This window comes from Uranotaenia lowii, chromosome 3 (assembly GCF_029784155.1).
Source record: "Uranotaenia lowii strain MFRU-FL chromosome 3, ASM2978415v1, whole genome shotgun sequence".
In the NCBI taxonomy this organism is placed as follows: domain Eukaryota; kingdom Metazoa; phylum Arthropoda; class Insecta; order Diptera; family Culicidae; genus Uranotaenia; species Uranotaenia lowii.
In genome coordinates, this window is record NC_073693.1 from 329,433,299 (window position 1) to 329,505,198 (window position 71,900).

At 40.3% G+C, this 71,900-nt stretch overlaps 4 protein-coding genes across 6 annotated transcripts; 1 reads left to right on the forward strand and 3 right to left on the reverse strand.

Annotated features, from left to right (window-relative positions):
- Positions 1-9,810: 9,810 nt before the first annotated feature.
- On the reverse strand, positions 9,811-13,707 carry LOC129753827 (uncharacterized). The gene is made up of 2 exons (XM_055749676.1): positions 13,248-13,707; positions 9,811-13,127 (listed from the first exon to the last, which is right to left on the reverse strand). Exons 1-2 carry the CDS (start codon positions 13,705-13,707, stop codon positions 9,811-9,813), a joined length of 3,777 nt encoding a protein of 1,258 aa, XP_055605651.1.
- Positions 13,708-13,791: 84 nt separating this feature from the next.
- LOC129753828 (uncharacterized) lies at positions 13,792-15,078 on the reverse strand. The gene has a single exon (XM_055749677.1). It carries the CDS (start codon positions 15,076-15,078, stop codon positions 13,792-13,794), a length of 1,287 nt encoding a protein of 428 aa, XP_055605652.1.
- Positions 15,079-27,659: 12,581 nt separating this feature from the next.
- On the reverse strand, positions 27,660-29,711 carry LOC129754669 (WD repeat-containing protein 5). 3 transcript variants are annotated; one of them, XM_055750852.1, is made up of 5 exons: positions 29,585-29,711; positions 29,220-29,485; positions 29,036-29,132; positions 28,247-28,872; positions 27,660-28,188 (listed from the first exon to the last, which is right to left on the reverse strand). In XM_055750852.1, exons 2-5 carry the CDS (start codon positions 29,361-29,363, stop codon positions 28,000-28,002), a joined length of 1,056 nt encoding a protein of 351 aa, XP_055606827.1. In that variant the 5' UTR covers positions 29,364-29,485; positions 29,585-29,711; the 3' UTR covers positions 27,660-27,999. The 3 variants fall into 3 exon arrangements, with proteins under 3 accessions (XP_055606827.1, XP_055606828.1, XP_055606826.1); XM_055750853.1 differs by having other exon boundaries at positions 29,223-29,499; positions 29,585-29,695; XM_055750851.1 differs by having other exon boundaries at positions 29,220-29,499; positions 29,585-29,695.
- A 1,156-nt stretch (positions 29,712-30,867) lies between these two features.
- LOC129751249 (serine/arginine-rich splicing factor 6) lies at positions 30,868-48,049 on the forward strand. Its single transcript, XM_055746636.1, has 6 exons — positions 30,868-31,125; positions 31,365-31,849; positions 33,961-34,103; positions 45,000-45,545; positions 47,350-47,459; positions 47,532-48,049. Exons 2-6 carry the CDS (start codon positions 31,568-31,570, stop codon positions 47,678-47,680), a joined length of 1,230 nt encoding a protein of 409 aa, XP_055602611.1. The 5' UTR covers positions 30,868-31,125; positions 31,365-31,567; the 3' UTR covers positions 47,681-48,049.
- The last annotated feature ends 23,851 nt before the right edge of the window (positions 48,050-71,900 follow it).

Here is a 71,900-nt window from a genome sequence, read left to right on the forward strand (position 1 = left end):
TTGCGCGGGTCCAACGGCGCGAGGAGAAAGTCGGGTGTCGATACGACGTCCGCCGGTTGGAGAATCCAGAGGTGAAAAGGGCATACGTTGAACAGCTAGAATCCCGAGCCTCGGAATTGCCGACAGACGGAACAGTCGAAAAACAGTGTACATGGTACTCTCGGTAAAGTTTGTGGAAGAAAAAGTGAATGGATGTCGGATGAAACTTGAAGGATTGTTGATGATCGGAGAAAGGCGAAAGTCGGAATTGAGCAGGGATGTACCGGGTCAGCGATATGCGGAGCTGGAAAACACAGTTAAACGAGCCTGTAGAAGAGACAAGAGAGCCTGGACAAACTCCCTAGCCGAAGAGGGAGAAAGAGCCGCCGCCAATGGAGATATCCGATTACTTTATGACATTTCTCGCCGCCTCAGTGCTGCAAGGACAAATGCAAGAATGATGGACTGAGCACTTCGAACAACTCTTCCGAGTCACGAATAGCGATGGCCAACAGAACCCGCAGCTCAAAACGCCAACAGTAAGTCGCATAAATGGCGTCTACTCGGGAGCGCCTTCGCTGACTGAAATAGAAGCGGCAATCAAAGACATGAAATCCAAAAAAGCGTCTGGGATCGATTGCATCTCTGCTGAAATGCTGAAAGTCGACCCTACCTTGTCAGCACAAATGTTGCACTGTCTTTTCGCTGACATCTGGGATACTGCAACATTCCCGGCCGACTGGATGCAGGGTATCCTCGTATAGGTGCCGAAGGAAGGAGATCTGACAGAGTGCGGTCACTGGCGCGGCATAACTGTGATCTATACAACCCTCAAAGTACTCTGCAAAGGGATCCTGAACAGGATCCAGGAGAAAATCGATGCTACACACCGAAGTCAACAAGCTGGATTCCGAACCGGATGATCATGCGTGGACCACATCACAACGCTACAAATAATACTGGAGCAAATCAACGAATTCCAAAACTAGTCCATCTCATCGAAGCACAGTTCGAGGCATTTTCGTGCAAGGTCTTGAACGACAGGGATGTACTTTTTTTAATTGTAATGGATGAGATTCTGACTGGATCGATCGACTGTGCACCGAACCGAGGATTGCCGTGGAATCCTTCAACAATGGAGCTACTGAACGATCTTGACTTAGCTGACGATATTGTTTTGCTCGCCCAAACACAACCGGACATGCAGAGCAAACTCGACGACCTCACCGAAAGCTCCAAGGCAGCAGGTCTCAATGTCAATGTCGGAAAGACCAAGTCGATGGAGATCAACACAGGAAATCCCTCCAGTTTCATGGTAGCTGGACAACAGGTTGAGAAACTGGAGTGCTTCCAGTATGTTGGTAGCCAGATAACGCCTGATGGTGGTACCAAGGAAGACATCGAAACGCGGATTTCTTCGAACGAAAATCGAATCTTTAACTCAAACGTCAAATCCGTATAGCTGAACAAGTGCGAAAGTGCACATATGCGGTGAAGACGCGAAACTGCAAGTATTTGTAAACCGCTGCCTGCGGAATATCATCCGCGCTCAGTGGCCTGGCAACTGGATCTCAAATGAGGAACTACATCGCCCGGTGTAATCAAAGGGCACTAGAAATCGGGATTCGGGAACGTAAGTGGATATGCATTGGGCACAAGCTGCGAAAAGATGAGAACGAGATTTGCAGATAGGTACTTGAATGGAATCCAGAGGGACATCGGAGAGGCAGACCCAGAAACTCGTGGCGGCGAAGCCTAGCCGCCGAAATCCGAACTGTCGAAGAGAATCTTTTCTGGGACCAAGTGAAGACGCTGGCTCCGGATCATCAACAGTGGAGGTCTTTTACCACGACTATATGCGCCGGAGAATCGACGCGGGACCATTAAGTAAGTAAGTAAGTAATCAAGTATCAGTGACTTGGAGAACGAAATATGTGGATTTTTATATGAAAAATAATTTTTGGCTGTCAAATCATTTTCAGGATGAAGAAAAAATTTCCGGAAATACAGATTTTTGTTGAAGCTTTTAAATATAGTAATATTATAGTACATGACATTTCGAACAAGCACCATTCGAGTCAACTAACAATTGCAGAAGCAACGGTTATAAATTGTCACACGCTCTTAATTTGCTAACAACATTTAACCAAATCTGAAAGTCATTTATGCAACTCAACACCAAACTGCAATCATCTGACACTTGAGACTAAACTTTGTTTACATCCGGGAGACAAACTTCCGAAACAACCATGCAGCAGGGCATTTAAAATGCACCACACAGCAAACTTCCTCCGGTCACTTGGCGTGTGGAAAAGGCTAAAGAGGGCAAATGTAAATGTTGACTTTGTGCTAAAATTGTACCATTTTTCCCGGTAGCTGGAAACTGTTTTTTTTGTGTGTTTTTTCTATTTCTATTGTTTTTTGAGCAATGCGATTTCCACGAAAAAGATGCATAGGACATGAAGTCCAGTTCTTGGAAGGAGATGATAACACTTTTCCTCCTAACGACCATGTAGAGTAACTTTAGAAAGTTGTTCCAGATCATGAGTGACAGTTTGAAGGTTCCCTAAAGCTGACCTAATTACTAAAAGGGAATTGATTGAAATGCAGCCGCAACCGAATTGTCCATCACTCGCTGCTACTGGAAGCCATTATTATCCCCCTACTATCATCGAGTAGATAGCTAGACTAACTCTAGGCGCGAGGATGCTGTGCTGTGGTGCCAGCTATAGGGCTGTATTTACATTGGTATGGAATACTAGAGGGCAGCATCAGCAAAACCTCACCAAAACCATACAGTCCCTCCCCCCATTATGCATCTTTCAGCAGTTTTGCACCACTAAGTGAGGTTAAAATTGTTCTCGTCTGCATATATTCGTAGTATGCACACAGGGATGGCCCCACGTGCAGCAGCATGTTCAAATGAATACGGTTTGTGTTGTACATGGACGGCTGGCTCCTGGGGTCCTCCCCAACTGCTTCTACTCGTTCGCTTTCTCCTGCTCCTCGAAAGCAACGACATCACATCGGTAATTAAAATCCTGCCCATGCGATGCGATGCTGCTGAAAGTGCTCGCTTTCCGCTTCCATGTTCCAGGTGTACAGTGTTTAAGAACATAATTTTACCCGGACAGTAACGACCATATTGCCCGGAACGAGGCAGTTGTTGATTTTTTTCCTTTTCGACATGGGAAAGTTTGAATCTTTCCTTTGAAATATGACAACTTTAAGGGTTATCGATGATTAAATATCTTTGAGTCATTGCATTATTTCTGAACTAAGACTAAATTTTCAAATATTTTGAGCAAACCATGTAGGTAACTAAAAGTTTTGTCACACAATCTCGAGGAGAGTGCATCATCTCACTTGCCGCCGGTGTGTGAAAATCGTGGCAAGCAAATGAAGTTCAGGATAGGTGTCGTCGACATGAAAGAAACTTTGAAAAGAGGTTAGGTTAGACCCCCGTGTATGTAATGCAATTAAAGTTTATACACATCTTAAAAAGTGCCTCCGTGGTCTGGTCTCTAGCCGGGGCAAAAGGTGGAGTGATGGTTTCCGTCAGCCAGCCATAAGTTGCAAGTGATTTTGGAAGTTGTCTCTGACGACGATCAAATCTGGTTTATGTTTAAAAGTTAGATGAGTTTGTTGGTCTGGAAAACATTTAAACCGCACTGCTGCCTGGTGCCTTTCGATTGATTAAAAAAATAACATATAGAAGAATACGTAAAGTTATTTTTCAAATTTTAAACATTGGTTATTGAGTAATTAAAAAAAATAAGAATAAATTGCACAAAATATTGCATGCGACAAAATTGCATACTATCCAAGCCACCAGAAGTCGCTCACTTACTTTAATATGGTCACATTTTCAAAGGTGATGGGGGGCAAAGTATTAGAGAAACATGAGATATTGTTTATGAAAATTAGATCATGTGTCATAGATGATTTAATGATTATCTCAATACTAAGTTTACAAAAATCGTACATTTAGTCCTTATTAATTGTTTCTCATTTGATCACGAAGGTTTCATTGCAAAGAATCTTTGCCACGAACAGTGATTGACAGATGATATGACGTTGGTCGTTGTTTACATTGAGTAACTTTTGAGTTTGTTTGCATTGGTTTCCACAAATATCTTTTGCTGCAACATGTTTAATGCTGATCCACAAATCCAAACCCTTAATTACGATCGATCTTCTGCACAAACACAGCGAAACGTATTGTAAAGCCAAAAAAGATAATATTTTTTTAATTTCCATCGAAAACTTTTATACCATCTACCATCTCAGATTTCATCTTAACGTTTTGCTTTAATCGAAGATCAATGCGATCGTTGTGGGCCTATATAAACACAATGTTTGAACGTAGATAGGTATAGTGTTATTGAAAAGCCGAAAATTCATCTCCATCGCCATCTCGAGATGCAGATTGATTTCTTGATTGATTTCTCAATGTGTTTGGATTTAATTTCCTCGCTCGGTTTTTGGTGCCCTAACTATAGGGAGGTACCAGCTGGGCTTTAAAACCATTGAGCCTCACTGGGTACGATCATTTCACAGCTCAGTTCATTTTGGCCTAATCGACGGGTGTTCGGTTGTTGTTTTGGTTTTTCTGATTGCTTTACTAAGGGTTCGAGTTCTCATCAGCTTCAAGATTATGAACAAATAAATCCACGGATCTATACAAAGTGCATCCACTCAAGCTTGTTATTAGAGCAATCGTAAAACATTCGATCGCAATCGATCAGTATTGCGTCACGCAGCTCGTGGTATATCCAATTTTTCTTCAAATTTATTTATTTGTTATTTGTTATGTGTTTGGATGTGAGATTATGGACGTCTTTAAAACGGTTTTGTTTTTTTTTTATCTGTTTTTGACACGTTTGCAGCCCTTTGAAACGTTTTTATCTTGATAGATTGTTATTTGCGATATTTTAAGTGTCACAATCAGTCAAACTAATATGTAAGCGTTAATGCAATATTTTTCTATAAAAGATATTTTTAGATTTTTTGCAATTTGAATTAAAGTTATTTTTTTAAGTATTAGATCTCTTTAGCTTTAATATAAAACAAAATTTAAAAAACAGCTTAATATCCTTAACATAATTTTCCTAATAAAAATAATCCTAATTTTCAATAAATTGGTAAAAATTGGACAACAGCTTGCATGCAATAAACTTGCATATGTACATCCTACATCGCACCAAATCGAAAAATCGAATTATTTAAGATTGAAAATTTGGAAAATTCCACAAAAAAATGTACAAAAGGTGATACAATTCCTATTCTCTACATTTTAAATTTCGCTCTTCCAATTGATTTAAGTTTTCAAATATTTATCAAACTTTTCAATAAAATGTCATGTACTTTATTTATTTTGCCCTTCTAGATTTTCGGAAAAATCGAAAGGGGGTGACAAAAGAAGAAATTTAAGATTCAAGGAATGCTGGCTGATACAAACATGTATGTCGGATCCGGGATGGTTCCAACTATAAAAACCCCTCAGATGACAACCCAATAACGGTTTTCGGATCCGAAAATGACCAAACACGGCGATTAGACTTCTAATTTATCTATTTCGCACTTTTCGCGATACCGAATAACTTCACAGTCCGTTGAGCACTGTCTTGGTTATCTCAATCAATGCGTGTAGTGATCCAGAGAGAAGTTCGAAGATCATTTTTATTTGTAAATTACTGATCGATATTATTAGGGATGATCAATCCCACATGTATTTCTTTTGATTCAATTCACTAGTTTTCTCTGCGTGCATGGTCCGATTATGTTGCATGGTCGATTAAGTTGCATGATCGGATTATGTCATATGGGCGATTATGTTGTATAGTTAGATTATGTTGCATGGTCGGATTTTGTCACATGGCCGATTATGTTGCATACTCAGATTATGTCACATGGCCGATTATGTTGCATGGTCAGATTATGTTGCATGATCGGATTATGTCACATGGTCCGATTATGCCACATGGTCGATTATGTTGCATGGTCAGATTATGTCACATGATCCGATCATTTTGCATGGTCTGATTATGTCGCATGGTCAGATTTAGGATTGTTCGATCTTCGGGAAAAGATCGATCTTCAAGATCGATTCAGAAGAACGGTTCTGGGATCGATCCATCTAAAAAATCGGAGCTTGAAGATCGATCTCCGATTAATCGATCTTTTGGTAGAAAAAAATTTCAAGCGCTTTTATGTAAAGTGCACCGGAGTAAGTGTTTTAAAACAACACTAATCAACAAATCCAAAAATCTCGGAAACGCTTTGATATTTTTTAAGCAATGTACTGACAAGAAATATTCTAGAGATTATGAGAAATTATTTCAAGGTATTTTTATTAACATTTTTTAATGTTTATGCGAGATGTCAAACAAAATATGCGGAAAAAATCATGGAAATGTTTGTTAAAGTAATTTTTGGAAAATCGCTGTTATTGCTTAAGATTTGGAAACTCCAGTTATTTTTTTAATCTTAACCAATCGCAAACACCTTCCTGCACCCATTCACAAGGATTGGAAATAATTTACAAAATTGTATTGAAATGAATTAAAAATTTCTAAAATTATTTTTTAACTGATCATGAATGCTAAAAGGAAAAAAAATTTGCCTCGACCAAGAATCGAACTCGAGTTTTCTGATTATCTCTCCGACACCTTACCAATAGGTGAGTCGCTCATCGTACCCCGATTGATGGTGCTTATACTGTCCCTACAGTGACTGATTTTCAGATTTCGGCACAAAAATAAAAAATGCATTTTTAAACGTTTATATATACTTTTTTCAAGTTTCATCCAGTTAGGAAACTGACTTTTTTAGTGTCAATGATGTAACTCACTTATTGTAGCTGATTACTACGGTTAAATATGCGTCCTTCTTAAGGTGGCCATTATGCACTTTTTTCCCTAAATGAGAAAAAAAGATCGAAAGATCGAATCGAAAATAAACCGATCTAATCGATTTTTTCCTGGCCAAAGAATCGATCCAAAAAATCGAAAATCTGAGTTTTAAAGATCGATCTTCTAAAGATCGATCCAAGATCGACCAATCCTAGTCAGATTATGTCACTTGGTCCATTACATTGCATAGTAAAATTAAGTTGCATGGTCGAATTATGTCACATGGTCGATTATGTTACATGGTCGGAATATGTCCCATTTTCGATTATGTTGCATGATCAGTTTATGTCACACAGTTTATTATGTTGCATGATCAGACTATGCATGGTCTAATTATGTCACACGGTTATGTTGCAATGTAAGTATCAGCAGAGCTTAAGAAGAACTACTTGTTCTGATGGTGGTTACTAAGAAACTAATTTATTAACAAGAAAAAACTTATTTGCTAGATATTCAAGGCTTGCTAATCTCTGATTCCAACACGCCTGCTCAAGCCGCAGATAACCCCATTTCTGCTTCTGCAAAGGTTTCGTCAGTCCGTCGGCTATTTGATCCTCCGTTCCAATGTAGTCAAACTTCACGATACCTCGTTCCAGGGTGTCCCGTATATAATGATGCCGTATGTCAATGTGTTTGGTGCGTGGATTGTAACCGCCGTTCTTCGTTACCGCTATGCAGCTTTGATTATCGCATAGTATTTCAATACTATCTTGGTGACCAAACAAGGAAGATAGTCCATGCCACCAGCACGCCTCCTGAACCGCTGCTAATAGGGACATATATTCCGCTTCACATGTCGATAACGCCACCGTCGCTTGCCGCTAACATGCCCAAGAGATGGCACCGCCCTGCGTCATGAAGATGTTTCCACTGGTTGATTTCCGTTCGTCGCTGTCCGAAGCCCAATCAGCATCGCAGTACCCGCTGATTTTTGATTCGGCATCCTTCCGGTATCGCAATTTGTTGTTAGAAGTACCACGCATATACCTCATAACATGCTTCACGGCATTCCAATGCTTGAGACCAGGGTTTGTGTTGAATCGGCTGAACATGTTTTTTTTTCTTGTAGGGGAGAGCCCACTGCGACCAGTAGTTGATCTATTGTGGTAATTACCCCGCGTTACTGTATGCTATCAGGCTCACCTGCACTATGGGTTGAAGTGACAGTTGATTGCTGACTAAGCATTTTATCCTAATCGGGTATGATATCAAAGATGTATGATATAACCTTCTTAGGGCTGATATGCAACCATATGTCTTGTGCGCTTATTAACTTTGCCCCAAGAACACGCTCTCTCCTCTTAAGGAGGGCGCAGCAGTTGCATAAGAGATGCTCTGCAGTTTCTTTTTCGAACCCGCAGAACCGACAGTCGTCGTTTTGAATAATGTTTATCCTTTTGAGATGCTGTTTTGTTGGACAGTGTCCTGTCAATAGACCAGTGTAAGTACTTAACTCGTGCTTACTTAAGTTCAACATGTTTTTGGAGAGTCGTGCGCTTGGTTCAATGAATCTTTTCGCCTGAGTTGCTCCCTCTGCTGTTCTCCAGTTGGAGACAATAGTGGTGCTTTCCCAGTTCTTGAGTTCCATATTCAAGGCACTCCTAGATACTCCGCAGAAAGGTTCAGGTCCAATTAACAGGCCCTGAGATCCTTCCCTAGCTAGCTGGTCTGCTTCTTCGTTCCCTAGGATACCGCAGTGGCCTGGAACCCAGAATAAAAATACTCTGTTCCGTATGGCCAGGTTTCTTAGTGCAACAATACACTCCCATACTAGCTTGGAGTAACATGTGAAGGTACTTAGTGCTCGAAGAGCGGCCTGACTATCAGAGAATATATAGATACTTGTGTACCTGTATCCTCTTTTCAAACAGGCTAAAGTGCACTCTAAAATTGCTTGAACTTCTGCTTGGAATACTGTTGGCCAGTTTCCCATAGGAATTGAGATCCTGAGTCTAGGTCCGAACACCCCTGCCCCAGTTCTATTATCCATTTTAGACCCATCAGTAAAGAATTTTATTGATCCGGAAGGAACCGCAGGTCCACCTGACTCCCACACGTCCCTATTATTGATAGTTACATTGTATGGTATGTCTAGGTTGAAAACGGGTTCCATCCAGTCATCGTTCTTCACAATAGTGAGTTTATTTTAAATATCTTTAGGATTTTAAGGTGTTCTGTAAGATCCCCCTCATAGAGAGTTTTGTTTTTGGAGAGTCTCAAGGCACTACGTTCTGCCTCTAACTCAATAAATTGATGTAGTGGCAGTATATTTAGTAGTGCATTCAGAGCCTCGTTTGATGTGCTTCGCATAGCGCCAGTTATAGCTAGGGTTGCTATTCTTTGAAGCTTCGCTAGTTTCTTCCGGGCCGTAGCTTGCACAGTTTTGGTCCACCACACTAAAGAAGCATACGAGGCTGAACATGTTTGTAATGTCAGGGGATCGTATCACGGGCAAATCTTTCGGGTTAAAACACCAACACACGACGCGTTACTTTACTAACAACAACCGTTTATTGAAATTCCAAATTTAGGAAAAAGGAACTTTATTTTACACGCGTTCTTATGTAAAAAACTACTTTTATTATTCAGCTGGTGACCGGTTAGAATGCTGTTCGTCAGAAATCTAATTCTTAAGAGTGAATAACCGGAAATTGCAAAAAAGTGCTTAATACCGCGCAAACTATTGTGCATCGAGATGCGTTTTTCTAGGCAGGGCCGGACTGCAGTTTTATGAGTAGGAGATGGATTCTGCTTAACGCAGGCAAATTTAAATTCAAATATATAAATAAAGCTAGAACCTATCATTCCGGCCACCTGAAATACATATTTCACTACTAATACCTAGCCAGAATACAAATCAATTCATTTCCAAATAAAATATATAAACTCACGGCTTCTCTATCAGTCAACATTGATTTCACCTGGTGCGGGGGGCTGTCGACGACTCCTCCTCGTCCATCGTAGGCAACGGACACAGCTTGACCACAGCACGCTTGAAGATAGCACCAGTGGGTGTGCGGATGGTAACCACCCGTGTCACACCGTCAGCTCCAGGATGTAGTTCCATGATGCGCACGAGAGGCCAGCGCACCGGGGGTAACAGGTCATCTTGAAGAATCATCACCTGGCCGATTTTGAGATTCACTTGCTGCGGGTTGGTAGTAGATTGCCGTTGCAGCTCTTTGAGGTACTCTGTCTGCCAGTGGTACCAAAATAGCTGCTGCTTTTGTTGGATAACCTGATAGCGATTCTTCAGCCGGTTCTCAGGAACGTCCTTTAGGTCGGGATGTGGAAGGGCTTGCAGTTGAGAGCCAATCAAAAAGTGGCTTGGAGTGATGGCTTCGAAATCGTTGGGGTCTTCAGACAAAGGGACCAACGGTCTCGAGTTCATTGCTCCCTCGATCTGGGACAAAATCGTCACTAGGTCCTCGTACAGTAGAGAGGTGCTGCCTAACTGACGAACCAAATGTTTTTTCGCAACCTTCACGGCGGCTTCCCACAAGCCGCCAAAGTTGGGTGCACGCGGGGGGATCATCTTCCATTGTATGCCCTCGGTTGCGAGAGCGGTAGCGATACGATCGGTTTCCTTGGGGCTTGAGAACATTTCGTAGAGAGCGTGTAGCTCGTTTCGAGCTCCAACAAAATTTGTGGCATTGTCGGAGTAGATGTGTTGAGGTTTGCCACGTCTGGCCACGAAACGTTGTAGAGCATAGAGAAATGAGGCTGTGGATAGGTCCCCCACAAGCTCAATGTGAACTGCTTTTGTGCTAAAGCAGACAAATAGGGCAATATAGGCTTTGGTGGGAGCAGATTTACGGTTCGGGGACTTAACAAACACCGGGCCACAATAGTCAATGCCAGTTGATGCGAAGGGACGACTTGGGGTAACTCGGGCAAGGGGTATTTGGCCAATTGGTTGCTTGAGAGGCTTAGGGTTTGCTCGAGTACAACGAAAACAGGTTCGAATTACGCTGCGCACTGCTCTTCTCCCATTTGTAGGCCAATATTCATTGCGCACTACACCCAGCGTAAGCGCTATTCCCCCGTGAACCAATTTGTTGTGAAATGACAACAAAAGCATTCGGGTGAAACGGTGAAATCCGGGGAGCAGGATTTGGTGTTTGGTGCTAAAGGTTTCCAAGGACAATTTGAGCCGGCCACCGACTCGGATTATTCCCGAAGCATCAACAAAAGGATTTAACAAACGCAGTGCGGATTTTTTGGGTACCGGTTTCCCTTTTCGTAGAAAGCTCCATTCGGTGTGGTAACATTCTGCTTGAACTAATTTTACCAGGCAGTCTCTGGCAGATTCGAGTTCAGTGGGAGTGAGGATTAAAGTGGATTCTTTGAGTTCTTTTCTCGCCTTCCGAGAAACTCGCAAACAATAAGCAGTCGTACGGAGCAAACGATTGTACGAGAATGATCGAGTAAACAAAGGGTTAAGTGGTGGTGGATTTTGGATTAGCAAGGTGGTGGTTTTGCGCTCAGTGTCTCCATGCGTATTAGTGGTTCTCGGGATCTCTAACTTCGGCCAATATTCCTCTCCCCTTCCCAACCAATCGGGACCATTGGTCCATAGTTTGCAGGTCAGAAGCTGGTGCACAGTCAAGCCTCTAGATACGACATCAGCTGGGTTGTTTACTCCGGGAACATGCTGCCATGATGAGTTCTTCGTTTGGATGTGGATGTCTGCGACCCGGTTAGCTACAAAGGTTTTCCAGGTTTGTGATGGTGCGCGTAGCCAATAAATAACAACCATCGAATCGGTCCAGTAGTAGATGGGTGCAGATTTCAGGTCCAGTGTGTCAACAACTCTCGTCGATAAGCGAGCGCCTAGCTGAGCAGCGCATAGTTCTAGTCTCGGGATGCTGCGTTTCTGAAGCGGTGCTACTCGGGATTTCGTAGCCAGTAAGACCACCTTCACCTCCCCGTTGGCCTTCTCCGTCCGAGCGTAGATGCAGGCTCCATAAGCTGATTCGGAGGCGTCCGTAAAACAATGTAGCTGCATCTCCCCCCTGTCAAAGGCAAACCGCGGGATCCGAAACTCAGCTAGCGATGACAAGTCCTTTACAAAATCTTCCCACCTAGTTCGGATTTCATTTGGGACTTCCTCATTCCATTCGATGGACATCAACCAAAGTTGTTGGATAAATATTTTCGCACGTACAACGACGGGGGCAATTAATCCCAAGGGGTCATAAAGTTGGGCAATAACGGAAAGAATTCGATTTTTGGTAATCTTTCCGTCGGTTGAGAATGGGGCAAATTTGAAACAAAATAAATCATGCTCGGGTTCCCAGGAAATTCCCAAGACTTTTACCACCTCTCCAGGTTCGGGGTTTTCAGTGCTAGGATGGGCTAGGTTTTCTGGTGGTACTCCTTCCAAAACTTCAGGAAAATTAGAGCACCATTTCCTCAAGGAAAATCCTCCACGGCTCATCAGTTCGTCCATCTCCTTACGCAGTCGGATTGCTATATCGATGGTTTCTTCACTCCGTACAAAATCATCCATGTGAAAATCTCGCTTCACAGAGGCTGCGGCGAGAGGAAAAGAAGCACCTTTATCATCCGCCAGTTGATGAAGTGTGCGGGTAGCCAAGAACGAGGATGGGCCCAAACCGTATGTCACTGTTGTCATCTCATATTTCGTAATCGGTTCGTTCGGGCTGAATCTCCACAACAAACGCAGAAGGGGTCGGTCATCGGGGTGAAGAACGATTTGCCTATACATCTTCTCTATGTCAGCCAACAATACCACCAAATTTTTGCGAAAGCGGAGTAAGATGTCGAAGAGCTCATCTTGGATGACAGGGCTTACTCGGAGCGAATCGTTGAGAGAGAATCCAGTGCTTGTTTTTGCCGAAGCGTTGTAAACACTGCGTACCTTCGTAGTGGTGCTGGATTCTTTCAACACGGGATGGTGAGGAAGATAGCATACGACAGTAGGTTCTGGGTCGTCAACAGGTACCTCAAGCATGTGTCCTAGTTGGATGAATTCGGCCATGAATGCATGATACCTTTCTTTGAGGATGGGGTTTTTGTCCAATTTTCTTTCCAAGCTGACGAGACGGGATTTAGCGGAAAAAGACTCGCCTATCATCAATTCAAATCCTTCCTTCTTCGGATATTTTACAGAATAACGACCAGTGGAATCACGGCTTACCGTTTCCTTGAAGAAGTCTTCACAATATTGATCATTGGGTGAAAGGGTGGGTTTGGAATTTTCAAATTCGTCTATTTTCCAGAATTTTTCAATATTCTCGTTTAGGGTTTCCAAAATAGACGGACAACAAATCAAAGCTTGGGGTATGGGATCAAAGGGCACGGCTCCTGAAACAAGCCATCCGAACCTACTTTCCACTAAGGTCAGGGCTTGTGGGCCAATTTGCAACCGGCCACCCTGGAGGATTGCATAAAAGTGTTCGGCACCTATTATGAGGTCTACCTTTCGTGAGATGTTGTATTCGGGATCAGCAAGTGTGATGTCGTTCGGTATCTGCCAGTTTGCAGTGGTAATGGTTACAGCAGGTAGATCAGCAGTCAGCTTTTTGAGCACCAAACAATTCAGGGGAATAGAGAAGTCATCAACTCTCGATCTCACTTCGGTGGTCACGGAGCAAACTGCTCGAATGGGAGATTCACCAATACCGAGGATAGGTTGGTCAATACGATGACGAAGCAATCTTAGTTTCTGACAAAGGCGGTCACTAATGAAACTGCTTTGTGATCCACTATCTAACAGTGCTCGAGCCAAATGCTCATTTCCATAGCCATCTAGCACCTTGACGACAACGGTCGATAGGAAGACGTTCATTCCACGGGATTCTACAGCGGAGTTGGACGAGATCACTTCAGGATTTTTTGCCACTGTTGAGGATTCGTTGACTTTAGGAGGATTCTAGGCTGTTCGGATTTGTGAGCCGCTGGAATTTGGATTGTTGTTCGATACTGGTGCATCGAACCCGGGATGCAATAAAGAGTGGTGGCGTTTTTGACAATGCTTGCAGGAGAAGTTGGATTGACAATTCCGGGCGAAGTGGTTTCCCCTGAAGCAATTGCTACAAATCCGCTTCGAGTTAACCAGGTTCAATCGATCTTTAAGCTGCATCTTTTCAAACACCGGACATCTCACCAAAGGATGATAATCGCGGCAAGCTAGGCATTCAGATTGGTACCGTTCCACTGCAGTATAGGAGTTGATTTTCGACGATGTAGGATTTTGGGGTTTAGTTTGCCTGACAGGGAGATTGTGCTTTGCTTGGGAAGAAGAAGTGGACTGCTCAGCCGAAATGTGAAGGGATTCTAGAGTCCGGATTTTACGGGTTAATATTTCGATGAGGTTTTCATAAGTTGGTTCGTGGTTAGCAGAGACAAATTCTTCCCATTCCTTCAGGGTATAATCGTCGATTCGAGAACACAGTAGTTGAACCAATAGACTGCCCCAATGCGCGGTTGGTTCATTTAATTGGTTGAGTATTTTGACATGCCGTTGGAAATCCTCTACAACAGCGCGTAAACCAGCAGCGGATTTTCCCGAGACCTTCGAGTGGACAATTAGAGCTTGCAAGTGTTTCTTTTTTAGTAAGTATGTGTTGGAGTAGCGGTTGAGGAGTGCTTCCCAAGCTACCGCGTAGTTGTTTGCGGTGATGGTTAAGGATTCAATGAGTTTTAGCGCGTCACCTCGCAAAGCAGATCGGAGGTACTGAAACTTTTGGATGCATGGGATTTCTGGCGACGAGTGAATCAGTGATGAAAAGGAATCGCGAAATGTTAACCATTCATTCAGGTCACCGTCAAATTTAGGCAATTCGATAGTGGGAAGTTTCACACCGGTTACATGAGCAATTGCCGGGGCACCTTGCTGGTTTAATGGATTGGTTGAGATGGAAGGAAGGGGAGGAACCTTGCTTACGAGACCACCTTTTACCCTAAAGTACTGCTCTTCCACCCTTGCCCTTACCTTCGCATTAGCCGCAGCAAATTCTGGTTCATCGTCGTACGTTTCATATTCTCCTTGGATCGCTTCGAAAGTTTCCATCAGGTTATCAAGTCGGGCCAGATGTATCGCTACCTCGTTCATGTCCCGCTCCTCGTCGTAATTCGTCAGGAAGTCTTGGATGCGATGCATTGAATCCAGGATGTTTTTCCGTTTCAGCTCCTTTGCCTTCATCTTCTTCTCCGCCATGATGAGGTTAGGTTTAGATTAGTGCAGGAACGGCTAAAATAAACGGAAGACCCAGGAAGCACCTTTCGGATGACGATATAGGGTTGGAATGGCACTCACCTGTGCCCATTCAAAAATAGGCCTTTGGTTTTATTAAAAAGCAGGAACTCTCGAACAACTGGATGGGATGACTACCAAGTAGGATGATCACGGGTAGGATGTCTCAACTCCAGTGGATGGTTAGGATTGAAATCCGATATTGGATGTGGATTTCCGACCTTCCAGGATTTTCCCCAGGATAATTGTAGGTTAGGAACAGCAACGGTCACTTCAGGATAGTACACCAGCAACGGTATAGGAAACGGATCGGTGATCCTCAGCAGGAACACGTGGAATTCTGTATTGGGCAAAAGAAGACCCAGGAAGTACCTCTCAAGAAAATATAATTCGTTGGACAGATACTCACATGGAGCCTGTCTTAAACAGGCCTTGTACTTTTTGAGCAGGTACTGCTATCTGGAACTCCGGGTTGTTGGATGGGCTGGATGGGATTATCGTCGTGGTTGATCCAATGGTACACCCGTGATCCTGGTCACGGCACCAAAAATGTAATGTCAGGGGATCGTATCACGGGCAAATCTTTCGGGTTAAAACACCAACACACGACGCGTTACTTTACTAACAACAACCGTTTATTGAAATTCCAAATTTAGGAAAAAGGAATTTTATTTTACACGCGTTCTTATGTAAAAAACTACTTTTATTATTCAGCTGGTGACCGGTTAGGATGCTGTTCGTCAGAAATCTAATTCTTAAGAGTGAATAACCGGAAATTGCAAAAAAGTGCTTAATACCGCGCAAACTATTGTGCATCGAGATGCGCTTTTCTAGGCAGGGCCGGACTGCAGTTTTATGAGTAGGAGATGGATTCTGCTTAACGCAGGCAAATTTAAATTCAAATATATAAATAAAGCTAGAACCTATCAATGTTCACAGCGAACATAATATCTGGACGTGTACTTTGGGCCAAGTACATCAAACAACCCCCGGCTTCTTGGTAGGGGATGTTCTTCATTTCTGCTTCTTCTTTCTCCGAATTGGGGCACATCAGTTTCGTCAACTTCTCGGATGCGTTCATCGGAGTACTGGTCGGTTTGCATTGATCCATGTGGAATCGTTTCAGTAGTGATTCAGTGTAGGCCTGTTGATCCAATGCCACACCTTCGCTCGTCCTCTCAATCCGAATTCCCAGACAGCATTTTGCGGGACCAAGATCCTTCATCCGAAAGTTCGAGTTGAGTTGCTCCTTCAGCTTCGTCGACGCCTCATCGTTGCTAAGAATGATAAGATCATCTACGTAAATTGCAACGATTAGTATCTTACAACCTTTGATTGCAGTGTAGACACAAGGATCGAATTTCATGGGTTTAAGTCCGAAACGCTTCAAAGAACCATCAAGCTTATGGTTCCAGACTCGACTTGATTGTTTGAGTCCGTAAAGGGCCTTGTTGAGCTTGCAGACAAGTAACTGCTTCCGTTGGTCCACGAAGCAAGCTGGTTGCTCCATGTAAACGTCTTCCTGCAGCTCCCCTTGAAGGAAGGCTGTTATCGCATCTATTTGAGTGATTACCAGTTCGTGTTTGGCTGCCAAAGCAAACAAGTATCGCAGCGAGCTATATCGAACGACCGGGGCATAAGTTTCGGTATAACCACCCCCTGTCGCTGCGAGAAACCTTTAATTACAAGGCGCGCTTTGTACCGTTGTACGTTGCCATCCTCGTCGTGTTTTGCTTTAAAAACCCACTGATTCTTTATTGCTTTCTTTCCTTTAGGTAATTCAACCAGGGACCAGGTGTTGTTCTCCACCAGCGCATCGAATTCCTCCTTCATCGCACGCTTCTAGAATTCTCGATCGTCACGTGATAAGGCCTCTTGAACCGTGATTGGATCATCCACTGTGTCGAGTTGAAGTGATGCCATCGCTACCTGAGGACCGAATTCCAAACCTTGGAATTCGCTCGATGCTTTGCTTGAACCACGCTGTGCTCCCGACCGCTGCGCCTCAACGTCTGTGACCAAGACGGATTTGAAGTTTGTCGTGGAGGGAGCACGGTCATATTAGTCAGAGTATCATTTGAAGCATCGCGTTCGCCTCCAGAAACCTCATGAAAAACGTCGTCGTCAGTTTTGTAATCGAACTGTCCTTTGGAGGCACCACATCCGGCGTTGATTGTTTCATCATCGCCTTCAGGCCCACGGATGTTGGTTTCGGGTTGCTCGATGTCTAATCGGATAACCTTGCGCTCGCTGCTTTTTTATGTTGGCGCCACAGTTCCAATCGCTGCTCCTTCGTTCGGAAAGATGACCTCTCGATTTGTGATCGTAGACTTCTTCACGGAATCGTATAGGCGATATCCCTTCGTTTCCTCGTCAAAGCCCGTCAGGATATACTCACGAGATTTGGGGTCCCACTTTCGCCGTTTTTGCTTCGGTACTTGAACCATCGCTTTGGTGGGATAACTTTGGCTTCCTGCCGCTCCAAGGTTCCTCTGGAGTTAACCCGTGTCCACAAGTCGGTGAGCGGTTTATCAGGTACACCGCCGTTGATACCGCCTCCGCCCAGAAACCTTTCAACAGCTTGGCATCGAATAGTAAGCACCTTGCTTTTTCGACTATCGTCCTATTCGTACGTTCCGCGAGACCATTTTGTTCGGGCGTATAATCACATGTGGTCTCGTGTCGTATTCCGGCTTGACGCAAAAAATCCTGGAATTCTCTATTGGTGTATTCCTTACCGTTATCCGACCGGATTGTCTTCAACTTGGCGCCAGTTTGACGCTCCACCAGAGCAAGGAAATTCTTGAACACCTTCAGCACCTCGAACTCGGTTTTGGTTTTCAAAAAATAAACGAAAATGCGCCTCGTTTTATCGTCGATGAACGTTATATAAAAACGATTTCCGCCTAGAGAGTTCGTTTCCATCGGACCGCTGATGTCGGTGTGCACCACCTCGAGCACTTCAGTCGCACGGTGTCCATTCTTGGTAAAAGGTAATTTAGATTGCTTACCCAGTGGACAGATGGCACAATCTTCCTCCGACTTTCCAGTGAGCTTGATTCCAGTAACGAGACCGTCCGCCAGTTGTTTCAAGCTTGCTTCGCCTATGTGGCCCAAACGCCTATGCCACAATCCGCTTCCGGCATTTTGACACGCCAACGCTTTACTCGGTTTCGCCTTTTCTTGGATCAATTTGAACTGGTTGTTGGTATGAACACCAGTGACCACCAAACTGCCATCCGAGTTGTACACCTTACATCCGTTGTTGTCGAAATGCACCTTGTACCCCCTCTGGACAATTCTGCTTATCGATAGGAGGTTCGTTGTAAGACCGGGGATCAACTGCACGTCTTTAACGGTAACGCTTTCTGGATTCACATCAGGATTCGGCTGGAGTCTGACAGTTCCGCTGGCCACTATTTCCATGGTTCCACCGTTCGCTGCTACAACTTGTCCGCTTGCGTCCTCCAAATCGTACAAAAGCTTTTCGTTGCTCGTCATGTGTGCGTACGCCGCTGAATCGAACAATCAGTCGCCAACATCATGCTGCTTGAAAGTCGACAGCACCATAGACAATGTGTCTCCTTTCTTCTGCTGCCTGCAGTCTCTCGCAAGGTGTCCAAATTTTGAACTCCGACATTTCGGGCCTCTGGATGGGAAAGGGGTTTCCTTTTTCGGCTGCTGTTCTTGTTGCCAAGGCTTGTTATTTTTCACAAACCGTTGCTCGGTTGCGAAAGCTTGTTGATTTTGGTTGCTAGGTATCGGTTACCGTGAAAGCACCAATGGCCGCGCAGTACCAATGGCCGCGCACTTTCAACTTCAATCATTATTTTCTCCGAAATTCAACAACGAAAATTTCTATGTTTCGCATTTTATGATACCTACGCTAAGTATCTTTCACTTGCCATACTAGAACTAAATTTATTCTGCTTTTTGAGGTCAGGAAAAAATAAAAACAAACATCGTTTTTGCCGGATGCCATTTTGTCTGTTGTCCTTGGCAAGTGAGCTATGCGGGTCCCTTTTTGGAATTCAGTTTTTTATGTTGAATTAGAGCATTTTGGCAAAAATTTTCGAACGTAAGTTATTTGTGGCTGTATAATGAATCAATTGTGAAAAAAAAGTGAACAGTTTGAAGGTTCTGTTGCGGAAAAAATGACAATTTTGTTGTGCACGGCCATTGGTACACTTGATTTTTGAATGTTTCTATTGCCGCGCACGGGAAGTCTTCTAGTATTTATCAGCACTTAAACGTAGAAAAATTCTTCGAAAGTTCACAAAGGTTGCATAAGATTCACAGGCAAGCTTTCCTATCAATGTTTTCCATCATATAACCTGCTGAAATAACACAATTTTTAGAAACAATATCAGAAGAAACGATTATCTGATGAAAATGGCTACAAAGTGTTGGAAATTTGAGGTTAGATAACGATTCGGATGTGTTTAGTTTTAGTTGGTCAATTTCCCCGTGGATTTTCAGACAGCTCGCCGAATGTTTGTTGATTTATCGAAATCGAAAAAATACTCTAAGCGAAACCCAAAAATTGCAATCATCGCTAGAATCGGGTGCGCATCTAAGAAAGCACATGTAAGTCGGTGTGGTGCTACGTTTTTGCCTGACTGTGTATTGACAGTACACAATCCAACTGGCCTGCTGTGTTTAGGAATGTGTTGATCAAAAGTCGATCACGCTTCCTATACAGAGTAGTCTGTTGTACGGCAAAGGCGTACCACCACACTTCCATGCTTTCCAATAAAAAAATGCCCTAGACTTACAGTTTCAACACCTATCCAAACTTTATCCTACGAAGCTCATCTGATGCTTGCCTATCCGCCTATTCTTCATGCCTTTACAAATTCTTCTACCTAGCGTTTCATCTCGCCGCACGTGTCAATGAACATATTAAATTAATAAATTTATCGGCGATTAAAACTTATCATCAACCAATAATTTGACAAAAAGGGGGGTTAATAAATGGGAATAAACAAATTACGATTCACTTAGATAATTTTCGCAAAGTAGGGACGCCGAGTAGATAAAATGTGAAACATCAACAAGTAGCAACTACTCTAAGCGAAACCCAAAAATTGCAATCATCGCTAGAATCGGGTGCGCATCTAAGAAAGCACATGTAAGTCGGTGTGGTGCTACGTTTTTGCCTGACTGTGTATTGACAGTACACAATCCAACTGGCCTGCTGTGTTTAGGAATGTGTTGATCAAAAGTCGATCACGCTTCCTATACAGAGTAGTCTGTTGTACGGCAAAGGCGTACCACCACACTTCCATGCTTTCCAATAAAAAAATGCCCTAGACTTACAGTTTCAACACCTATCCAAACTTTATCCTACGAAGCTCATCTGATGCTTGCCTATCCGCCTATTCTTCATGCCTTTACAAATTCTTCTACCTAGCGTTTCATCTCGCCGCACGTGTCAATGAACATATTAAATTAATAAATTTATCGGCGATTAAAACTTATCATCAACCAATAATTTGACAAAAAGGGGGGTTAATAAATGGGAATAAACAAATTACGATTCACTTAGATAATTTTCGCAAAGTAGGGACGCCGAGTAGATAAAATGTGAAACATCAACAAGTAGCAACTACTCTAAGCGAAACCCAAAAATTGCAATCATCGCTAGAATCGGGTGCGCATCTAAGAAAGCACATGTAAGTCGGTGTGGTGCTACGTTTTTGCCTGACTGTGTATTGACAGTACACAATCCAACTGGCCTGCTGTGTTTAGGAATGTGTTGATCAAAAGTCGATCACGCTTCCTATACAGAGTAGTCTGTTGTACGGCAAAGGCGTACCACCACACTTCCATGCTTTCCAATAAAAAAATGCCCTAGACTTACAGTTTCAACACCTATCCAAACTTTATCCTACGAAGCTCATCTGATGCTTGCCTATCCGCCTATTCTTCATGCCTTTACAAATTCTTCTACCTAGCGTTTCATCTCGCCGCACGTGTCAATGAACATATTAAATTAATAAATTTATCGGCGATTAAAACTTATCATCAACCAATAATTTGACAAAAAGGGGGGTTAATAAATGGGAATAAACAAATTACGATTCACTTAGATAATTTTCGCAAAGTAGGGACGCCGAGTAGATAAAATGTGAAACATCAACAAGTAGCAACTACTCTAAGCGAAACCCAAAAATTGCAATCATCGCTAGAATCGGGTGCGCATCTAAGAAAGCACATGTAAGTCGGTGTGGTGCTACGTTTTTGCCTGACTGTGTATTGACAGTACACAATCCAACTGGCCTGCTGTGTTTAGGAATGTGTTGATCAAAAGTCGATCACGCTTCCTATACAGAGTAGTCTGTTGTACGGCAAAGGCGTACCACCACACTTCCATGCTTTCCAATAAAAAAATGCCCTAGACTTACAGTTTCAACACCTATCCAAACTTTATCCTACGAAGCTCATCTGATGCTTGCCTATCCGCCTATTCTTCATGCCTTTACAAATTCTTCTACCTAGCGTTTCATCTCGCCGCACGTGTCAATGAACATATTAAATTAATAAATTTATCGGCGATTAAAACTTATCATCAACCAATAATTTGACAAAAAGGGGGGTTAATAAATGGGAATAAACAAATTACGATTCACTTAGATAATTTTCGCAAAGTAGGGACGCCGAGTAGATAAAATGTGAAACATCAACAAGTAGCAACTACTCTAAGCGAAACCCAAAAATTGCAATCATCGCTAGAATCGGGTGCGCATCTAAGAAAGCACATGTAAGTCGGTGTGGTGCTACGTTTTTGCCTGACTGTGTATTGACAGTACACAATCCAACTGGCCTGCTGTGTTTAGGAATGTGTTGATCAAAAGTCGATCACGCTTCCTATACAGAGTAGTCTGTTGTACGGCAAAGGCGTACCACCACACTTCCATGCTTTCCAATAAAAAAATGCCCTAGACTTACAGTTTCAACACCTATCCAAACTTTATCCTACGAAGCTCATCTGATGCTTGCCTATCCGCCTATTCTTCATGCCTTTACAAATTCTTCTACCTAGCGTTTCATCTCGCCGCACGTGTCAATGAACATATTAAATTAATAAATTTATCGGCGATTAAAACTTATCATCAACCAATAATTTGACAAAAAGGGGGGTTAATAAATGGGAATAAACAAATTACGATTCACTTAGATAATTTTCGCAAAGTAGGGACGCCGAGTAGATAAAATGTGAAACATCAACAAGTAGCAACTACTCTAAGCGAAACCCAAAAATTGCAATCATCGCTAGAATCGGGTGCGCATCTAAGAAAGCACATGTAAGTCGGTGTGGTGCTACGTTTTTGCCTGACTGTGTATTGACAGTACACAATCCAACTGGCCTGCTGTGTTTAGGAATGTGTTGATCAAAAGTCGATCACGCTTCCTATACAGAGTAGTCTGTTGTACGGCAAAGGCGTACCACCACACTTCCATGCTTTCCAATAAAAAAATGCCCTAGACTTACAGTTTCAACACCTATCCAAACTTTATCCTACGAAGCTCATCTGATGCTTGCCTATCCGCCTATTCTTCATGCCTTTACAAATTCTTCTACCTAGCGTTTCATCTCGCCGCACGTGTCAATGAACATATTAAATTAATTTATCGAAATCGTAACCGAAAACATTGTTCCAAAACATCTTCCGGCAAAATAATGCTCTGTAAAAATGGCGTCTGAGCACCAGACTAGTTTCACAAACAATGGAAACCAATCGGTGTTTGATGTGTGAATCACAAAAAGCCTTACCTGAGAATATTCACAATGAGCCTGAGAGCCATGTAAACAACATTTTAAACTGTTTGGATACCTTATTTACTTTTGAAACCCTTATTAAGACGTGCGCGGCCATTGGTACACTTGTGAGCGGCGATTGGAACAAGCAACATATGCGTGCGCGGCTATTGGTACACCGACACTTATTACAAAATCCCGTTTTTTGTGTCGTTGCAATGAAAAATTTCTCGCTTTTAAATTTTTCCCTTAAAGTACGTAAGTTTTACTACATGTCAGTGCTTTTCTTTCCAGAATCGCACAAAACATAATTTTTGTACGGCACAAAGAACATCCATCATAGCTTAAATGCGCGGCCATTGGTGCTTTCCCGTGAAAGCACCAATGGCCGCGCAGTACCAATGGCCGCACACTTTCAACTTCAATCATTATTTTCTCCGAAATTCAACAACGAAAATTTCTATGTTTCGCATTTTATGATACCTACGCTAAGTATCTTTCACTTGCCATACTAGAACTAAATTTATTCTGCTTTTTGAGGTCAGGAAAAAATAAAAACAAACATCGTTTTTGCCGGATGCCATTTTGTCTGTTGTCCTTGGCAAGTGAGCTATGCGGGTCCCTTTTTGGAATTCAGTTTTTTATGTTGAATTAGAGCATTTTGGCAAAAATTTTCGAACGTAAGTTATTTGTGGCTGTATAATGAATCAATTGTGAAAAAAAGTGAACAGTTTGAAGGTTCTGTTGCGGAAAAAATGACAATTTTGTTGTGCACGGCCATTGGTACACTTGATTTTTGAATGTTTCTATTGCCGCGCACGGGAAGTCTTCTAGTATTTATCAGCACTTAAACGTAGAAAAATTCTTCGAAAGTTCACAAAGGTTGCATAAGATTCACAGGCAAGCTTTCCTATCAATGTTTTCCATCATATAACCTGCTGAAATAACACAATTTTTAGAAACAATATCAGAAGAAACGATTATCTGATGAAAATGGCTACAAAGTGTTGGAAATTTGAGGTAAGATAACGATTCGGATGTGTTTAGTTTTAGTTGGTCAATTTCCCCGTGGATTTTCAGACAGCTCGCCGAATGTTTGTTGATTTATCGAAATCGTAACCGAAAACATTGTTCCAAAACATCTTCCGGCAAAATAATGCTCTGTAAAAATGGCGTCTGAGCACCAGACTAGTTTCACAAACAATGGAAACCAATCGGTGTTTGATGTGTGAATCACAAAAAGCCTTACCTGAGAATGTTCACAATGAGCCTGAGAGCCATGTAAACAACATTTTAAACTGTTTGGATACCTTATTTACTTTTGAAACCCTTATTAAGACGTGCGCGGCCATTGGTACACTTGTGAGCGGCGATTGGAACAAGCAACATATGCGTGCGCGGCTATTGGTACACCGACACTTATTACAAAATCCCGTTTTTTGTGTCGTTGCAATGAAAAATTTCTCGCTTTTAAATTTTTCCCTTAAAGTACGTAAGTTTTACTACATGTCAGTGCTTTTCTTTCCAGAATCGCACAAAACATAATTTTTGTACGGCACAAAGAACATCCATCATAGCTTAAATGCGCGGCCATTGGTGCTTTCCCGTGAAAGCACCAATGGCCGCGCAGTACCAATGGCCGCACACTTTCAACTTCAATCATTATTTTCTCCGAAATTCAACAACGAAAATTTCTATGTTTCGCATTTTATGATACCTACGCTAAGTATCTTTCACTTGCCATACTAGAACTAAATTTATTCTGCTTTTTGAGGTCAGGAAAAAATAAAAACAAACATCGTTTTTGCCGGATGCCATTTTGTCTGTTGTCCTTGGCAAGTGAGCTATGCGGGTCCCTTTTTGGAATTCAGTTTTTTATGTTGAATTAGAGCATTTTGGCAAAAATTTTCGAACGTAAGTTATTTGTGGCTGTATAATGAATCAATTGTGAAAAAAAAGTGAACAGTTTGAAGGTTCTGTTGCGGAAAAAATGACAATTTTGTTGTGCACGGCCATTGGTACACTTGATTTTTGAATGTTTCTATTGCCGCGCACGGGAAGTCTTCTAGTATTTATCAGCACTTAAACGTAGAAAAATTCTTCGAAAGTTCACAAAGGTTGCATAAGATTCACAGGCAAGCTTTCCTATCAATGTTTTCCATCATATAACCTGCTGAAATAACACAATTTTTAGAAACAATATCAGAAGAAACGATTATCTGATGAAAATGGCTACAAAGTGTTGGAAATTTGAGGTAAGATAACGATTCGGATGTGTTTAGTTTTAGTTGGTCAATTTCCCCGTGGATTTTCAGACAGCTCGCCGAATGTTTGTTGATTTATCGAAATCGTAACCGAAAACATTGTTCCAAAACATCTTCCGGCAAAATAATGCTCTGTAAAAATGGCGTCTGAGCACCAGACTAGTTTCACAAACAATGGAAACCAATCGGTGTTTGATGTGTGAATCACAAAAAGCCTTACCTGAGAATGTTCACAATGAGCCTGAGAGCCATGTAAACAACATTTTAAACTGTTTGGATACCTTATTTACTTTTGAAACCCTTATTAAGACGTGCGCGGCCATTGGTACACTTGTGAGCGGCGATTGGAACAAGCAACATATGCGTGCGCGGCTATTGGTACACCGACACTTATTACAAAATCCCGTTTTTTGTGTCGTTGCAATGAAAAATTTCTCGCTTTTAAATTTTTCCCTTAAAGTACGTAAGTTTTACTACATGTCAGTGCTTTTCTTTCCAGAATCGCACAAAACATAATTTTTGTACGGCACAAAGAACATCCATCATAGCTTAAATGCGCGGCCATTGGTGCTTTCACGGTACTCTTGGAGAAGTTTGGTTTTTATCAAATCTCCTGTAATAACTACGCCTGAATTTTCAAGGGCCATGATCATTGGCCGATATACATCCGGGAGTCCGGCCAGCAGGATCATGCCTATCCAAAGTTCCGGGAGCTTGAAACCTACGCTGTTGAGCTGGTTCGATGTCGAGATCACCTGGTTTACGTACTCTTCCATACTGCCACAGGATTCCAAGTCGGATTTGATGAGTTTGTGTAACAAACCGACTTGTCTCGTCAGTCCCTTTTCTTCGAAAGCCTTCTCCAGTTACTCCCACGCCGACCGCGCGGTTTCCGCATCTTCAATGTGCACGTACAAGATCGGATCCAACAACAATATCAGCTTCAGCTTGGCACGAAGATCGGCTTTTTCGTCCACCTCCTCGAATGTTCCATCCGGGTTCGGTGTGGGTTTAATAGCATCCCACAATCCTTCGAGTTGTAGAAACGTCTTCGTCGCGAATTTCCACGATGACCAATTGGCTCGGCCAGTTAATCGCTCAATCGACGGTAACGAAGTACTTGATCTTGACGAATTTTCCATTTCGTGAGCGATAGGCCCATAACCTATCAGCAGAGCTTAAGAAAAACTACTTGTTCTGATGGTGGTTAATAAGAAACTAATTTATTAACAAGAAAAAACGTATTTGCTAGATATTCAAGGCTTGCTAATCTCTGATTCCAACAGTAAGATTTTGTTTCATGGTCTGAATGTCACATGGTCGATTATGTTGCATGGTCAGATTATGTTGCATGACCGGATTATATCGCATGATCAGATAATGTTGCATGATCTGATTATGTCACATGGTCGATTATATTGCATGATCGGATTATGCCACATGGTCGACCTTGTTGCGTGGTCAGATTATGTCACAAGATCGATTATGTTGCATGGTCCGATTATGTCACATGGTCGATTATGTTTCAGGGTCAAATTATGTTGCATGGTTGGATTTTGTCACATGGCCGATTATGTTGCATGGTCGGATTTTGTCACATGGTCGATAATATTGCATGGTTGAATTATTTCACATGGTCCGATTATGTCACATGGACTGATAATAATGCTTGCTCGGATTATGTCTCATGATAAGATTATGTCACATCGTTAAATTCTTTTATATGGTTGAAATTAGTCAGTCAGATATTGCCATTTTGACACTGTCACATGTTGATCATTACGTGAATACACCATAAGTAATTCTTTTTTTTTTGCCTTGAGAGCATTGGATATGAAAGCTTAAAAAACATCTGAAAAGCATAAATCTGATCAAAAAAGCTCAAATCTGAATCCAAACATAGTAATCATAGTCCTCCATTCTGCTGGTGCACTTAAAGAGTTCAACATAAACCGAACATTTGCCGATAATTTCATCTTACAATCAGCCGAAAAGCTGGGAAATTTTGCTGGTAGCTATCCGGGGTTGTGTCTATTAGCTGTGCGTTTCCTTTTTGGAACGTTGCCGTTGGTATTAACATCAGTGTTTCTGACGCGATCTGATGAAGATTTTTGTGATGTTTTCAATATGGTGTGAGTACTCACCTAAATACGTTGAACGGGTTCCGCCGTTTTATGAACGACGCCAATCGCTAGACAGTGAATTCCACCGCCGGTTGTTTTCTTGGATGGAAGTCCTAAGAATGGTTTGTGGTGAGGATTGCCTCGAAGACGCGTTCGAAGTTCGTCCAGGATTGGCCATGCATTGTGCCGTGACTTTCTGTAATGTTGAGCAGAGAATAAATCCCAGAACCGGTGAGCCTAGTTCAACAATTATAATTAGGTATACGCCGCACAATCAACACATTGGATTCCGAGAGAGTAAATTTAATGTTCTAAGTTAGAACTTCTAACTGTTTATCAAGTCCTCATTAAAAAAAATGTATAAAAAATTTCGAAGATAAGCAAACAACACACGAATTACCTTACAAGCTAGCATATTTATATTTCAGCTTAGGTCAAGTCAAATGTTCTTTCCAGCCAACTCAACTCAATGGTTCAGTTCACAAAATTCATAGTAGATAGTAGTTGATTCCTTACGATATCCTTCGCGCTTTGAAGGGGTAGAAGACAGAGTCAATAGGTAGGTAGGTAGGTATATTGAGTGCTTTTGTCGGACACAATTCGACAAAAGCCAAAAATGTTTCTTGCATGTTTGGTTGGGTAGAGAAAAGGGGGATGTCCAATACCAGATGATGGGTAGCAGCAATTCTTGACTCGAAATTCACCTCGCTAAGTAACCTAGCAGAGGTGCTCGCTTTTATGTGTCACTTTTCCACAGTTTTATCGTTTTGTCGTTTTCGAGCGCCGCTGAAGCGATAATGTTCTCGGTCGGATGGCATGCGGTACAGAGCACCGTATCCGTGTGGCCCTGTAGACATTGGACGATTTCCTTGCTCTGCAGGTTCCAGATGTACACCATGTTGTCCTCGCTGCCGGAAACGATCCACTGCGGACGGGGAATGATGTTAATTTTGATATTAAAATATTAAAAAAGCTTAAATTACCTTTCCTCCGGTAACGGAAAAATTAGCAAAGATGCAATACTTTTCATTTTTATGGCCGGTGTACGTTTTCAAACATTTACCCTTGGAGTAGTCCCACAATTTCAGGGTGTTGTCTAAGGTGGCCGCCAAAATATACTTTCCATTGGGGGAGAATTTGACGAACGATACCGGAGGGTTGTCGTCATCGATCAACGTCTTCAAACACTGCCCACTGGCCGTGTCCCAGATACGACACAACCCATCATAGCTGGAAGAAACAATCAGGGATCCGTCCCGATTGAAGTGGACCGCCGAAACGGGATCCGAATGGGCCGGCAGCGTCTTCAGGCATTTGCCGGTCCGGACGTCCCAGATCCGCACCGACTCGTCGAACGATCCCGAAACGATCAGATTACTCTGCGGGTTGAAGTTGCAGCAGAACACATAGTTGGTGTGGCCCTTCAACGTTTTCAGACACTTGCCGGAGCTGAGTTCCCATATTTTGAGTGTCTTGTCATCGCTGGCCGTTACGAGGAGCCGACTATCGCTAGACCAGGCCACGTCACTGATGCCGAGCTTATGGCCGGAGATGGTCTTCTCGAATTTGCCATCGTAGGCGCCCCAGATTTTGATCAGCTTGTCGGCCGCTGGAAAAAAAGTTGAACGATTAACGTAATTGCTTATATTAGGCGTGTTATCAAATGTACTAAAACTATTTCCTTTAAGTTTTGGTAACTAATTTAAATAACCAATTTTGAAAACTGAGACTAGTGACCGATTTTGGCCATTATTTTGGCGCATTCAACTTACAGGAACTGGCCAACCATTCGCCATTGGGACTGAATTTGACCGCCGAAACTGCCTTGGTGTGACCGGCCAGCGTAAACTTGAGGGTGTAGTTGGGTTTCTAGAATTCCGACGAAAAGGGGAAGGAAGAGAAAAAAAAACAACAGAGCATAAAAAACGCATCCAAATGGCCAACTTTGAAACCAACCACCGAAAGTGACTGCCGGTTCTGGTTGCTGGGCGGGGCATGCTGGCTCTGGGACTGGGGAGGCGGGGCATTCTGCTGGATCGGCGTCGGGATGTGGATCGGATGGCCACCGTGGCTAACCGGTCCACCGATTGGAACCATCATCCGGTACTCCTCGCGGCCGAAAATTGTTTTTGCTTGTTATTTTCTTCCGGGGTCGTTCGGAATATTTGTGGCTGTTGGTGTTGATGTTGTTCTCGCCTGCGGCTGTACGAGCAAAGCGGAGGCTGGAATTTTAAGTCTATTTAAACGCTCATTTACAAACTGTTGACTATTGAATTCTAGCGGAAGAGAACAAAAGAAGGATTATTAAGCGAAATACATACCGTTTTAAAATATTGAAGTCGTATTTTTCGGGAATTTAAATTTATTTCTAGAGCGAAAATGCAAACAAAATAATGCTTGGTTTCGCACTTTTTTCCCTTTGGAAACAAAGCGACGCCGCAGTTGATAAAAAAATTGAAGCGACGCCTTCGATAAATTCGCCACAAGGGTTGGATGCAGCAGTGCCAATTATACTGATTCGACTTTTTTACCATAATTCAAACTTAAACCTGCTGTAATTAAAAATATTATATATTTTTACAGAACTAGCCGCCAGAACTGACTAGCATCAATCTCATAAAAAATCCTAGAATCTATGTAGAAGGGGCCATGTCTTATTTTAAAATCAACCACGTTACATTTTGCTATTTTTGCCCAAAATTTATCTTGTAGAAAATTTCATCTTTTCGTGTTTTTTTTTCATTTTTGTCATTTTTTTCATGTTTGTCATTTTGGTCATTTTTGACATTTTACTCCTTTCTGTTAATGTTGAAGTTGTTTTTATCAATTTTGTTCATCCTGCATTTCTTTGTCATTCGGACTTCAAAATTGTTATACATAAATGCATCAATATTAATTGTAATTCAGATTTCAATTGGGTCAAATGGATTCTGTGCAGACCTGTCCGGAGCTCCGAAGCTCGGAAGCAGCACCAGTGGATCACCGGATCGCTAACTGCAGCGGGAACGGCACGCACTACTCAGCTTGGTAATTGCTCGCCGACTGGCTGACTTGCTGCACGCTTGTGTGAGAAGGCGCGATATCCGTTTTGTCCATTCACATGGAGAGAATGTATGATGTACCTATACATTCATTCGTGCGCCAAACAGATTCCAGAATATTCGGGTTAAAAACTGTGAATGAAACTGCCGAAAATTTTACCATCGAAATCATAAATCATGGAAAATTTCATAACAGTCGTTTTTAGATCCCTAAAAGGAAGGTTCCCTGTCTACGTGGTTTTTTTTTTGGAAAAAAGTGATATTATGAGAAAACAATGCTTTGGATATTTGGACTTGAGATGATTAATTTGCATTGAAAGTTGAATTTCAGAGCAGGCGCATATGCAATATTTTCATTTTAGATTTTATTAGTATTGTTGGCAGCCCTGCTAGGTTCCCATGTGGCAAAATGAGCAAAATCCATACACGACTAACATCTCTTTTCAAGCGAAAGTCGCCATCTCGGGCGAATGCCGCTCTTTTGGAGCGAAATTCGCTCTCATTTTTTCTCGCGTCTTTTTGTTTTGCGCTCCCGTTTGCGGTTTTTAGAAGCTCAAAAGAAGTTCAACCCTCGACGAGATTGGACGTGTTCGAAGAATCGTATTGTGCTGTATCGCGAATCGGAAACACGAGGAATCGAGTCCATTTTCGTTGAACGGTGTTATTTTGGAAATTAAGTACCGAAAAGACTAGTAATTTACTACCTAAAGCAGAAAGAATAGTTCTCGGTGGAAAATAAGTTTAACGCGTGCAAGTGTATGATTAAAGTTCATCGGTAGAAAGTGATTCATAGCAGCAGCAAAATTTGCTTTTCTCGAAAGGTAAGAATGATTTCACAACAGGAGAGCCATCTTCGAAATCTATATTTGGAAGAAAAACAATCTGCGTGACCATCCCGGAATTGCGCTCCAAAAATAGATTTTTTGTATTTTTTTTTTCAGAATTTTGCTCGGAAAGGTTAGAACTGAAAAAAACGGGAGTTCTGTTTTTTTTCACAGCCTGCTTTTCTGGTACGAAATTTGCATTTACGATTGTTGCTTTTCTTTCTTTTCCAAACCAGATTTCCGCCGCCATTTTTCTTTTGACATTGTTGGTTGCGGACTGAATTAATTAATAGCAAACTATTGGGAAGAATCTCCCGTTATTTGGATCTCGAAAACCATAAAGATAAGGAGACAGAAACAGTTAAAAACCTAGAATCCTGAAACAGGTTTCCGATCGGTCACCGACATCAACATCAGGCAGGCAGTCGTCACACAAGCCATGAATTCGATCAGCAAAATTCACTTCAACAGTTCGACCGGGCTGTCGTTGAATGACCGATTTACCTACATCAGCAAGGTGGCTCCACCGGAAAAATCTGTTGGCGGAGGAGGAGGAGGAGGTTCATCGTACATGCGAAAACGGTCCAACTCGGTCGATTCGTACGGAGGTGGCCGGATTGCTCCCGGAACCGGAAGCCGCGGTTCGTTGGCCAATCGGCAGCTGGTCAGTCAGCTGGATCGGCGACACGTTAGCCAGAGGACGCCGTTGGCTTTGCGAAATGTGAGTTGCTTGCTGCTGTTTTTTTTTATTGCTTATTGCTTCTTTGTTTTCGTTTCAACCTATTCGAAGGGGGGTTGAATTTGCATCTGGGTCGCTGAACTGTGCTGGAATTTATTTTTTGCTTGTTCCTGAGGTGCCATATTTTCATATGCTTTTTGGGGCGTTCTTTTGAGATTAGATATTTTATATTCGTCTAGAAATACTTCTAGATCGAAGTCTACCTGTTCCTTAAAAACCTTTTGATTTGTGCTTATTCTAAATCTTAATACATACTGCGTACAATAAATTCTCGGATCCCATCTGGATAACTTTTCTAAAATAATCACAGAGATGGATTATATTTTTTGCAGTCAATAATTATAAATTCTTTTTTATTTTATTTTTTATTTTTTGTCTAATTGGTTAAATGTTCAGGTTTTTGGCACTGAATTTCTTGTTGCTATCCAACATTTCTTTGATTTGACGAAATTCCAATTCCAATGCAAGCCTCTATAAAAGAGTTTTCTGGCATTTAAATTAAAATTAGGTTCTATACTCAGATTGAATGTTTCAAGGTCTAGAATTCCATTTTTTTTATAATCGAATATGCAAGGTTAAAATTCAAGATCTTTAAAAAAAACATTCAAAATTTGATAAAAGTTAAGTTCAAAAATGAAGATTTTGAATTAAGGTTCGTTCTTTTGTTAAACATGGTCATCGTTTTTAAATTGAAATTTTATGAATTTGTCAATTACTTCTTAATTTTTTTGTATGTTAACTTCTCTTATTTCAAAGTTTGTCTCAGTGTTGTCCTAATTTATCACATCTCAATTTTGTCTCAACAATTCTTTCCATATTTGTTCTGAGTTGTGGCATAATTTTGTCACAGTTGTGTCTTCGTTTGGTCTCAGTTTTGTTTAAATTTTGCCCCAATGTTGTCCCAATTTTGCTACAATGTTGAAACGAATATGTTTAAATTTGGTCTCTATTTCGTCTCAATTATGTTTCTAAACTTGTGACATTTTTGGCTCGAATTTTGACTAAATTTTATCAGAATCTCGATTGTGTCTCAAATGTATTTCAATTTTGTTTCTATTTTTTTTCACAATTCTGTTCGAAAGAATACTAAACAAATCAAAGTTCCTTCTTGAGAAACTAGAATTCGTAAGAACAACTCTCAATTCTTCAAAATCGTTTGAAAAAGTTATGGATACTTGATAATCATTTTGATTATTAGCGAAGGCATAATGTTAGTTATGTAAAATAGTGTTCAATTGTAAAGTTTCATCTTTTTAGTCCATTTTATGAGCCTGCTTAACCAATATTTGAGGAGCTGTCTCCCAAAAAGTGTTTAATTAAGAGTTAACTTGTTTTTTTGTCAACAATTTCGTTCAGTTCGAAGTTCTTTCTGTGAGCTCCTTTAATTACGGCAAGACAGTTTTGATTTGCACGAACTTTGCTAAGTTTTGTTAGAAATATTAATGATTTGCTAAGACATTTGATACCTTACATTTGAAAAGAGCCACCCCTTATTCGACAAGCCATCATCATTTTTCCTTTAATTTATGTTAATGGAAAGTTTCTGTTTGTCTTTCGTTCCATAGCTGAAGTTCTTTGCCAGTCAACTAGCATTGGATTTGCCCTTCAAAAGAAGTAGCATAACCTTTGTAAGGCCAACATAAGTTCATTTAGTTTACCCAAAAAGTCACGTACCTACTCTTTCTCCATAACATTGTGAAATTTCTGACTACACGACCTCTTGACTGCTTGTTTAGAGTCATTTCTTGGAAGTATTGTGCCATTCAAACGAAATGGAATACTGACAATTTGCTCCTCTGAATATTTCTTTACGTTCCTGCTTTTGATTTTTCAACTTGTCAAGTTTTACACCTCTCGGAATGTAGTTTTACTAACTTAATAAGATCGCCGTCAAATTGGCATTAACAGCTGTCGATGTTTTACAAAATGTCGAAAGAAGTGCTGTCTGTCAGCCGTGTTAACAAATTACATTGTGGCTTGGCACCTTCAGGAACCTCCCGCGATATCAAATCATAGGCCGCCGTTATAATTTAAATTTTACTAACATTGTTTCCGTTCTTTTTTTTTGCTTTTTGTCGTTTTCAAACCAACAGCGAAACATCCGTTCCGGGCGGCAGCGCTTGAACCGAAACTTTGCCGCCCGCAATCAGTTACGTCGAGCAGCCGGCAATACCCTGAACCTTTCGGGAGGATCCCGCCGGTTGCAGCGCTCCAACAGCCTGTCGGACATTGCCACGTAAGTACCTTTGCTAGAGTTTTTTTTAACCTGTTTGGGATTTCATTGGGTATAACGTTATTCCTTGAAATTAAAGTCATTGCCATTCGTTTTCGATGAGGGATGAGAAAATCTGGTTGAAAAAAGTTTTCAACTGGGTCGCGTTGATGATTTACAAGGATACATAAAAAACGAGGAAAAAAAGATCGGTATCAGAAAAGCAGTCAACGGAGTGGGTCCCGTCAAATTTGTTGACTGATACATTGTTACCGAACAGAAATATTCGTTGGTTCCTGGTGCGGATTCTTTATGGCGCTGGAATATTCAAAAGTTTCGTCAAACCAGAATCTCAGACTATTTGGGGAAATTTATTGCCTTTGGATGTCGTTCCCGTCGTAGAATATATCGGCAGGAGGAGGAGTGGCTTGTCGTGGTGTGGCACTAAATGATTGCATGTCTGGATCGTTAGGAATTCCTATCGGTTCAGCTCATGCAAATCTAGGGTTGTAGTTCATCGACTATAAAGCGTCCGATTTAATACACTATGCTTTAGCAACCTGAAGAAGAATACTCATCAATTTGAGTTTTTTATTGCTATAATTTGTTTGAATTGCTGCCCACACATGAATCATGTGGATAACGGATCAGACACTATTAAAAATCCTGATGTTGGACATAAACTTTCCAGTCCAGTTATGTTACGGAATCGAAGCGTGTGAATATTTCTAAATTCTAATATAACGGTTCAAAAAGTAAGCAGTCATCTGGGTTACCGAAGTTGTTTTGCATGCCCAAAATATCCGATATGGTGCCCCTATCAGCAGTGCTTATTGTTAGTTCCTTCCGAACGTCCAAAGCGTGTTGACAAAACAAATTTTCGGTGGAGTTGCATCCGCGCAAGCACGGAGGTGTTGTTCAGTAAACAAAGTTGCAGGTTACAACAGCCGTTGGCAACGTAGGACATATTATTTTTTTTTTTTTTTTTTTTTTAAATTTTTTATTGGCTTTACCTCTATAACATAACCGGCCAAGTGTTGATTACTGTTCTACTTACATGTCTATTTCACATTCAATTACAAAATTAGCTATCGTTTTATATAATTCAATGTCTTTCTTTTTTAGTATCAAATGAATATCGGGTGGAATTCCTTTTTTCATTAAAATTCGCCAAATAGGTCTACGAAGATTTTCAAATCTGCTGCATGCGAAGATAATGTGATCAGGATCTGCGATGGATTCGCCACAACTACACGTAGCATCCAATAGGATACCATTCCTAGTGAGATGAGCAGGGAGTCGTGAATGATTTGATATTAATTTGGAAAGGATTACAATTTGTCTGCGGTTGAGATCCAAGCTACTAAACCATGGTTGGAGCGAAACGTTAGAGATGATGCTGTGACAGAAACGTCCTTTAGTTCCTGAATTCCATTTTGCTTGCCATTTGTGCATTGTTGTACGCCGAATCGGAAACTGGATGTCGAATGATGTTAAAATATAATCTGCTGTACCACCATTGATGCACGCACTTTTCGCCTCTTGATCTGCCAACTCGTTCATTGGAATACCTCTGTGAGACGGAACCCATATCAGATGGATTTCGTACCCCATTCTTTGACCTTCAAGAATGGATTCTTTTATATCGTACCAAGCAACGGGATATTTTTGATTGATGTTGATTTTTTGCAGGCTCGTGAGACAACTCAAACTATCGGATAGAATAATATACTGAGCAACAGGAAGACTTACGATCATTTTCGCAGCATGCCTGATTGCCAGAAGCTCTGCCATATAAACGGATGCTTTACTGTCGAGTTTGATCCCTTCTGCAGGTGTTCCAAAGTTATTTACCACAGCATAACCTGTGCCTTGAATATCTTTCGACCCGTCAGTTGCCAAGATTTTCGCGTTGGCATACACTTCCAAGAGATAGTTTGACACCAAATCAGCTGCCGATGAGTTCTGGTGTTCTAAACATAACCGTTTAACAGTGAGATCAATGGATATTTTTGTTCTTACAACTTCACGGTTGAACATGTAGCATGGGAGATTATTTAGAGGCTGTTCAAGTGGAATGAATTCGTTAAGCATTCTTGTTGCGCGGTGTATTCCCGTAGCCACTAAGCCACCGTCCAAGATCGGTCTGGAATATTGTCGATGCCAAGAAAGGAGTGACGCTCTTTTATTTACAAAACGCATGACCGCAAGTTCTCTTCTTTGTTGCAGCGGAATAATACCAGCCATCACTTCGAGTGAACCTGTGTGGGTGGTTTTTGTGGAGCCCAAACAGATTCGAATTCCTGCCCATTGTAGTCTATCCAAAATAATGGCTTCTTTTTGTGATAACTCCGTCATAAATATGGAACCGTATTCCAATATTGATCTCACACATGACTTAAAAATAACTAACAATGCTGCTGGATGTGCTCCCCATAACTGGCCCGATATGCTTCGTAAAAAGTTAAGATACGGAGCTGTACGTTTCTGTACCTCTCTAATATGACACGACCACGACAGATTTCGTGTGAGGTACATGCCGAGTAACCTCAGGGATCTGACGTATTCCAAAGTGCAACCGCCGATATTTATTTCTGGAGGATTATCGCATTGTTGTGTCGAGATCAGGAGGCACTTACATTTCGTCGGCGAAAGTTCTAACCCAAGGTCGAAAATATTTTCCACAACTATATCCACTGCCCTTTGGAGAGATTCGCAACTATGCTCCAGTGAGGTTCCTCTTACAGCAATTGTTGTGTCATCGGCGTAATTTACGGTTATCACATCAGGAGGGACACTGTTGATCAATCCACTGATCACAACATTAAAGCATAACGGACTTAGTGGAGATCCCTGAGGAAGGCCTTTCCACGTTGTCCTAGATATTGAATCTAATCCACTCGAAATGCACAAATTCCTTTCTTCAAACAGATGGAAGATACTTTTTACTAGACATTCAGGGACTGTTAATGAGCGTAATTCGCGGACCAGAACATTAATTTCCACGTTGTCGTAGGCGGCTTTGATATCGAGGCTACATATCACCACATGCTCTCTTCTTTTCAAAGCTAAGGAAGCTTCGTTAATCAGTGGAAACAACGCATCCATTGTTCCTCGTCCTTTCCTAAAACCGTTGATAGCTGAAGGGAACAGGTTGTTGTTTTCGATGAAATGTTCTAGTCGATCTTTGATTATGAGTTCATACACTTTGCGAAAACATGAAGCTAACGCGATTGGACGAACAGCAGAAGGAGAAATCGGATCATGGCCACTTTTAGGAATCGGTACAATTTTATAGGTTTTCCAGCTTTCCGGAATTCTTCCTGAAGCAAAAATTTGGCAATAGATTATTCGCAACTGACTAAGCGCCGCCCATGGGAGACGATTTATGACGGAATATGGAACACCATCCAAACCAGGAGCCGAATCTTTACCGGTTTTCAAAACAGCTTGAATATCCGATACTGAGAATGGAAAACCAGTTTGAGAGCAACACGAACATTGTAGAAAAACCGGGGGTGGATTTTTGGCAGATGAGGGAGCCAACTTGTCCAAAACATCGTTGGCCAAATTGTCCGAAATTCTGATGTTTTTTGATGGCTCTCCGCGTCCTTTGAACCTTCTGGCCATCCTCCATAAGGTTGTGAGGGACGTAGAACTATCACAGCTATCACAAAAATGTTGCCAACTTTTCCTCTTCTTCTCGCGTACCAAATTTCTGAACCTTCGTTCTGTATTAGCGTACCCTTCGTAAGCTTCGGTTGACAGTTCCCGTTTCCAAGCGCGGAAAGCAACTCTGGTGGCTTTCTTCGCTTCTGTTAGCTCTTCGTCCCAATAGGGTTGCGGTATTCGGCGGGTGTGGTTCGAGTTTACTGATGGGCAGGACCTGCGCAGTGCTTGCCAAATCAGCTCAAAGAAGACATCAAAGCTATCCGGTTCTCCATTTTCGACGAATGATTCCTCGAGGCTTCCGGCAAAACGTTCCCAGTCGATTTTTCGAACATTAATTCCAGAGTAGAATTTCATCGCGCATGTAGTACTCGAATGAAAAACTATCGGAAAATGATCGCTTCCATTTGGTGAATCCAAAACCTCCCAGTCGAAGCACAAACTAAGGCTCGAAGAAACCAGCGTGACATCAATTGCGCCCCACGACCGGTTTACATCAAACCTAGTTGGCTGACCGTTGTTGAGAATGACGAGATGAGATGTTTCGATGGCTTGATGAAGACGGTCTCCACGTATGTTTCCATGCTCGCTTCCCCATAGGTGATGTTTTGCGTTAAAGTCTCCTCCAATGATGCACGGTTTCGGAACGGTTGATAAAAAATTTTCAAACTGAGTCTGCGATATGTTGGCTTGCGGGTGTATGTACACAGATACAATAGTGATCAACCCGGAGATGTATTTGATCTGGCAGGCAACGGCTTGAATATCCGCTGGCAGTGCAATAGGAAATGCTACGGGATTTAGTTCTGAACGAATCGCGATGGCTACGCCCATCGAGTTTCGTCTGTGATCTTTACGAAACATGGTGTGCTGCGGTAGATTAAAGTTTGTGTGACTGTCGAGATGTGTTTCACTCAAAAGCGAAATATTGATATTATGTGTATTTATGAGCTGGATTAAGGATGAGCGTTTACTATTTATCCCTCTACAATTCCATTGTAGACATTGCAGAGGAACGGTGGTTGTTAAAGTGCTTGGTGTGGTCTTTTTCATAATCTGAGATTAGCAAAATAGCCTTTCATTTTATCACTAACAACATCTGAAATTCTCTCCAAAACCATTTGCTGGATTTTTTGTCGAGTTTCAATATCTTCCTCAGGAACTTCCAGAGCATCTGCAACGATATCGATGACCTCAGTAGATTCAATCGTCGATCGGATCGAATCGCAAACCCCGTCAGAAATGTTAACTTCAAGTTGGGGAAGCTCATCGTCCGAATCGACATTATAACGACGTTTGCTGGAAGGATTAGATCCATTCTTGTCAACATTATTTGTTTGGCAAGCTACTGCCACGGTGGATATTGTTGTTGGTTGAGAGATGATAGGTAGTGAGTTTGATGAATCATTTGAATTTGTTCCACAAAACCAATCGACACGTCCTTGTGAAAAAGTGTCACGCCGCTCTTTATCGGTTTTCTTTTTTTGAATTATTTTCGGACATAGCTTGTGATCATTGGCCCGATGGGAGCCTAAACAGTTAACGCACTGTGGCTCACTATTTTCACACGCATGATCTTCGCCGCCCACTTGATCCAAGCACTGATTGCAGCGTTTAGCACTCTTGCATCCTTTTTTGTCATGTCCCAAGCGCCAGCAGTTACCACACTGGCGGACAGGATAAATGTATTGCTTAACAGCATAAAGCACTCTATTTAACTCGATGTGAGTAGGTAAATTCTGCCCAGCGAAAGTAAAAATCACCGTAAACAGGGCTTCCTCTTTATCATCAGCCAATTTTCTAAGCACACGACGAGCATGAACTATCTCCGGGTTATCAACTTGATTCGACTTGCGTTTATCGTAAGCATTAGCAAACTTCAATTCTTCATCACAAATATCCGGCTCAATATAGGCTACCCCCAGACACTCCACCAGCCGTTGGGGGATAAAAAAACGCACTTCATTTGAGGTACCGATGCCTGCTATTTCATTAGCAGCATCCCTCGATCGCATCAAAATTTTCATTTTGGTTTTAGAAACCGGCATAGCACGAATAAAATCGTCACCAAATTTCTTCACCAGACTTTTAGCAATCTTCGCAGCAGATATATTCCCGACATTTGTTTCAGCCATAACGAGATATGGCCCAGCATAATTTTCGTGATATTTCCGTACTCGAACTTCATTTTTCGATGACCTTGGTGTATCGTTGTGGGTCATTGCACCGCTCGACAATAGAGTGTGGAAGGAGAGAAGAAAAATAAATTAGATTTCAATTCAGCTCACACACACGATGTGCAACGTACCGTAGGACATATTAATCGATACCAAGCTTTTGTCTTGTTTGCTGATAGTGTTTAGTTTTATTAGCAGGATGATGAAACAAGAGTGGGGAATCAATTGTTATCAACCACATTTTTCCCCGTATTCAAATCATCAGCTAATGTACTCACAAAGGTAAGACTTGAAATTTCTTTAAGGCTTTAAAGTCAAAGTTGTATAAGTAAATTTACATGAAGTAGGCTGTTTTGTCTGAACTAAATCTGAAGATGTTTTGGGGAACCTTCGAACATTTGTTTCTTATTTTTAAATGAGATGCCGAGCTTCGAATGTAAGAAACTGATGTTACTACTTTACATGTAAAATGTATCAGCAAGGGAATATTGATTTTATAGAATAATACTTAAGGTAAGTTTTCGGATCACTAAAGGATTAACACCACGATTAGATTGTCTCCGGTTAGACGGCTAAAATACGAATGGCTTTATTCCATTTCGTCTTTTCAGATCTTTCGTGCTTCGAACATTGTTTACACGAAAGCTTCAACTTCGAAGATTCATTTATACATTGCAGAACGCAAGTATCAATATATGACAACATGGAGTGAAATATTAACAGATTTAGAAATCAGGTGCAAAAACTAGTGGTGTAACGTAGTGGTATAAAAATGTGAAATAAACTCTTGTTACCAGTGAATAATGACTGTTGATTAGATTTATTCGATTTGGAGTCATTTTCCAATTCGGTATCGATTTTTCAAAAGGGCGTATGCGTCAAATGTGAACAAATCGAGTTATCAGCTGGGTGAAAAAGTACGTGGGGAGACCTTCATTTTGCACCTACTCACTTGATGGATTAATGATTTGTGTTCGATACAAAACAATATTATTTTTGCTGGGCGCTTATGGAGCGGTCAAACTTTAACGCGATTTTCTCGAAACAGCAATGTTGGCTCATTGGCCCTTTACTAAAATCGATACCGAATTTTGGTTTTGATTCAAAACTCATCCATGGTTTTTAGCAGAATTTCAAAGTAAATTTTTAAACAAACAAATTTTTAAGTTTTGGGTTTGTACGAGAAAATTAAAAATTTGGCGATGACAAAAAGAAATGATTTTTCTTTCTTTTATGGAACCAAGCCCTCTTATTATTTTTTTGTGCCAATTTATAAGCTGTCTATAGGAAAATTTCTGCTGAACAGCTTTGTCGAAAAACTTAAAACACTATTTCTGCCTAGCGAGTTGTAATGTGAAATATTGGGTTTGGTTACTAGCACATTTTCGCTACAGTGCCAGGTGCCTACTGTCGTAAACTTAGGGCTGGTCCTCGTTCCCTTGCCGTCTTCAAGTTGCTGCTTTTCCACTGCTCCGTGATCTTCTCACTACGAAATCCGAATTTAGAATGGCCGTAAAGCACGAGTGCTGTTCTTTTTATAGGCAATATGTCCACGCGTTCGCCTACAATCAAAGTAGTCCGTTTTTGCAATTATCTCATATTCTTTGTCCGTCAGTCAGTGATGCATATTTGAGACATCATGAACTGTTGGTTTTCTCTCTTTTTCTTGTCTCATATGTATCCTACAATACTTCCCTTCTGTACTCTTCTAAATATCATATCTCCAATTCTTAATAATTCGTACAGTATTATTTACTAAAACTTACTCTTTTTGCTTTTTTTTTCTACTCTCGGAGTTTCAAACACAACGTCCTTTAATCTATTTAAATACTTGAATATACATTCTGTTGTTAAGCTTCAGATTCGATTTCCCTCCATCGTTTTCTCGAAAAAAAAGTCGTTCGCTTTTCCATCGAAAACCTTACAAGTTTCTCTTACTTGAAAAATAATTTGTCTCTACCTTCTAGCTTTCTCTACTAACACAATTGTTCTGCTGCTACTACTTCATCGGAGACGGAGAAAAAATCGGCCGAAGAAATAATATTCCGTTTTTCAATACTGTGAGTCGTTCATCTTTCCATCAACAAAGAGTGTTTGCTCATACTTTTTTCTTAATTCGAACTATACTTCAAGTCGTCCGTTTTTATTTTTGAGAAAAAACGCCTACCTCACTTCTGCTTTTACTTCTCTAGAACGTCAAAATATTCTAAGGTTCTTCCTTTTTCTCAGAGCTCTTCCACTGTCGTCCGCTTTCCCATCGGAGACTTATCAGAATTTTTGCTTTTCCTCATTCTCGCTTGAGAAATTTATTTCCTAGAGATTCTGCCTTTTCCATCAGAACTCTACATTCAATTTTTTCTAGAGTTTCTGCCTTTTCTATCACTGCCGTTGGAAGCATAATTGTCACATGTTACAAAAAGGCAAAGCGAGAAAAACGCAATTAAAGTTTCACCAAAACATTTTGCTGTTATCGCACAGTTTCGCAACTTTTGTTGACTTCAATGCCGTAGATCTCTAAAGTATACTCCTATCATATGAGCCTCGATCAAATTTTTCGAAAATGAACTGTTTTTTCAACGAAAATCCTTGTGTGACATTTATGCCGCGAAATTCTATGAATTGTCGAAAAATGGACGCATATTTGTCACACCACGAACATTTTCTCAGTAGTTGTTTGGTTTGGAATTTCGTGCGTGGCTCTTGTGTTTTATTCGTAAATGGAAGCTTAAATTGATAAAATCAGGTCTGAATCGGATTATTCGAAAGCGTTTATTATTTGGTGACAAACATGAAGTGTTTATCGGATTCAATCAATAAAACTGCACGGGGAGCCATTTGCGGCAGCTCACTCACGAAGCAACATTTTTTCAACAAACTGTCAGCTGCCGTGCTGAAAATGTCGCAACCGCAAGAGAAGCGATACCAGAAGAGGACAATCATTCCGTTTGAAATGAATACGGTCCTGGAACAAGTTCCGGATGAAGTTACTCTGGCGGCATACTTCGTAAACATTAAAAACAGACATCTCCGGTATTTTGCGAGGTGCGTCAAAATAAAAACTCAAAGCAAAGCCAAAGAAGAAATGGTCTGCCAAAACCACCGACAACCACTTATGGCCATCCTGGACAATTTTGGATTACAGTTCCACGTAGCCGGAAGAGTAATATTTGGCTAATGTTATGAAGTGGGTTTCGTTTGCATGCACTCTTCCAAGCGCCAGCAACGAACCCGAAGCAGTTTGCAGAGTTTTTCTTGCACAGACTGGGATGTCGCAAAAACAGTGACCCTTCCCCCTCGTTATATTTCCATGATCCCCTCGCGACTATCAAGGACACGTATGCCAAGTTTGGTGAAAATCTATTTAGACGTTCCGAAGTTATAATATTTACATTCTTTTATTGAGTGTGACAAATATGCGTCCAATCGTCTCAGTGTGACAGTTATGCGTCCATTTGTCCCAGTGTGACAAATTGACTTTGAATTTTTCTCGAAATTTCTAGAATAAACTTCATGTTTCGACAAAGAATTTCAATAATACGTATCAAATTATCACGATTGGCATCAAAAAGTCAAAAACGTCGAAATGTCACATGTGACAATTATGCGTCCAACGGCAGATCAGAACTCCAAACTTCGTCTTTCATACAGAAGTTTTTTTTTTCATCTAAACATCACTGTTTCCATTATCTGCAAAGACTGTAAAGACTCTTCCACTGTCTTCCGCTTTCCCATCGGAGACTGTCCAAAATTTTGGCTTCTCCTCATTCTCACTTAAGAACTTTATTTCCTAGAGTTTCTGCCTTTTCCATCAGAACTCTACATCAATTTTTATTCTAGAGTTTCTGCCTTTTCTATCAGAACTCCAAACTTCGTCTTTCCTACCGAAGTTTTTTTTCATGTACACATTACTGTTTCCATTATCTGTAAAGAATTTCGCCTTTCCTATCGAAATTCAATCGTTTCCACACCCTCATTGAATTAATGTGCTCAAACTGAAAAGTTTGAAACATAACTCAATATTCAGAAAAGATTTAAACTCTTTATTTTATGAATTTGCAATCCATCTAGTAGATTCGAAGCTGCTACCGACAGCGCCATTGTCGTAAACTTAGGGCTGGTCCTCGTTCCCTTGCCGTCTTCAAGTTGCTGCTTTTCCACTGCTCCGTGATCTTCTCACTACGAAATCCGAATTTAGAATCGCCATAAAGCACGAGTGCTGTTCTTTTTATAGGCAATATGTCCACGCGTTCGCCTACAATCAAAGTAGTCCGTTTTTGCAATTATCTCATATTCTTTGTCCGTCAGTCAGTGATGCATATTTGAGACATCATGAACTGTTGGTTTTCTCTCTTTTTCTTGTCTCATATGTATCCTACACCTACTTGATCTACGCGTTGCAGACGAACGTTCTAAAACTATCAGTCCCTCTCGGATGTGTTCCAGTTACCATTCCAAATAGTGATTTATCCAACAAGCGCGCATAACCATATCTAGAACTAGAACGACACACAAAGCTGGAAAGCGAAAGTTTGTTTTTTTTGACTGTCTCTCCCTCCTTGCATACTTTTTATTACCGATAATTTTGGAGGTGGAAACAGGTAAAAACTCAAAGGTATGAATGATGGATGACTTTGATGGCACCTTCTACAAGTACCGAGTGCTTGGAACTGGATTGACGAAGAAATAGAAAAAAAAAATGCCAAGTACCGTGACAGTTCAAGGTTATTTATGGCTCCGTTGCATGTTCCAGCCGGAGCGCCATCGTGATGCAATGATGATAGTATTAACGATGATAGCTCAACAATTTCCGCCCCCGCATTTGCTTTGTTTTGTGCAGGGTGAACTGTTATTTCGCCAATGATTGTAAGACTAGTCAAAATTTTTTTATTGTTTGTTCTAGGAAAATTCATACGAGTTGAGCCAAAAGTTAACAGTTAATAAAGATGAATGTTGAACAAGCAACATTAGTTCAAATTAATTTTTAACAACAAAAAAATCTTTACGATACATATTAAGAGTATTTAAACATTTGATAAAAAATACTAACCGTTTTCCTTTTTTCTTCTACTTGCAGGATGAATGCCGACTACGTGGAACGCCAGTCATTGCGTCGTTCAAATTCGCAGCTGAGCATTGCTTCCCGGTTGGGACGTGGCCGCAGTCGATCACGCGGACGTCCCATGCAGCGCTCGAATTCGTCGATGAATTTAGATCGAGGACGCTCCCGCGGACGTTCTCGGTCCCGTTCCCGTACCCGTATGCCACCGGCCCGTATGCCACCGGCTCGTTCCCGATCCCGTGGCAATCTGTCCAGGGTGGGATCCCGCGGATCCGGTTTGAATAATCTCAACGGAAATGGTAATGGTCGGTCGCGTTCGCGTGGCCGCATCCCATTGACCGGTAGACGGCCAGCCAGCCGTGCCGGTGCTGGCCGCGGAAATATGCGCTCCGGAAGTGTGAATGGCCGATTGGGCTTGAACCGCACCAACCGTCCGTTGCCCAATGGAGCCCGTGCTGGTCGCGGAGGACGTATTATCAAGCGAGGACCGAGGCGAGGAGCCTTAGTTGGTGGACAAGGTGGCCCCAGTGGCCGAGGAAGACCCGGACGCGCACTGCAGAGGTAATAATACCGGATTTAGGATGATTTGAAATTGTAACGAAACGGGTAGAATGAAAACCCTGATGGTGAAAGCACTAAAGCTCACAGATAACACGCTGTCATATAGCGGAGTCCATCATTTGGTGGTTGACCAATAGCCTCATAGAATTAGCTAAAACAGTCAAAATCCACAAGACTTGACATTTCTGGATCGATAGGTCTGGCCAAAAATAGAGGAAAAAAGACTCCTAGAATTGCGGGGCCCTTCGTAATATGCTCAACTTTAAGGTGGTCTCATTCTTGAAAGGATAAATTGTGGAGAAGAAAGATGAGGATGTGAAAGAAAGTGATCGCTCAGTAACCTTGTCATGGAGGAAAAATTTCGAACGGTGGAAACTTATTTCGCAAACGAAAAAAAAAAACAATTCCTGCAGAGAATTTCGAAGATGGATGGATGGATTCAGCACTAAGCTTCTTTCCCAATAATGGATTAATTCTTTTCAACCTTTACTATCGTACGCGCATTCAAACGTCAATCTAACCTAATTCGTGATTAAAGAAATGTACCAGAAGAGCTGAAAACCTGATGAAACAGCAGAATCCAACTATTTATATTAGTGTATTAATGAATCTTAACGATCGAACTATATCAACCTATCAATGAATGAACTTCAACAAACCATCGTCAATCAACCAAGCTCTCAACAACCTGGTTATCATAGCAGACGCAATTCTACACACGTGTCTTGCCCCGCCGAGCAAAACCGACAAAATCAAACATCTAGGTTACTGAACGAAAGCACCGACCCTTCCGAGTGGTCATCATCTTTTCCCACAAATCCCCAAGTTCGCCTGTTTTTTCGGGAAGGTGTTTTTCTTGTAGTTGTTCCCGCAGTGGTCGCACGTGGTCAACAAAACACAATAATTGGGAATCCTAGAACAGACAGAGTAGTGACAGCATACTGATGTCGCCCTTTTTGATGGGCGATACCTGTCCCTCGTAAACTAGACGCTGGCTGCGTTTGGTAATTGTATACACACAAAATGAGGTATGTTCGGTGACCATGTTGATTCGCCTTCCCGTGGATCACATCAGGTACGCTAATCTGGTATGGTCGCAGTGGCAGTTCGCACACCCCACTCTCCCCCTTTGATGGATGCCCGGTGTAGGAAGATGCATTCGCCCAGACGGTTTGGTATACTTGGCAAAAATACGTTTGTTTCCTTTGCGTGTATCTCGACACACATTGCCCATCGTTCAGATAACACACGTAATCGAGTTTCTCTTTGTAGCTTCAAATCGTTGGTCTTGTGGAAACAAACAGGGACCGGGCTTAGCGATCGGAATAGGCACTAGAAACTGACAAGGAATTTTGAACATTAGAATGTTTTCCATCATCATCAAATCTATTGGAAATCTGGAAATATTTATTTATTTCAATTCGAAATGCATTTAATTCAAACATAGACTGCAAAATTACTAAATTAATTTAATTTTTTTCAAGTTTATCAATTCCTACAAAAACCAAATTAAAGTCGAATCGCTTTTACTCTCGTTTTGCTAGTTGCATCAGTAATATTTTTTTTCAATTATCGTCGTCATAAACCATGTTCATATTAACGAGAGTTTTGAAACTGCCTAATTTTAAACATTGTTCATAAAATTAAAAAAAAAAAACTTCGAATCATTTGAAAGTTACGAAATGCATTCATAAACATCAGCAGACTTTTACAATGAAAAGTTGAATCAGAATCGAACCCAAATAGCGGAATAGTCCCATCGATCTCCGATCCTAAGCCGGTCTTCCTTCGATTCTCATTACAGAGGTGGACCGAATGCCGGGGGAGCGGCAACCCGTCGTGGGCGATCCCGCACCAGAGGTCGCGCGGCTTCACAGAACCGTGCCCGCAGTGGCCAACGTCGCGGCCGTAATGGTTAGTTGAAACGCTCAACGCCTTTCCCATTTCCTGTACGATAGTTATTTTAATAATCGAATTCTCTTTTAGTCTCCCGTGGAAGACGCGCGTCGGCCCCAAACCCGAAGAGCAAGGAAGACCTGGACAAAGAACTGGACCAGTACATGGCCAACACGAAATCTTCGCTGGACAAGGAAATGGACGAGTACATGAACGGAATTCACAGCAGCACCATCTGAGGCAAGCTGGAAGGTTAGACCGGCCGTAGATGGAAACGAGATTTTTGGTCGCTACCTGACCTACAGAAGAAGCAAGGAGAAGGAAAAGCGACAAACTAAAACGTGTATATCAGAGATAGATGTCGATAAAAAGTAAACTACTAACATTAGGTGATAAGATATCTCACTTTTTTTTCTTACATGTAGAAAAGAAACCTTGAACTGCAAAAAGCAACATTAGAGTTAGTCGAACCTGAATTTTTACAAATAACAGTAATTTATCGTATGATAATGTGAACTACAAGTGTAAATAGGATGAGCATATTTTGGTATGCTGAAATGCAAATAAAAATGTTTTCTTATGACTGAACTGAATTATTTAAAACTAAATTGGCTTTTTTTAATTCCTATTTTGAAAGAAATTCAAGAGATTGATTGATTGAAGTGCGTTTATTTGAGAGGGTGCTGTGCGCCAAGCGATTAAGCACCCTTGTTTCGATTTAAAACTAAATAGTGTTTTCGTTTATTGGCAGTGGTAACCTAGTTATCCACGAGTTTTGCCCGAACTGCTGTTATTGTGTTCGTTTATTAATTCAGGACTCCACTAGTTTTGCCCGAGGTTTGAACCTCAAGCAGGCGGTTGCGACCCGTAGAAGTTGTCAGTGTTGGGGGTAAGCATAAGGTTGACTATAGCAACCATATATTTGCATCGTCCCGGGTGACGATTCTGTTTGTTTATTCAGAGAAAGTTTTGCCCCGCACCAGTGGAGAAAAACGAAAACGGCATAACAATTACATGAAATTTCTCCTAACCATAGACATTAGATTTCTTTCAAAAGGTTTGTTAATCCAAAAAATTTCAGCACTTTAGTTTCTCTAGCAGCATCGTAGGATAGTATAGAGCCGACATCATCTTCAAGTTCAGCCTCGTCACGTGCATCTCGGTATAGACGGCATTCAACCAAGATATGTTCCACCGTCATTCGTACATTCAACACGTTTGCCAGGGAACTCCACTATTTATTTCTTCCTTTGTTCTAGTACCTTTTGCGGTATTAACCACAAGGTTGAGGCTGGTTGTATTAATATCTACAATGCATAGTTACATGGTGCTCACAACTTTTGTCTGTTTTTTTTTTTTAAATAAGAAGATATGTGGTCGATACTTTTCAGATTTAAGGTTGATGATCTCATGCATCATGATTAGCTTTCTGATAACGGTTCCATCAAGATGTTACCAAAAATCCCCGATTAGTGTGAGGGAAGAAAAAATCTCATCACATACAGGAAGACCGCCTAACACCAACCAAACACGTGCGCTTGCTCGAACTTCGATAGGAAATTGAGAGCGTGAGAGGCAAAGTTCTCGCGGTGACAAAATCAATCCTTTACTTCTCAAGTTGCAATTCTCGAAGGCCGGTCTCATTTCACGTGTGTTGACGTGTTTACGTTTTGTAGTTGACGTTAATCATCAAGTGCTGTGTTTAGAAGTGATTTTATTGTGATTATCTGTTAAATTTCATTGGCATAACGTACCGCCCACTGAATTGGTTTCATTCCGTGTAGCTTTTTTCAATAAGTGTAGTGTAGTGTCTCAAAGAAGGAATCATGACAAACGAGCAACATAAATCGGTAAGCTTTTGTTTACAATGCGAAAGGGAGGGTAGATGCACCGGAAGGTTCCTCCCGTTTTTAAACAACACTTTTTCTGTTATAGGCCCATTTACACTTCTCTTGAAAATTTTTATTTCATCAATAACTCAACAACGAGACTAAACTAGATTTTAGTACATAATGAATGGGGAATGGTTGGAAGTTGAAAATCCAACTGGGCTTGTTGTTTAAACTCTCCTAGAGCTGTGTTTATTTCGATTCCCCCGTCACATGGTGCCTCTGGGAGAAAACTTTATTTTTCGAAAATTAGCTTTGCCGCCATGATGAAAATTTAACAACAGTTTTAAAAGGTTTTAAACAAGACCAGTACATATACCCAAAGATCTCCACACCGAAAAAACTTTTCACATGAACGCTACGTGAAAATGTACATAGATTTTTGCCACCATGAAAATCACGTGAAATCTACGTGAATTTCGTTAGCAAACAGAATTCGCGCAGCAAGCAGAATTCACGTAATTTTCATATGAGTTGTGTGTGAAAGAAACGTAGATCGCATGTGAAAAAGGATTCGTTCTGCCACATGCGATTCACGTAGATTTCATGGAAATATGAACGTAATAACTTTTCCGGATCTTATAAATAAAAAAATTCCAAATTCTGTAAAATAAAATTGCAGAATATTAAAAATAACGAATAGGTATACAATCAAATTTTTACTACTCACGTGTAATCAGCTTCTCTATCACCTAGAATTTCTCTTTCTAATAGCACAAACTGTTGGATCCGCACCATATTGAATACTGTATTCTTTCACATAGATTTTACGTGAATAAGTTATTCAGAGATATGTGAACATCACATAGAATGCACCAAATCCCTTTGTACTTGGTGGATCACTGGATTTTCACGTAAATCGAATGTGTCTTTGTTTTGACAGCGAACGGCTATGTGAATTTCACGTACGCATCAAATGAATTTGTATTAGCTTCTAGGTGATTCACGTAAGTCAAGCCAAAATTCACGTAATGAGCGCCTACGTGAAAATCAAGGTGAATTTAACGTTTCTTTTTCGGTTGAGTGCAAGTACCTCAAACCATATGCGATTCTTACACGGAAAATAATAAGAAGGTAAAATTTACCGAGATAGCAAGATGAAAGCTCGTGAAAGCCAAAAAGGTAACTTCTACCTGTTCAAGGTGAAACTCACCTCACAGCGAGGTTAAAATTTACCTGAATCGAGGTTGAAAAAAGGTACAATTCGCCGAAAATCTAAAAAAGGTAAATCTTACCTCGTAGCAAGGTGAAGAATTTAGGTGAATAAAATAGTATAATTCACCTAGAAAAAAGGTAAATCCAAATAGGCTAAAACTTACCTCGTAGCGAGGGGAAGTTGACCTGGATTGAATCAAACAAAACGGTACAATGATTCATCTAAAAAAAAACTATTTGCCGAACCGTTCAATGCGTTCAATGAGGTTAAGCCACAGAGAACAGACGTACAAGCTAGCCCACGAAATTTGTGTAAAATTTCCAACGACCGTTTTGAACCAATATTTGTTTTTTGATTGGGCCACCAGATGTCTCCAAACACACCAAAGAGAACTGTCAAAACCAAACTGAGAAAAAATACAAAATTTTGATCAGTTTTGAACAAGTCGTATGAACTGTTTGGCATGTATAAAAAAATCGCTGTTGAAGTTTCGTAACACTCTCGTTACGTAGCATAATTGAAAAATATAATAGAATTATTATCTACATGGTTCAAGGGATGCAAAAGTGATAGGTACTTGAAAGTATCTCGCGTTGAGATGTCTAGAATCAGATCTGCAGGTTAAGACCGATCGTCAAGAATATATCGAATTGACTGGATATATCTGATTCGTCTTTTAACGATAACCATTCAAGAAGTAGGAAAACTTAATCCAAAACTGTTAGTTAGTCTGACTGCATCAGTAGTGCAAAAATAAAGAATGTGACATTCTCTCTAGTCAGAAGTAACTCTAATTACATTTATCTAGCAATAAATTGATCCCGTCTATTTTAGAGCGACATTAGTTTAAATACTAATGAGTTCATATACGATTACGCCTTTTTGAAAACTGGACACTTCAAAATTTGATCTGTAACTTTTGAACGGCGCAACAGATGGCACTGTTCCAAGTCAATTTTTAACGTATTTTTCGGATGCCAGCGAAATCCTTGAAAAAAAAAGCATTTTTTTAAAGGCAGCCCTACAGCAGGGTTGCAAGTTATTTTGAATTGGATCAGATGGCGCCTTTTTGTTTACTATAGTCTCTTAAATTGCACGCATGTTTGTGTTGCGAAAATCGATAAAACACTGTTTAGCGAAGACATACACCCAAACAAAACATGACCTGCGCATTCGATATGTTGACTCTGTTATTGGAATAAGCCTGTGAGTATGCAATCACAGAAAGTTATTAGTATTTCTGAAAGTCCATTGTTAAAATTAATTGAAACAAAAATCAATAGAACTTTAATATTTATTTTCATTTGAAAGTTGTATTTAACCTAATTTTAGGAAAGTTTACGGTGGCTTTCACTAGATTAGAGGGTTGAAAATCCTTGTAGAAACAATCAAGAACGTCCCCCTCCCCCATTCATTAATTCACGCTAGCTCGCTAAGCAATCATGACTTGAAGTATCGGAGACGTAGACGATTATCTTCATTTCTCAATCGAAGCCCAATAGACCACAGGAAATAACCCTCTCCTAATCGAAACGAGTATTCGTTTCTTCGGTTTCATGCCTTTCACCCGATTACGATTACCTATCTAGGCCTATATCGAGCGGAAATGAAACGGCAGCGCGCTTTGTTTTCTGCAACGGATATCGAGGGTTATATGAAAAAAAAAAAAAATAGCAGCTCATCATGAGTATCGTGGGTGGACCATCTTCACGCGGGAAGAACAATAGACAGTCGAATCGGAATATTTGCGTGACTGCCTTTCGGCTTCTTCTGATTGATTTGATTGATGCGCTTCCATTAAATAGTTTCATTCTCGGTTTTTGTTGGATCTTTGTTTTTGAATGTTGCCATTCTCTTCGATGGGTTCCCTTTATCGGGAGACACGAAAAGGTTAAAAGATATTGACAGCGATTGGTTTGGTAAAAATATCCCCGGGCGCTTGGAAAATCACTTAATTAGGGAGGTAATTTCAAGGAACTACTTAGTGTTTTCATACTAATTTTTAGTTTGTTTGAAGAGAATCTGAGTTGATAGGAGCTCAAGAAAGTCATTTCAGATAAAAATCCCTTCGAACTTAAAAAAAAACTTTCATCATCTTCATCTTAATTTACTTTAAACATAAAATCATTAAAAGGGGCCAATATCACAATCATCCTTAAAAGAAAACTGATTCCGATCTCGCGTGTCTGAACCTGAAGTTAGCTAATATTCCACATCAACTTTCAACAACGAAAGGAAGCTCTTCACCTTAATCATCTCCAATTATGTGTGCAGATTCATCCATCAGGGGAAGCTCAAGTCTAAACTTATTTGTGTATATAAATTTTTTTTTTTGCTTCGTGTTATTTAATTAACCCACACCGCCTGGCTGCCACGCTACCCTTTTCTTGCCTACCCTCTGACCCGTGATCTGTCGGGGTCTATTCCGAAAATTCCCTCATAAAGTATCATAAACAAAATCATCAAATCGCGACTTGCACGACGACTATTCAGGGGTATAGGTATAGCCTGAAGATTTCCGATGCTCGCTCCCTGCAACGAAATCATGACATGACGTAAATTTTCACTTCTTTTCATTCATCGCATCCCGCGCCTGACGGAAGGATTTTCCGTGGAAAGAAGAACTTTTGCTGAAACCCTGCTAGGGAAAAAGCGGGCGACCCACGTCAAGTCATTTACCATTTTGTAACTTTTTGATACCGATCGTAAGGTAACCTTCACCTTCCGTAATATTCGTCACGGTTCCTGGTATACCCTGCTTGGTGTTGTTTTCGAGAATTGTTTCGTTTCCAACTCCTTCGATCAGCATTGCGGGGGGTCGCTCGTAAATTGCGCCTAAATTTAGATTTGCTGAACAACTTACTCCTTCTGAATTTGAATATTTGTAATCTCACCTGTCCATTTCTATCTTAACGTAATCTTTCACCGAGCCTCTTAACCCAACAAAAGGCCTTGAAATGCGAAACCACTCAATCAAAGAATCTACAGCGCCATTTTGAAAGCCTCTCCCTCCCTATACCAGAAGAACTTTATTCCATCAGTTTCGTTGATTTAGTACCGACAAAACATTGTTACAGGCAGCGTAGGTTAGGTATCATCCTTCGCAGGTCGATTAATTTCCATTCTGTATTTCCCGTAGACGACGCGCATTGACTTCGGTATTGCCGCCGAGCTGAAAAAGGACGATGAGAAAGGAAGGAAGAGGTTGATGTAATCCATTATCAGCGGAATCCGTAATCTCAACTGTTTAATCACACTGACGACTACGACGGCGACGTTGGTTTTAGTTAGTGCTATCATCGCATTAATTTGAATTTGATGTGCGCTTTATTAGCCTCGCCTTTCTGGCTTTTCTAATAATGCGGTACGTATTAATTCTGAAACATCTTTTAAAACGGTCAATGACCTCAGCTGCAGAAGTGATTCTCTACAGTTCGGTTGAACAATTGATCTTATTTTTCTATGGTTTAAAATAAACCTCAAACGTACCTAAAGGGTGATACGGTCAAAATTTGGTCAAGGGAAACGCGTGTAAATCGGTGAAAATCGTTTATTTAAAAAATCAAATTAAATTTCTTTTTCAAGTTTAATTAATATAAAATTCAGGAAAATATTCAGTTAGGCTTCCACTTTTCCAAATCCGAATTGCAGGGCCATACGCTTAATCCCTGCCATCAGATTTTATACAGCCACCTTGTCCATCTTCTTCGCCGCAGAAAGCCAGTTTGCCTTGAACTGCTGCTCGTCCTTAGCAGTTTTTTGGTCTTTTTTAGGTTTCGCTTGACAATAGCCCAATATTTCTCGATTGGGCGGCGCTCTGGCGTGTTGGGAGGGTTCTTGTCCTTGGGAACCACCTGCACGTTGTTGGCGGCGTACCACTCCATGGCCTTTTTACCGTGATGGCAAGTTGCCAAATCCGGCTAAAACAGTACGGAACAACCGTTTTTCTTCAGGAAAGGCAGCAGACGCTTATTCAAACACTCTTTCACGTAAATTTCTTGGTTGACAGTCCCGGAAGCTATGAAAATGCTGCTTTTCAAGCCACAGGTACAGATGGCTTGCCAAACCAGATATTTCTTCGCGAACTTTGACAGTTTCATGTGCTTGAAACTTCACTTCCTTTTGCCGTATAAAACTCCTGTCCCGGAAGCTGCTTGTAGTCGGCTTTGACGTAGGTTTCGTCGCCCATTACCACGCAGTCAAACTTCGTCGTGTACCTACAGCCTCCGGGATCGCGCTTTGGCCGTCGTATTTTGTTTATCATCACGATTTGGAGTCACTACCTTCTTGTAAGTCTATAGTCCGGCTCGTTTTTTGGCTCGATGCACGGTTGTAGAAGATACACCCAGCTTTTTTGCGGCATCTCGGAGAGAAAGGTTAGGGTTTCGCTTGAAACTACCGGCAACTCTCTTTGTTGTCTCAGCGGCTTCCGGTTTTCGATTTCCCCCCGATCCAGACTTCCTGGCTGTCGACAAACGTTCTCCAAACACTTTAATTACATTTGTAACGGTTGATTTGGCAACTTTTAGCGATTTTGCCAGCTTTGCGTGCGAGTAGCTCGGATTTTCGCGATGCGCGAGCAAAATTTTGATACGCTGCTCTTCTTCCTTGGGCGGCATTTTGACAGCTGAAGAGTGAATTCCAAAATCAAAATAGGTGCAACATTCTACACACATACATCTTCAAAATGAGAGGTGTTCAGGTTTTTTAAATGCTAAATTGAATGAAATACGTCAAGTTGATATTGACCAAATTTTGGCCGTATCACCGTTTATAAAAATTAAAATAAAAAAGTCCCATTGTGCGTTGAAAATCGTAAACTATTCGCCAAGCAGTGTGCATAATTCTACTTAGCGGAAAATTTAGCACCAAATTCAATCATTGTTTAACTTATTCTATTGCATGCTCCATTGTTTTTTTTCTTTTTTTGTTTTGATAATATTGTATAAACTTAGGGGAAATCGGGGGGATTGAGGCTCTTCTTTTTAACTGAGCGTAGGGCGGTGTGTAAAAATTTACTGTGTACGGTGCATTCAATTAAATAATAACAATATGACATCAATCAATTTACAGCTAACATGATCGGTCATTCTGTATTGACGGTAGGGTGTTTCTATTTCCTTTTTTAATTTTTCACGCAAGGGCTTAATAAATTATAGAATGAAACAACCATTTTAAAGGTTGCATTTTTTTTTATTCTTCTACTGAGTGTTTTAAAAATTCTATTCGCTTTAATGCCGAAATTATTTTTCAAATTTCTACTCACTCCTATGACTGTTGTTTACTTTGCTTGGCGGCAGTGTTCATAAATTTCAAAATTGTCTTTATCTCGAATTAATTTTTACGCTTTGGGAATTTATAAATTTATGTGAATTTATGAATTTAACAGCAATATTCATAAATTCACATCAGTTCAGTTAAATAGTAAATAATTACTAATAGTTTTAGAAAAACAAAATTTTTCGAACAACATAAAGTCTGCTTCATTTAATATTGGAACACAAACAATTGCGTGTAGTTCAGTCATTTATTAACGAATTCATAATTTGTTTTTCATACAAATGTAGCATTTTCTTTACTCTTTCATAAAAAAAAAAATTAAAAAAATTATTCATTGCTGTTTCGAAGAAATTCTCGTACTTTTCCCGTAATACGGCACATTAGGCGGCGCACACCCTTTTCGTCCACCGTTTTGGCGATTTGATTCCACCAGTTCTTCATTTGAGTCATGTTCCTAACAAGTTTTCCCTTTGCCTTAAGCCTCCGCTTCGTGATTGCCCAGTATTTCTCTATCGGCCGGAACTAGGGGCAGTTTGGGGGGTTGAGGTCCTTCGGTATTACGCTGACCCCGTTCGTTGCGTACCATTCCATAACCGTTTTGCTGTAATGGCAGCTTGCGAGGTCCGGCCAAAACATTACTGGACGGTCGTGGGCACGAATAAACGGCAGAATCCGTTTCTGTAGGCACTCTTTTTTGTAGACTTCTGATGTCATTGTCTTGTCAGTGAGAAAGACTTTGGTTTTCTGTCCACAACTGCATATCCCCTGCCAAATCATGTACTTGCGGGCGAATTTATCCGCAAACACGAACTTAAATTTTGCGATACATCCCCCCGAGCCGTCGCCAAATAAAATTTTTGACCTGGGATTTGCCCAAAGTCCGCCTTCACGTAGGTCTCATCGTCCATCAGAATAGATCCGTCGAACTTGGTCAGCACTTGGTCGTACAGCTTTCGAGCACGGATTCTGGCCACATTGTTCTGCTTCAGCGTCCGATTTGGCTGTTTGCTGGCTCGGAATGACCTTATTCATTCCCGGAGACGAATTCGTCGCACCGTACTGTGAGCGGCCTGGAACTTATTGGCCAAATCGCGGTCTGAAAGATTGGGATTCCTCTTGACGGCCTTGATGACTTTCCCACGCAGTTTCCGGTCGACAGTTCCACTCCGACGCTTCGAATGCGGCTTCCGAGCCGTCGTCAATGTTTCCTTGTACTGCTTGATAACACGCCATACGGTATTTCTGGGCATTTTAAGCTGTTTAGCTAGCTTCGATGCCGACAACAATGGATTTTCAAGAAAACTGTGCACAATTTGATCTCTCCGTTTGGCTTCCATGGCGGTTGTTTACAAAATGCTATCGTTTGGTGTTATGACATAAATACATGGTAAAAGGTAATGAATTTCCCGACACGTGGGTGAAAAAAGTTTCCAAATCCGTCCACTAGGAGCGCCACAATGAGCAAAAGAATTTGTTCCAATATTAAATGAAGCAGACTTTACCCCCTCATGAGGCAACAAAAAATCGAATCGCTTTTAATCAAATCTCGTTTTTTTTTCGAATCCGTATCTAATTGTGCAACGCTGAGGTAAACAAACTCGGCGACATCATACAGGTAGATTTATGGACAACCTAATTCTAATCAACTGGATAGGTATCAACCAAGCCCACCTCCCCAAATCGATTCAGTCGGTTTTGCGTATCAATCGATCTGTAGCTAGATAGCTAACAGCAAAGCACGCTTCTATAGTAACCGTTTGAAATTGCGTCACATTACTTGACGGGCATAATTTTAAGGTGAAGGTTACAAATTATACTTCAATAATGTTCAGAAGATTTTATTCGTGAGAAATTTAAAAACAGCTAAAATCGAAAAAAAGAAATTATTATAAGTCTAATGATGCTGTGGTATCGTACTCTGAATGGTGCGTTTGTCAAACTTCGATTCGACGAAGAATGGGATGAGAAGGTGTGTATTATTGTTTCTCTACGAATACTTTTTGTTACGCTAGTTTCGATGGCGGGGTTACGAGCTGAGAGTTTTCTGAAAGAAACATACATCAATTGATGATTTAACAAAATAACAAAAATGGCTCTTATATGTGTTGTGAGCCTACTTGGTTGAATAATTCTACAGAATCAAAGCAATCGAAAGATTCCCCTTAATTCAACCACGGTATAAGAAAAGCGATAAAAATGACAAAAATGACAAAAAAGACAAAAAAGACAAAAATGACAAAAATGGCAAAAATGACAAAAATGACAAAAATGATAAAAATGACAAAAATGACAAAAATGACAAAAATGACAAAAATGGCAAAAAATGACAAAAATGACAAAAATGGCAAAAATAACCAAAATGGCAAAAATGACAAAAATGACAAAAATGACAAGAATAACAAAAATGATAAAAATGACAAAATTGATAAAAATGACAAAAATTACAGACTTGACGAAATGACATGATAGTGAAAGATTACAAAATATTGCCTAGAAATCTTCTGTTTTTACACCGTCAGGCAACCTCAAAACGGGAAGGTATTATAATCAAATTTGATGGGGCTTTCGTTTGTTTGGTGAATGCAACGCGGTGTTCTGCTGCTCTAATGTGGAAGCGTTTCCTCCCGAAACTGCGTACACCGATACGGTTGAGTAGAGACGAGACCAAAAGGTTGTCGGAACTCCCAAATCGATCAGAAGGGTTAGTCAGTCAGTCAGTTAGTCAGCTAGCCAGGTTGAAAGTGGTGAACCAGTTTGTTATTGAGATTTTCGCGCCGCGATTTGTACCACCGTCTTTCGATTTTCGTGCTTACACAATCTTCAGTGATTTGTGAATTGTTTCGGAATAGTGTCTATTCATTTGGGTGAATTTTAGTGAAAATGAGTTCATCTGAAGAATTGGCTGAATTCGGTTTTGAGGTAAGCTTCGAAGATGCTGCATAAATTACAGTGGGATCCCTGGACTGAATTACTAGTGATTGATGTTTAAACAATTTCATGATGAAATTAATCTTTAAAATCAAATTAAATATGAATTTAGAAATTAGAACATTCATCTAGCGATTTTTTAAACTAACTAAATTCACAGTGAAAATTAGAATGAGTTTTGAAAATGAACAGAGAGAAAAATTTCCTAAATTGAAGAAATGAGGCCATTCATCGTCGACGGGCGATAATTTTTCATTCTGATCTGACACCATAAGCTACTTGCAGTGCTTTGCAAATCAAGAGAAGAGAAGCGAAGCAACGAGAAAAAAAATCTCAATTTACAATCGCTTATCATACTTTCAGACGGAAAATGCTACATTGTATAGAACTTTCACATGGCTGAATGATGGATGGATGGATGGAAGGAAAATGTTAAGCGAACTTCACAGTAATTGCCTTCTGCTGCTTCTACAACACCACGGCTCACAAGCAAATATTTTCCAACCAATTTGAGCAGTCTTTTGCCAAATATTCCACTCCTGCTGATCCCTTTATGCGCTTCTAATCCTTTCCAGGGCGTCAAAATTAGACAAGCAAATCTACATGACGTTGCCTTCTTTGTACATTCATACATTGATATATAACAAAAGTATAAAAAGAAACAACATTCCTCCACCTCCAATCTGAAATTAGGTGGGAAAGGTGGTGGATTGAACGTTTTCCCCCTTACACACATGTGAAAAACATGTTTGCATGACTTGGCAACCTGCACGTGTCACGGTGTCTTTCATTGTCTTTAAAAAGGAAAAAAAATCGGCATCTTAGAAAATTTGCCACACTACAAAGAAGACTCTCCCCTATCCAACGTAATATTCAGGAAAAAAAATCGATCGGGCCTAGAACAACTTTTTTTTGAAAATTTGCGAACAAAATGCACATGCAAAATATTAAAGTTTTCGGCAATAATTTAACCTAATAACTTCAAATTTTACATTTTTGAGCTCAGATGTGTTAGATTCCTTTAAAAATAAAATTAAAAAAAAGCTCCGAGATCCCCCGATCGTTTTTTCGCATTTTTACGAAAATAAATCTTCAAAAAAGTTGTTCTAGGCCCCCGATTGATTTTTTTTCTGAATAGTGCGTTAGATAGGGGAGAGCCTCCTCTATAATGTACTTAATAATTTTTTAGAGAGTCCATTTTTTTTTCATGAAAGTGTTCTAAAAAAGACACCGTGGTGTACGCGAATAAAAATAGTCCTTCGTAAATGGATGGCGAAAATAGCCCTGGATTGTGGAGCTACTTAAACAAAATCAGAATATCTCAAACATCAATTTAGGGTTTATGATATTCTTAACCCTAATCCGCTCTTGAGTATCAATAGGCCACTATTGGAAGTTTGGCAGCTTGTAACTTTACTCGGGTGCATTTAAACTAAGGTTGCCAGAATTTTTTCAGCATGTATCCGGACCGGACAAACCGGGCAATTTTTAGATAAAAACCTGGCATATTCCAAGCATTCGATTTCAAATTAACGACCATAAATCTGGGCAATATCCGGGCAAATTTTGTCAAAACTCAAAAATTCCTCAACAAAATTCAAGAAAAAAAATTGAAATTTTTTTTTATCAAAACTTATTGAATTTTGAACCGTATATTAGGCTTCCAAAAAACCCTTCATGATTATTTTTTTAAAACTTGCTCAAAAAATTTCGATTTGAAGGTGTTTGTGGCTTTTTTTGTTCAAATTGCCAAATAAAGTGAACAAATCCGGGCATTTTCCAATGAAGTCCGGGCAACCGGGCCGGGGTGGACTGTTCTTAAATTTAGTATTAAATATTCGGACTAACTCGGATAAAACCGGGCAATCTGGCAACCCTAATCTAAACAATACAATTTCTTCAGGAACCCTCAATGAATTCTTCAAATCTTTAATTTTGCATCATTAGCATTACTATTCTTATGGACGCTCCTTGAAAGCCCAGCAAAAAAAAATCCCTAATCAGACCTTGAGTGTCAATTTTACACTCCTCCCTTAAAACCGCTATATCTCAAAATATAGTAAAACAAATGGTCGGGAATCGACAAGACCAAGCTAAACGCCATCAGCATATTTTCGAGACACTTCAACCACTGACCATACTGACTTGACACTCGATTTCGTTTTTTGGATAATTTTTCCAACAGTACGCCATATCGATTCCAGAGTGCGCATCGATCGATTTGAAGAAATGCCATCCCAGTTAGGAAGTGCCATCCAACTTTCAAACAAAAACATGCATTTCCTACGATAGAATCGGGCTAATCAGGTACATTTTTCCTACAGAGCATTTTTTGTCAAGTTTTTCAGGTTCGTCACCCGTCGTCGGTATTGCGAACCTACAAAATCTGGACAAGAAATTGACAGGAAATGGTTGAATTTTTGTTCTAAGTGTCATGTCAGTGTGGTCAGTGGTACCATTATCACTACTCCAAGCGACAACAGCACCACTTATAAGTCAGAAATCAGCCATGTTCATTTAAAACACTTCAGTGACAGACAAACAAACAGGACAATCTTGTTTAATTCTTCGCAAATTGCTCTAGAAGCTAGGCAATGTCGCCAACACAGTGCACTGCATTCGGATAAAAGATTTCCAATCATAGTATTTTATGTATGTATACATGGGTATCACCATAGTCTCCATGCTGTTCGAATTCAATAATAAACAAACTGGGTATTTTTAAAAAATCGGTCGTTCAAAAGTAAAAGCTGTAGTCTCGCTATTTTACTTTACAAAGTTTTCAATATCAGAGTTCCCGGAACGCTAGACTAGTCCACTAGCAGTAAGAGCAAGTTCCTAGCTAAAAAATACCTTAGAGATTCCACAACACGGTGAGAAGTTCCAATTTGATTTGGGTACCGTCAACTGGAATACCATGCAACACTTTTCAACTTCAATGACTCCAGAGAATTCCATGCTCGTGATTCAAAAATCGAAGAAGATTTCTAGAATATTCAACAATCTTTAAATTCTTCAAGCTTATAACAATTGGCTTGAACAAATGAAACAGTTGACCCTAATCCGCTTTTAAGGGTCAATATGACCCTATTGGAAGTTTAGCGGCTTAAATCTTTATTCGGGTGCATCAAAAACAAAAAAAAATCTTCGGGGATCGTCTTGCATCATTACTGTGGTAGGACACGACCGAATGACCAATCAGAAGCCACTAGAATGCCGCAGCAAAACTCCCTAATCAGACCTTGAGTGTCAATTTGACTCTCCTAACTGGAAACCGATATGTTTCTCTTGTTTCCCAACTTTTTTTTTACAAAATCTTTAGTTTTGGAAGCCTCGTAACGTAACTCAAATATGTTTTGAAGACATCATTCACATATAATACTTCAGTTTTCCATTATTCAAATTCTAAAAAAAAATCCGAAAAAACATGCATCGGAAAAGACTATAGATCAGCTACGGAATACTGGAAACAAATTTCACTTAGTTTCCAAGAAAACTGAAGCTAGTTATGTAAAAAATCATGAGAGAGCCCCCTCCCACCTTCCTCCCCTCTGAAAAAGGGGAGGGGCTCCAAACCATCCCCATTCCAAATTTGGTTTTATTCGGAGGATCAGTTCTCGAGTTATGAAGACTTGTTACTTTAGTTTGAGAGACCCCTTCTCCCCTTCCAGTGAGATGAAGGGGTCCCAAACTATAATAGTAACTTTCTTCTGCCTCAGAAGTTTCCATCTACCAAGTTTCGTGTGAATCGGTTCAGATGTTTCGAGTCTATAGGGCCGAATTTTTTTTATTTATATAGAAAGAAAATTGGTGAAAATCCAATTTTCTTTTTTCACTGATAGAGGTTTAAAGCATGGATCACGTTAAATCTGGACGCATTAAAACGGGTCTATCTCGGAGCTATGTAAACGAAATAAAAATGTTTTATACTCAAAATGTAGGGTTTTTATTGCACTTTAAAGGAAAAATAATAAAAAAAAAATTCCGATGTTGCTTTGATGACTTTTCGTCGAATACCACTCATCATAGTTTGGACATCCTATTCGCTGACCTCAGCGGCCATTTTGTTCCACGATCTCTTCATCTTGCCCAAAACTTTTCGATAGGGCGGAATTGAGGGCAGTTGGGTGGGTTGATGTCCTTTTCGAGAAAATCCACCCGTTGGCCCGATACCACTGGTAGTACCTCTTTGCTGTAGTGGCAGCTTGCCAAATCTGGCAAAAACTTTACTGGTCCTTTGTGAGATCTAATGTACGGAAAAAAACGTTTTTCAGGCACTCCTTCTTGTACATTTTGGAGTCCATGGTCTTGTTTTTCACAAAAACCGAAGTTTTTCGTCCGCACGTTTCGTCATCCATGAGGATGCATCCGTCGTACTTCGTTGAGACCTTGTTGTATAACTTCCGGGCCCATCCTTTGGCTTTTACATTCTTCTTCAATGTCCAGTTTGGTTGCTTACTGGCCCGATAACATCGTATTCCTTCACGCAGACGAATCCTTTTGACGGTGCACCGGTCGGCGTTGAATTTCTTGGCGATGTCGTAGTCCGACTACTCTGTGATTGCCTTGATCGTTCTCAACACCTTCAAATGCAGTTTCCGATCCTTAGGTCCACTACAATGCTTGTAATGAACCTGCCGATCGATAGTATGCATCTCACGGAAACGTTTGAGAACGCTGTACACGGTTGATTTGACCATTTTTGACGTGGGTGTTTAAAATTAATTTTCGTCTCGCGGCATCCATCACGTGTAACTTTTTTTGAAACAAAACGAATCGTAATGAAATTTTCAGCACTGATAGAGGAAACATTTCCGAACAAAGTACTGTCAAAACATTCCAAATCCGACAACTAGAAGCGCTATGGTATAATAAACAGTGCGTCCAGATTTATGATGATCCATGCTTTAGGACAATAAAATCTATAGTTTGTGGGTGATATCATTAAGCCAATCCGTCATACTGGGTATAGTTTTTAACGGTATCGAAAAATGTTAAAATTTGAAATAAAATTTCATTTTATTAAAATGAAAATTGGTTAAGTCCTGCGATGTACTAATGTTACATCTAACCCCGGTATTGCATGATGCCCCATTTGAGGGGGCTCAAGGACTTTCAAGCTCAAACTCGCCAATTTCCATCTGATTGAAAATGTTGCAAATTTTTGCAGGACGAGTATTGCCAGGTGAGCTCTCAACCTTCGAACTAATTAATGGAATTCCAAAATTGGCATGCAATCATCTGCTCCAAACTGAAGTAACTTTGGCCTTACAGGAAAACCTTCCGTTTACAGCAGGTAGAGTGGTTCGGTGTCAAATTTTAAAAGGTCGTAACCCCTCGTGCTGCAATCGGAAAGGTCACAACACATCCAGATCCAAATAAATGCACACGCTTCAATCCGAACCCGACCAACGGACGTCATGAGGCGTTCTCTCGACTTCAGTAAGCAGTAGGTAGGTAAAAGTTTTTTTTTCGTTGGTTCTGAACTGAACTCCCCAATAAGGAATCGCTGGCTGGGGAAAACTTTTGACACCGGTATTTATTCACGTGTCAAGCACTTCTCTTGACGAGGGAACGCGAATGTTGTTGGTAGCACTTTTCTGCGGGGAAAACCTCTTTTTAAAAATAGCGCTTCCTACTAGGTACACCAATGACTGGAAAAGTTTACCAGTTTTGCTAAGCTTTTCTAACAATTTGTTTTGATAGGCAAGTGCTTATCGTACATTTGTTAAGGTTCTAAATTAAAATTTTATTTTGACTATATTGTCGACTGTTGTTACGCAACAGTTGTCGTCAAACGAGGCTCGCCAAAATAAGAAAATTGTCCTCGTATATAGCAAAACTTGTATAAACTGTTGTCTTAGATATTTTAAATCATGTTGATCGTATGAGATACTTGCTCTAATTTTAAAGCCTTTTGAAGAAAGACCTATTTACACTTGAAATTGTATTTTAAATTTTTTCAAATAATTTGAAGTTCCTTAACCCTTTACAGTCCCTGGAATGTCAATTTGACACTCCTGACTAAAACCAATATATTTCTTTTGTTTCTCAACCGATTTTTACAAAATTTATAGTTTTGATAACATCGTAATCAATAACTCAAATGGTGTTTTTCAGACATCGTTCACTTACAACACTTCAGTTGTCCGTTATTCAAAGTCCAAAAAAAAATTCGAAAAAACATATTTACTTCGAAAAAAAAAGATTGTAGCTACGGAATGCTCAAAAAAAATTCACTTAGTGTCCAAGAAAGCTGAAGTTAGAAGGTAGAAGTTGCACATACGGATAATTTTTCTAAGACCACCAAAATGTAAAAAAAAGTGGTGTGGTTATAGTTATACTGGTCGAGTGTCGAAGTCTATCGGAATCAGTGATGGCAAATTTCGCCCGTCACGCTTGACCCGACTAGTTTTGTTTCATCAAACGACTGGTACTGTTCTCAATTGACGGAGCTTCACTACTCGCATGACGGATAAAGCACGACAACAATCAACATTTCTCCATCATCGACTGGCGAAGCTCCTACACAAGGTCAAAATTTCCCTTGAGAGTGACTGGCAAATCTTTTCACACTTCGATCGGCTGCTGACGGCAGGTACAACTAATTGAACGACTTGCTGGCAGAGAGCAACAATAGCAATAAAAAACTGAAAACGAGCTTGCTGGCAGGAGCAACAATAATAATAAATGCGTTTCTTTTTCGTCATCGGTCGTTTGAATGCGATTGCTTGACTAGGTTATTATTTTAGCTTCAAATGACTGGGGAATGAATGACTGGCAAACGAAGTGACTGGTCGTTAAGGAACAGTCAATTGAGTTTGACGGACCAAGAGGCTTCACAGTCACAGCTTCACGCCTCATGACGATGACTGTTGCCAAGCCTGATCGGAATGAAGGGAATTGTTCTCCCATGTGATCATCATCATTTACGTGATCTATTTCTATTCTCATCATTTAATCTTACGGTAGTTGGACTCCATTTTGGATATTTAAAGCACGGCTAGATCGGCATTGCCTTCTCATATACTTCACAGGTTGTCGGTATGATGGGAATAGAAATAGATCACTAAAATGATGATGATCACATGAGAGAACAATTCCCTTCATTCCGATAGACTTCGACACTCGACAGGTATAACTTTCACAATAAATTTTTGCCTCGATTTCCAGCAAAAAAAATTGCTGGAAACGTTCTGCAATCCAAATTATTGCTGGAAACCAGCAATCGGTTTTCGAATTGCTGGATTTTTCAGCAATCGGTTGTGTTCTTGTCGTTTTTGCTGAAAAATCAGGAATCGGTTTTCAAATTGCTGGACTTTCGAGCAATTGATCTAGTTTGCTGAAAAATCAGCAATCGAGTTGTCACATTGGAGTTTGTTTGTTTTCGTACGCTGAAGCAAGGTGAGACTCTATTTTACGAATTTTGGTTAGATTAATATAATTATTTTTATTTTCTTCTATATTCTAGCAACCAGACATATGCTAAGGGTGAGATTTTATTGGACAGATTTCATAAAAGATACTTATCAGAACTCTTTTCTCAGGTGGCGAATGATCAACACTTTGACACAAAGCTGCAACTCCAGAGCCGGTGTTGGAAAATTTAAAAAAAAATAAGTTCTTGGAAATAAATACAAACATAATTTAAAAATGGAAGATACAAATTCTTTTTCATTGCTCATTATATGCACACAAAAAAATAGCTGTGTTCATACGGCAGTTTGTTCCCTCTAGTACAGCGGTCGGGGAACCGGGATAAATTACCCCAAATGGGGTAAAAGTGATATTCTTGGGGGTAACGGTGAATATTTTGTGAGTGAAAAGTGTATATTTCCATTTTGCAATTTTATGTACCGTCAACTGGGGCAACATACAAAACTTTTCAACTTCAATGGCTTCTAAAATCTTAATACTTACAGATAATCATACCACTTGTACATCAAAAGTTTTAAGGTTTATAGGACACCAAACTGACGTAGTCTCAAAAATTATTGGTTTTACCAGTTATTTTTTAATTTACAAAAACGTGCGATTTTCACCCTTCTAAGAAAAAGGGGTATGTTGCAAGAAACTCCTTAATTAATGAAAAATCAAATGAAAACGTTTGAAAATTAAAAGTTTTTGATTCATTTGTGATGTCATAACCCATAAAGCACCAGTTGCAGTAGTTTTTGGTTTTGTTCGAATTAAATTTTACGTTTTTTGTGTCAAAATTTTTTTTTAAGAAAAAAGTACATACATACATTTAGGGGTAAAAAATAGTAGAAAATATTCAATTATCTTAAATCATGTAAATAAATATTAGGATGGATGAAATTTGAATGTTAACAAACGCATAATGCAAAACTATCATATCCCAGCATATAGAAACACGATTTATGAGATTTAGTTCTGATTTGCATTTTGTTGCAGTTTGCCCCAGTCAGCTAACTGAATTATAAAAATATGAATTAAAAAAAAAAAGGTTATTTTCCGAAAAATATTTCTACACCAACAGTGCTGGTATAAGATAAAGAAAGCAATATAAAGTTTGTAGGTGATATCATTAAGCCAATCCGTCATACAAGGTAAAGTTTTTTACGGCAACGAAAAATATAAAAATTTGTACATCTATTGCTCGATTTTTTAAATTTTTTATGAGAATCAAAAACTCTAAAAAACTCTTTCGCGATGTTAAAAACTATGTCATCATCAATTTGTTATCGTTCAATGATAACTTTATTACAGTATATTGAAATAAAAATTGAATGAGTGTTGTGGTATACAAATGTTGCATTTAACCCTGCTTTTGCATGATGCCCCGTTTGACGGTATTTGTTGGTTTTATTTCGAAGGTAAAGAATTTAGCGGCATATGCATATATGAATATTTCTCCCTGAGGCATTCAAAAAACACGCTTTGAGAGCTCGCTCAGTGTTTACGGATACGTTTTTTTTGCTCTTCGTCATGGGGTAAATATCAACTTAAATAAAAATGTTTTGGGATAATGATTCAAAACGTTCCCCGACCCCTGCTCTAGTAGAATATTAATACATGGGCTCCGGAGAGGCGCAAGATGTGGGTTCAAGTCCTACCGGGAGATAAGGCGAATTTTTTTTCGCATATTTTTCCAACACAAATTTTTATCTTATCTTGTTCCTAAAATTTCAACTTACACAGTTGGATTCATTTCTCTACAAAAAAAAGTTTCGGTGACTGATTGTTTGAGTCTAGACTAGGCTTGCCAGATACTTTCAGAAAAAAGCGGGACATTTTACGAAAAAAAAGCGGGACATTGCCGAAAAAAGCGGGACATTTAAGAAACTCTTAAAAAAGCTTAATTGTATTATAATAGGCAAACGTATAAGTATACCATTAGTCAAAGTTGTTCATAGAAAGTACCCTAAGGATTTTTTCAACGTGAATTGATTTTGCTCCTTTTTCTTAAATGACTTTTATTAATTTATACGTTTTTTGCCATATGCACCATAATTTTTCACAGTTCTCCCGAATCAACACGATCTTTGAGAGAAAATATTTTAAGTCGTACATGTAAACGGCAGATTCGATACATCGTAAAAAATCTTTGTGTAATTTGTATAAAAATTTGTTTGTTTGGTTATTTATTTGAAAATTTGAAAACTCAAGAAAATTTCCATCTTTACATACTTTAGACAACTGAGTCGAAAAAAATGTGACTTAGACCATATGTTCTTTAAACAATGGTATAACGTGCTCCAAGAAGGCTTAACTGAAACAAAATCTTACTGTAATGCTAAGATCTTATATAAACTATGAAAAATGCTGTTTATTTTGAGAAAAATACATATTGGAAAGATTTTCTGTGTTGAACCAATGAATTCGAATATAGACTTAAGTTTGATTTTTCCAGTGTAAGTCAGTGAACTTTGTAAAAGTTTTCCAAGAAAAAAAAGCGGGACATTTTGAGGAAAAAGCGGGACAGCGGGACATTCAACAAAAAAGCGGGACATGTCCCGCTTTTGCGGGACGGATGGCAACCCTAGTCTAGACCCATCTATAGGTCGCAGTTAAAAAAATGGAAACAAAATTTTTCAGCAAGTATCCGGGCAACTTTATTAAAGACCTGGCAAAATGCGGCCATTTGATTTTCAAATTATCGACAGAAAATCCGGGCAATATCCGGGAAAATTTTGTCAAAACTCAGAAATAACTAAACAAAAAAAAAATTGAAAATAAATGTCATCAAAACTCATTGACAGATTTTAAATCGTATTAGAGGCTTCTTAATAAATTTTTCTTGATTATTTTTTTAAAACTTGTTAAAAAACATTCATTTTTGAAGCATGAATAAAAGTTTACACAATATGTTTTTTTGTTTGATTTGCCAAATAAAGTGAATAAATCCGTGCAAAATCCGGTTTTTTTTCAGTGATATCCGGACAACCGGGGCAGTCACCGGGGGTCCCAAATTTGGTATTAAATATCCAGGCAAACTCGGATAAAACCGGGTAATCGAGCAACCTTGGACTAGCCGTAATCTGCAACTATCAAAATAATCGATCATAAATGGTCAATGAAACAAAAAATCTCCTCGATCAGGAATCGAATTCGAGTCCTATGTGTTACCTCTCCGACACCTTACCACTACACCAAATCGTCAGATGAAATTAATCATGCTGTAGGTCTATAATTGAGTTGACTTCATTGAGTTGAATTCGCTGCTAGATTCCACGGCAGAAAATCATGCATGAGCTTTCTTTACGTCGTATGAAACATCTTAAGAATTCATAGAAAACAAATACTGTATTTTCCCCAATCATACATAAAACCTTTGACATAAAATGTGGAACGTCCAGTATTTGAAACGGGAACTAGCATTCACGGTCACCAGCTCTTTTTACAGCACGAGGAGACCCTGATGCCAAAAAAGATAATTTTGTAGCAGCCATATTTATTGATTAACAGGCGCGTATTTTGACTGCTGCCCCCAAAGAATTCTCGCCTTGCAAGTGCCACCCTAGTCTGATAAGGATGAATCAATTTTTCTTTTTGGTAGAAAGCCCTATTCCGTCAAACAAAAATCCTCCGCCAAAACACCAACACTAGACTGGTGGACGGCTGACTGGCTGGCTAGTGGTTATTCTGAAAACAGGAGTATTAGACCGGCTCAAATTGGACAAAATAAAGTATCAAACGCTTTTTGGTTCCTCGATAAGAACTGTAAAAATTTTGATGACTGTTGGATTTGACATGTGCCCCAAAGGAATCCAAAACCGTTTGATACCAATTGAAGTCGGTCTAGCGAGCATATGTTTGTTTTTTTCGCATCAGCCCCCCGCTTTGGAAGAAACATCTTTGATTGAGCGCTTCCCGCCCACCACACACATTCATTCCGTTGGAACGGAACTTTGCCACAAACCTTAACAACTACTGATCCATCCTTCCGCGGTCACCATGGGAATGGGGGCTTGTTATTTCGATAAACCAACTCCGCGGCCATCCGACGACCTAACTAAACGGCTGATTTCCTAAACCCGCAAAGTTGCTACTTGCTTGTGCAAGTACAAGACACTTCTTGCCAATCGTTCACAGGGTTGTGTTCCGATCAGGGGTCGGGGTGCCATTTTGCTTCCACCCAGGGCCGCGACGACACAAGTTGGCCATCGTTGGTCGCGTTTCGGGGTCTTTTTTCGGTTCGAGGGACTTGACCGCAAAGCTCCGGAAGTGATCGGAATTCGGGTTCAGTATTTCCGGGGAATCTTTTCGCCTAGCTGAAGTGATGTAAACGTTCGTGTGCGCGCGCTGTGACTGATATAAGTTTTTCCCAACTCCAACCCGTTGGGATTTCTTTCTTTTCTATTTTCCGGACCGGCCACTATACGACCTGGTAACTTCTGGTGTGCCCGCGATAAAAACAACCCGCAGCCGACGGATTTCGCCGCCGAGGACTTTATGTCGAATTCTTCTCTGGCCATGGATGCCTGCTTCACTGCCTTCGATAAGGACGGGTAAGTACCAGAAATTGTGCAACTAGTTTTAGCTCCAAACCGCTGAAAATCCGGATTGTTACGGAATCACCGTTGATTACGAAACATCTAAAACGGGTACTATCTCAGTGCTCTAAATCCCAAAATAGAAACGCATTTTTTGCGGTTATGTAGAGCAAAATCCTTCAACGTAACATATTTCTGATTGTGGTGCATTTGGTTGATTCATTTGTGATGTTTTATCAAAGTAGTCCGTACTAAACCCAAACGTCATATAAACATCCCTTAAAATAAAACAAAAATATATCAGTTAGAATCGATTTGTCAAAAACGTCAGAGCTCACTCCGTCATCGGGGAAGATGTGGGTTGTGGGTCGCGTGTCTGTGGTTATGGTGCGGCGCGGGAATTATGGGTGTTTATAGCCCTGTTCCGAGGTTAAAGTTATGTTCATATTTCGTAGAGGTTTTTCTTTCGATAACAAATTGGAAGCGATTTTTTCGCATGTGGTTTTAGGCCGGGGTCTACCGGTTGTAAAACTAAATAAGCTGCAAAAGTTTTCTCGGCGTGGTTGAGAGAGCGCATCTTTTGAAACATTGATGCATATAAATCACTGTCGCCGGAAATGGTGGAAAACTTACAAGTTTGACAATCTTATGGCCAAGTTTCCAGTGTTTAAAGGTCATGTGAATGAAATAGCATTTTGTTAAATGTATCCTATGTTGGTTCCTTTGCTTAAAGAACATATATCTGTTGTTTTTAAATTGGCCTCTGCATCCATTGATTCTATTTTTTCTTGAAGCTGCTCAAGGAAGCTGAATATTAAACATGAAACTATAAAAATGAGGGTTTTAAACACCGTAAAACGGGGTAACATTGATCACCGGGGTAATTTTGATCAACATGATTTTTTTCCAGATAATCATCCATAACTAAGTTTAAAGTTAAAATATCTCAAAACTTTTTTCTACGTTTAAAAACCTATAGATTGAGTTTCAAATTAGGAAAAACTTGATTTGTTTTTTTTTTAATTTCTAATATACGTAAGACTGTAATTTCAAAATCTTGAAATATCTGTTTTTCGAAGGCTCGCAAACAAACACCCTTCCTGATGAAATCAAAGCGTTTAGAGAAGCAAACAGATTGATTTATGTGAGAGTTCAACCTTTTCCCTTAGTAAATGTATAGTTTTTGTTGTAGTTTGAGATAATTTTTTTTATATTTAAAAAATAGGGACATTTCCCTTTAGGGACATCC

Bases quoted from the DNA above. Each gene is read 5' to 3' on its own strand.
- LOC129753827 (XM_055749676.1), bottom strand. From the start codon at position 13,707: ATGAACGTCTTCCTATCGACCGTTGTCGTCAAGGTGCTAGATGGCTAT. The intron at 13,128-13,247 runs GTAGGTTCGGAT...TCTGGAAAATAG, and splicing joins AGCCCTGACCTTAGTGGAAA to ACGAATTTGAAAATTCCAAA.
- LOC129753828 (XM_055749677.1), bottom strand. From the start codon at position 15,078: ATGGCGGAGAAGAAGATGAAGGCAAAGGAGCTGAAACGGAAAAACATC.
- LOC129754669 (XM_055750852.1), bottom strand. From the start codon at position 29,363: ATGATGGTTCCAATCGGTGGACCGGTTAGCCACGGTGGCCATCCGATC. The intron at 29,133-29,219 runs GTTGGTTTCAAA...TCGGAATTCTAG, and splicing joins ACCGGCAGTCACTTTCGGTG to AAACCCAACTACACCCTCAA. The intron at 28,873-29,035 runs GTAAGTTGAATG...CTTTTTTTCCAG, and splicing joins CGAATGGTTGGCCAGTTCCT to CGGCCGACAAGCTGATCAAA.
- LOC129751249 (XM_055746636.1), top strand. From the start codon at position 31,568: ATGAATTCGATCAGCAAAATTCACTTCAACAGTTCGACCGGGCTGTCG. The intron at 45,546-47,349 runs GTAATAATACCG...TTCTCATTACAG, and splicing joins CCCGGACGCGCACTGCAGAG to AGGTGGACCGAATGCCGGGG. The intron at 47,460-47,531 runs GTTAGTTGAAAC...ATTCTCTTTTAG, and splicing joins CCAACGTCGCGGCCGTAATG to TCTCCCGTGGAAGACGCGCG.